Below are 72,089 nucleotides of genomic sequence, written 5' to 3'. Positions count from 1 at the left end.
TGTGTCTCTTGGCCACTATCTTCAGAGAATGTCTCTTCAGAGAAGTCTCTTTTGGAGTCTTTAGCCATTTGTTGAGAAGGAAGTTGGTTCTCAGAAGATTGATTCTGGAGGAATTTAATTTTTTGAATTCTACATCTATTTTTAAATAGGAGGCCTTTGTCTGTTGTATGGGCAGTAAAGATCTACTCCCAATTTGTGGGCTATCTACTTATCTTGCAAGTTTGTTCTTTTCTGAGCAGAAGCTTGTCAGTTTGTTGAAATTCCATTTGTCCAACTTTTCCTTATTTTATTTTGTTTGTGTGCCTTTATTAACGTTTCTTACAGTGCCAAAAAGCACAAATGTTTCTCCTATTCCTTCTTGCAAAATTTTCAGAGTATCTGATTCTACCTTGAGGTCTTTGATTCATTTGGAATATATTCTGTTGCAGGATGACATATAAGCATATAGTTGTAGTTTGTTACAGGCAGTGAACCAGTTTTGCCAGCTTTGTTGAAGAGGATGTCTTTCTTCTATCCTACTTCTTAGCTCCTTTATCAAAGATTAAGTGGCCACAGTTCTGAGGGTTCATTTCTGTGTCTTCAGTTCTATTCTACTGGTCCTCAGGCCTGTTCTTGTGCCAATACCAAGCTGTTTTTATTAGCATAGCTTTATAATACAGCATGAAGTTTGGCATTGAAATTCCTTCAGCACTGTTCTTTCTGCTTCAGATTGTTTTTGCTATTTGGGATCTCTTGTTTCATATGAATTTCTGGACTGCTGCCTGTTTTCATTAAAAATGATGATGGGTTATTGATGGGTATTGCATTGAAATTGTAGATAGATTTCCTTTGACAATGTTGCCATTTTCACAATGTTAATTCTAGAATCCATGAGCATGGGACAGTTTTCCATTTCCTTAATTCTGCTTTAACTTCCTTTTGTCAGGTGATTAAAATTTTTACCATAGAGGTCTTTCACTTTTGTTAAGGATATTTCTAAGAATTTTATGGGCTTTTTTTGAGGTTATTATAAAATGAGTTGCTTTCCTGATTTCAGCCTCAGTCTTCAAATTGTTGGCATATAGAAAAGCAATTGATTATTGAGGATTTATTTTATATCTGTTTATTTTGCCAAAGCTTCAAATCAGCTCACCCAACTTGGGAATAGATTCTAGGGGCTTCTTTACATACAGGTTCATGTCATCTGTGAAGAGAGTTTAACATCATCTTTTTCTATTTGGATCTGCTTTATATTTGCCTATTGCCTTATTGCTCTGGCTAGGAATTCGAGTACTATGTTGAAGAGGAGTGCGGAGACCGGACATCCTTGTCTTGCTCCTGATTTTAGAGGAAATGGCTTTAACTTTTCATCATTAAGTATAATGCTAGCTGTACATTTTTCATAGACAGCCTTTATTATGTTCAGGAATGTTTTCTGGATTCCTAGTTTCTCCAAAGCTTTCATTACCAAAGAGTGGGTGGATTTTATCAAAAAAAAAATTGAGTCTAAAGAAACAATCATTTGATTCTTGACCTTATTCCTATTGATGTAGTGAATTAGTTTAATTGATGTATATATTTTACCAGCTTTGCATCCCCGGACAAATCCCCATTAGTTATAGTACATGATTTTTTGACTTGTTGAAATTAATTGATCAGAATTTTGTTGAGAAGTTTTGCACCAATGTTCACCAAAGAAATATGTCTAAAGCTCTCTTTCATTGATGAGTCCCTGTCTGGTGTGGAGATAAGGATTATAATGGCATCATAGAATGTGTTTGGGGCAAATTTTCACTTTCAATTTTATTGAAGAATTTGAAAAATATTGGCATGAGTTCTGTTTTGAAGGCTTATATAATTGTGCGCTGAATCCATCAGAGCTGTCATTTTCCTAAGATCTCTTATTGCAGTTTCTATTTCATTGCTTGATATATTTATGGTTAGGAGGTTTAAATCGTGTTAAGTTTGGGCATATCAGTTTTTGCTATGAATTCATCTATTGCTTCAAGGTTCTCAAATTTATTAGCACAAAGTTATGCAAAATATTCCATTTTATTCTGGATCTTGGTTGTTTCTGCGATGATGTTCCTAGCCTCATCTCTGATTTTGTTTATTTGGTGTGCTGTCTTTGTTGTTGGCTAAGGTTTCCTAGACGCCTTTTCATTTTGTTAATATTTTTGAAGAACAAACTCCTTGTTTTCTTGACTCTTTCTATGTTGTTGTTTTTTTTTTTTTTTTACTGTAAGTGATTTAATTTTAATTATTTGCTCCCTTCTATTGGTTGGGGTTTGGCTTATTGCTCCTCTTCAAGGATCTTTAGCTGCTTTGTTTAGTTGTTGAATTGGGATTCCTCCAGTTGGTTGATGTAGGCTCTCAGACCTATACATTTTCCTCTGAGTACAGTGTTTGCTGTGTCTCAAAGGAGCTGGTATTTGTATGCTGATTTTGGTTAAATGCCTTAAGCATTTGAACTTCTGTTCTGATTTCTTTGATGACCCACTGGCAGTTCATAAATGTGTTTTTCAGTTTCCACATGATGCAGGATTTTCTCTGGTGGCTTGTGTTGAGCTCTAATTTTATTCCATTGTGGTCTGAGAGAATGCAGGGAATGATTTCAATATTTCTAAGTTTGTAAAGTTTTTCTTTAAGCCCTAAAATGTGATCTATTTTGAAGAATGTTCCATATGCTGCCAAAAAGATTGTACATTCTGGTGTTGCTGGGTGGAATATTCTGTAGATGTTGGTTCTGTTTAAATGGTCTACGCAATTGTTTACATCTGAGGTTTCTTTGCTGGGTTTCTGGCATGTTGATCTGTCTAGAGGTGACAGTGGTGTGTTAAATCTCTGACAACCAATGTGTTTGCATCAATATGTGGTTTTAGAGTCTGTAGCATTGGTTTGATGAAGTTGGGTGCTCAAGCATTTGGTGTATAGATGTTTAAAATGCTGGATTGATTTTATTCAAGCCTTTCACTTTCAGAATATGTTTGTCCTTGTTTACAAGATGTGTCTTTTTAGGGAAGCAGAAGAGTGGTTCTTGATTTTTTTGATCCAAAATTTTAGTCTATGTCATTTAATTGTAGAGTAAAATCAATTAATATTGAGTAAATATTGAGAGCTGCATTGCCTTATGATTTTTGTGTCATTTTTTCCTATTCCTTACCCTAATAACCTGTTTTCTATTTATGGTTCATTTCTATGCCAGTATTGTGATCCTGTTGATTTTCAATGAGAGTACACCTTAGAGGATTTTCCGTAATTTTGCTTTGATGGAGATATTTGTTTCAGGTTTTCATTGCTGTGGAAGGTTTTTACTTGACCTTCAGGTATGGATATTTGGCTGGACACAGTATTCTTGGTCGGTAACTATTTTCTTTAGGGTATAGCATACCCCACTCCAGGTTCTCCTTGCTTTCATGGTCTCTGCTCAGAAATCGGGAGTAATTCCTTTATATGCGATTGTTCTTTTCTACCTGGCAGCTTTAAGCATCCTTTCTTTGGTCTCTCTTTAACATCTCCAGATTACAATGCATCAACTCGATGTCCTATTCTGGTCTGTTTGTTGGGGGGTTCTAAAAGCTTTTTGTATATGAATGGGATTATTCTAGATATTTGAGAAGTTTTTGGCTACTATCCTGTTAAACAATGCCTATTCCATTAACTTCCTTCTGTAGGTTCTCAATACCTATTCGCCTTAATTTGGGCTTTCTGATTATATTTTGGAGCTACTAAAACAGTCTCTTTGGATTTTTGGCTTGGTTTTGTATTATTTTTTGTTCTTTTTCCATAGTCTAGGCTAACCTCACTTCCTGAGACTCAGTCCTCTGCATTATCCAGTCTAATTTGTAAACTATGTATTTTTGATCTCCCTTTCTTCCAATTATTCTTTCTTGGTGGCTTCCAACTCTCTGCTACTGTTTTCTTTTTGATCTTGTATAGACTTCTTTACTTCATTAATTTGGTACTGATTGCTGTCTCGCAAATCTTTTCGCTGAGTGGCTCTCCTTTCATAGGACTCTTTATCCTTCTGTTGGAGTTTGTTTAGCTTTCTGTTTGTTGAGGACATAAGTTTCGCTATTAATTTTGGTTGGATTCATCTTATTCACATATTAGTCATTGATTAGTCTCCTCATGCTTATGTATTGATCTTTGGTTTACCTCCTCAAACTCTAGAAACTTGTCGGAAGCAATTCAAACTTTTCATTTATCATTTTTTATAGCAGCATGTGTAGAGAGCATTTTGAGGACTGTTCCTCTAGGTCTCTGAATGACTGCTCTGATTCCTGGTTATTCTGAGTGGGGGTGGAGATTCCCTGACTTGCCATTTTTCTTGTGTGTTTTTTTTTTTTTTTTTCTGTCCATTTGGATAGGAAAGCAAACCCCAAACACACCGGTACGTGATTTATGTCCTGAATCAAACCTGACCAAGTCCGATTGTACAGTTCATACAGATTCGCCATCATAGACAGGCAAATTCTCTCTCTCCTTTTTTTGTATGTAAAAAGAGAGTTAGTAGTCACTCGAGGTCTCCGGGGCAGCTGGAAGGCGACTGGGGTAGGCAGCCAGAGCGGCCTTGGAACCGGCAGTCCGGGGCGCAGTGGGGCCCCGAATGGGATCAAGGACCAAGCTCTCGCAAACTTGGGACGTGCATTCCGCGGCACGGCCAGAGCCATGAAGATGGTGGCACCCTGGTCGCGGTTCTACTCCAACAGCTGCTGCCTGTGTTGCCATGTCCGCACTCGCACCATCCTGCTTGGCGTCTGGTACCTGATCATCAATGTTGTGGTATTGCTGATTCTCCTGAGTGCCCTGCCTTATCCATATCAGTACCACTTTTCAAGCTCTGAACTAGGAGGGGACTTTGAGTTCATGGATGATGCCAACATATATTTCTCTTGTCATGATCCTGATATGTGCAATGGCTACTTATGGAGCATACTTATGGAGCATACTTATGGATCATCCTGTTCTTCTCTTACCACATCTTCGATTTTGCCCTGAACACCTTGGTTGCAGTCACTGTGTTTGTTTATCCAAATTCCATTCGGGAATACATTCGACAGCTGCCTCCTGATTTTCCCTACAGAGATGATATAATGTCAGTAAATCTCACCTGTTTGGTCATTATTCTTCTGTTTATCAGTATTATCTTGACATTTAAGGGCTACTTGATTAGCTGTGTTTGGAACTGCTACGGCTACATCAATGGCAGGAATTCCTCTGATGTCCTGGTTTATGTTACCAGCAATGACACTATGGTCCTGCTGTCCCCGTATGATGATGCCACTGCTGTGACTGGCGCTACCAAGGAGCCGCCACCCCCTTATGTGTCTCCCCGAGCTGGTGGTAGAAATGGAAGCAGCAACGTAACAGCTTTGTGGACATCCAAATAATAGTTCTGTATGCTTCCATCGTAGATGAGCTGGTTGTCTTGTCAAAAATACCATGTTTTACAGTTTAGTTCTGTTGCGACCTTGCGTAGTCTCATACCTATACTTTTAGCTTGAGCTCTGGAGTAGTGTACTGTAGGGTTCTTTCTGTAGGGATGGGGTGTAATTTGGGTCCATTAGTTTTCCCCAGAAATATAGATGAGTCTACTTTTGTACCTGCTCAGCCTTAAAGTTGGGCAGTAGGCCACTTTTTCCCTTCTCTGTCTCTTGAAAGTAATAAAGCAAAAGCAAAATTAGGTAATGCTTTTTCTTAAAGCATTCTAGTATCCTTACAAATCCTCAAAAAAAAAAAAAGGAATGTTTGTTGTTCAATCATTGTTCTAATTAGGTAAAATGGCACCCTCATATTTGTTTGAAAGAATTTCCTGCTTTTCTATGACTTCACTTCAATGACCCTTTAAATTTGTTTGTCAGGGATGTTCCTTGTGAGCTGCATAACAAGCATTAGACAGTACTGGACAGTGACAACAGAAACTTGTTGAGTCCAAGGTGGTGGGGTATCTCCTCTTGTTAGAAGGGAACTGATTTGTGTGGCACTGTCAGAGACCCAGTGCCCCTTTCCTTCTGGCTTCCATTCTACCTGATGCTCTCTTTACTGAGTGTCCTAACGATCCACTTTATCAAGGGGAATTACCCACATGTGTTTGCCTACTCCAATAGACTCCAATAATCCAATTTAGTTCAACAACACTCAGCTTTTATGAGTTCCACCTGTAATGGCCAACAGTTACAGAGCACATTGATCTAGCATGGCCCAGATATGTGTAGTTATCTAAGATAACCAATTAAACCACCTTTGGAAGCATCCTCTCCCTTATCAATTGTTTTTCCTGTTCAGTATTTTTTCACACCATAGTTAGACAGTTGCTTATAATCTCTGAATTGTTTGCATAAAAATAACAACTTTTTACCACAACCAGATATATACCCTCTTGTTGGAGAAAGAGAAGATTCAGGCCACTTCAATTCTGAAGGACCATTTTAGCTAAAGAATCTACTTGGCTCTCATGTGACAGATTTTTAGGTGGCCATTGTAAGTGGCTGAGTGAACAATTTCACAGGTTTGTGTATCCTTTTACAGGTGCCTCAGATCAAACTGCAGTGGTCATGACAAATCTGTCTCAGTTGTACTGATACACAGATTGGACTCTCTTCTACAAGAATTAGAAAGATGAAGGGGAGACTATAATCTGGAAAGCAGAGAGGGGGCATGCTTTCACATAAGGGAGGAGGCACAACTGGTTACCCATTTATACCGGTAAACTGGGTATGGTTTGTACATTATACAATGCTGTAAATCTATCATTTACTACAATTGTATTATTGCAAACTGAAGTGTAGTGTAGGGTAGTCAAGTGACAGTAAGAAAGTCCTAACTGATACTGACATACCCCACCTAGGATCTAACCTCTCCTAGAGGGTCCTAGGACCCAGGAGGAAGAGGTGGAGGTCTGCCTAAAACTTAGATTGATGTCTCCATCTTCGTGGTTCCCCTCAATGGAGGTGAATGTTTTACATACCCAGCATGGGAAGAAATATACAAAATAGGTATGACTGATAGTTTTGTACCTTGACATACATATCTTTTACAATATGTAATTTCATTTTATTGTAATTTTTATATACATAACGTTTATTAGTCACAAGCACATTCCTTCATTTCCATTCAAACCTCTTCTCCAACCTTTCCAGGTCCTGTCTAGATTATGTCTCAGAAAAGGGAGCATAAGTCATTATATAGGGTCACTGTTTTACCCTGGCTATGAGTATTTAAAGAACTCCTCAGTAATGTAATTTCTCAGTTCTGGCTGAGAAATTTCTATTACTGGCTTATGGGATTACCAGATACAAGTGAAGTTCCCAAAAGAGTAATTAGACATGCAAAAGTCTTAGCTTTAAGGGTTCTTGAGAGCTTTGGAATTTCATTCTGTTTCTTTTCCTTGAGCTGGAAATGATGTAGCCATGATGGAATGCCTTTGACCTTTAGTGCCATGGGGGTGGTCAAGATGATAGCATATGGTCCTTTCCAAGTTAGACTATGTCCCTGGGCAGCAAATTTTTTGAGCTCCATTGAATCTCTGGGATGGAAGGAATGTACATGACTAGAGGAAGCAACTGGAAGTGCATCAACAACCCCCTTGAGGATAGCTTGATAGGTAGACTGCAAAGCCTGTAGGTATGTAGGCAAAGCATTTGTTATGGTCTAATTTCTCCTGAAATCTAAGAAGGGTGGGAGGTTATCTATCATACATGATTTTTAAAGGTGAAACCCCTTCCTTATATGGTGCATACCTCATCCTCAAGCAAGTAAGGGGGAGCAGAGTGGTTTATTTTGCACCAGTTTCAAAAATATATTTTGTTCATGTTTGTGTTTTTTTTTTTCTTTTAGAGTACTATTTAATGTTCTTACTTGGTCAGAACTTTGGGGCTTGTAAGCACATTTTACTTCCAATTTATATTTGAGCCTTTATCAGATCTCATAGAGGTGTGTAAGCCAAATGGGGGAATATCAACCATGGACTATCTCCCATTTTTACCACTATAGAGACTGTCTCTGTTCTAGAATGTTAAGCCTCTACTCACCTGGACAAAGGTATCTAGGTAAAATACAAAGCACTTCTACACAGATACAAGAGGCTTAATTGCTTGAAATCTATTTTTCCCTGTTTCTTGGGGAGTTTTTCCTAGCTCTGATTCCCATGAGAGTTGTTACACAATGTTTGGGTTAAAGGATTCCCAGTTCCACATCTAGTCAATGAACTGTTTGCATGGCTATTTAGGTTTGGGATATCATAATTACTTGTTAGGAGTTTAGTTTGCTTTATGTAACTTAAATGGCGAGTCTAGTTTATCTAGGTCCTTCCCAAAGTCCTCAGGGAAACAAATGGCCTCCCATCCTTCTGAACCTACCCTCCACATACTTCAGTGGCCTCTCTTTTTACATGAAGATCTAGTCTCAAATTGTTAAAGTACAATTGGAGGGCAAAATGGGGCCAAAATATTTCTGAAAACCCAATTGGTTTTTTGTTTTTTGTTTTTTGTTTTTTGTTTTGGCCAATCCTGGGCCTTGGACTCAGGGCCTGAGCACCATCCTTGAGCTTCTTCCCGCTCTAGGCTAGTACTCTGCCACCTGAGCCACAACGCCCCTTCTGGCCATTTTCCCTATATGTGGTGCTGGGGATTCGAACCCAGAGCTTCATGTGTAGGAGGCAAGCACTCTTGCCACTAGCCATATTCCCAGCCCCCAAATTGTTTTTAAGAATAAATTTGGCAGTATTCCTTGACTAATATCCAGAGCCACAATTTTAATAACCAGAGTTTAAAAAATTAAAACTATTGTTACCTGGGCAGATATAGAAGGCTTGCACCTATAAACATAGTACAGTTTTTAGGAGGCATTTTACCTATCCTCACTTCTAAAATGACTTTGATCATAACAAAACTTGATGGGTGGAGTTGAATCTTGGTAGAGTTGAATTTGAGTTGGATTCTACAATTTATTTTTCAGCCCCAATTCCATGCATTTGGTGGTTAATTAGAATTAAAGCTGTCAGCCACATTTTTGAAATGCAGGCCTGTCTTTGTCCAGAGATCTACAACTGTCAAAATCCTGAATAGTTGGATAGCATTTGAGAGCTACCAGCACACATCCAGATGGGGTTCCTAGATGAAACATATTGAAAGCAAAATATAATATGAGTAGGCTCTATGATGTTCTTCCCTTTCCTGGCCACAGAGTGACACCAGAGATCTCATTTCCAAGAATGCCCTGTTTTAATCAGGCATCTGTGACTACACATGACCACAGGGTATTGCCAGAGGACCACAGAAATGAGTAATGAGTTTGCCCTTGTTTTGGGGATAATTTTAGGGGAAAAGGTCACTTTTCTTGTTTCATTGTCCTATGTCTTTCTATTCTCTGTTTAAGTCTGTCCTATGATATGCTCCTTCCAAACAAATAAGGCTTCAAATTTATTAAGAACAATTTTTCCTTTTATTTACTATGAGTGACTTTTGATTCTTTGTATTAATATAAAAAACAGTATCGTTAACATTATTACTACTAATATAATTACTATTAGTATAATGACATATATGTTAAATATTAATTTCTTTTTCTATGCATCTGCTTATATTTCAATACTTTTTTTTTTATTTGCTGACAGAGTTCTGGGAACCCAGTTAGTGTAAACCAACAGTACAGCAACCAAGTTTGCTCCTTAAAGGACAACAACCAAGTTTGATTATAGGGATTAGGAATCTCCTGCTCCTCATACTTCATTATACATTGGCAAAGGTAGTAACAATTTAAAAGGGGGGTGACTATGAAGAGGCCCATGATTGCTCTTCGTCTGGTGTCCACCACGTGGCAGGGGATAGCTCTATTTACAGAAAGCAAATATGCTATGGACCCACAACACCAATTGATCACCAGGTGGTGCAACTGATCCAGGAAAACCTCCAGTGTTTTTGCAGCTATTGTTTCTTTATTGTTATTTATTGGTCTTTTTGTTTTGAAGGGGGACATTATCTTGCTGAATTTGATTTCACTATACTAGAGTGGCTGTCCCAGAGATCTTCATCCTCCATCCTAAATTTCTTTCTTTCTAGATGTGCATGGATGAACTTCTTCAGCATTAACGTCCTGCTGTATATGTGCTAGCTGGTACCAAGATACCTCCTGATTAGCATGTTCTGGATAGAGTGTATGCACATGCTGGTGCACACCAGTGAGCTCATGCTCACATGCAAGTCCCCAGTGGTGTGTATGTATATACTGGTGAGCATTGGACTCCTGGTGTGCATGTGCATTACCCTACTAGCATCATGGGCAAGCTCCTGATTTACATATATGTGATTTTGAGCAGGGGCTTCTTGGCACACATGCCCTATAATGGCCTGGAATAGAGAAAATCAATGGAAGCAGGGTTTAAAGTCACAAGGGATTTATTAGTGTGCAACTGCCTTGTCCCTCACTACCTGAGAAGCCTCCAAGGGGGTAAGGCTTTTTTTCTCCTCTCCACAAGTCTCTCTTTCCCCACAAGTCACTTAGTGCTCTGCAGGTCTCTTAGCAGGCCACTGTCCAATCACCTGGTACCATGACCTCTGGAGCTTGCCGCATGACAATGATGTCAGCAGAGGTGGGGTTTCTGTCCCTCAGATTTTCACAGCACAAGCTGGTCAGTTTGATCCTCATGCTACTTAGGTCTCCTGATGTACTTGCACCTGTAGGCCTCTTGCCATGTGAATGCAACCTGGTGGACATGGGCAAGCAAACATGCTTGGTCATGCTATTAAACACCTGAATTCTTGTGTGTATAGCGACATGTTTGCCATATTCCTTTATTTCTTTTTTATTTGGGGGGGTTCATGGTGCTAGTATTGGGGCAGTCTATTTTTTAATTGCACTGCATCCCATGTGTGTCTGGAGGATCCAAGTATGACCCCAGAACACACACACACACACACACACACACACACACACACACGCATTTCTTGGCAGATGATGTTGGGCAATTTTCTCACTACATGCTTTTCCTATTGTATGTTTGTTTCCTTTCCAAACATGTGGATCCATTGTGTAACTTGATTTGCTGGTGGCTCTAGGCATTCTGTGCTCATGGGCATGCTACTGTGTGAGAATGCAAGCATGTAGTTTCTGCTGGTGGTGCTGGCCATGCGAGAATGTGGGCCTGTTGTTGCACATGCATCTTGTGGTGCCCATGTGCCTCCTCAGAGCGAGTGTACACAAGCCTCTTGGTGCATATACACTTGCTAAATCTGTGGGCTTCATGTTGCTCATGCACATTCTGTACATCTGTTGCTGCACACACCTCTTCTTGTTGTTTGCATCCTGGGCTTATGTTTCTGTTGGTGCTCACAAAACTCCAGTTGTGCATGCTCTTACTGGAAACCGCATAGTGCTAATGAGCGTGAGCTTCCTGGTGTGTGTGTGTGAACAAGAAGTGCTCTTGTCCCTCCTGAAGTGCTTGGACCTTCAAGATTCCATGTGTCTGTAAGGGCCCAGATGTCTGCTGATTCCCACAGGCCTCCTCTGGAACATGCTCCTACCTGCTTTCTTGTAAGGCACACCTGATGTGCATGTGCCTCCAGGTGCACCACAGGCCATTTGGTGCACAAAGCTCTCCTGGTTCACATCAGTGTGTTGACTTGCATGGACTAATGTTTTACGTACTTTCTACACTATTTTTGTGAGTGTAGGTGTTGGTATGTTGGTACTGGGGCTCTCTGGTTTATTTCCCATGCTGCAGAGCATTGAGTACTCTACTCAGGGATTTACTGTGCCCTTGGGTCTAGTGTAGAGTTTATGCTGGCTCAGCATCAAGGTTATGGATGGTAACATGATCTGAAAGGCGAGTTCATGGGTCTCAGTTTCAGCACTGCCATCTGTGGTTGGCACCCAAGTTCCAAGGAACTCTGGGATTGTACAAGTAAGCACATTAGGCCTCTTCTCTGCAGAAGCCCTTGGAACAGAAGCCGCCTACACCAGCCATTGGTCATTGAAGAGAATTGTCAAAGAGCAAAAAGCCTGTGAAAAAGACCATGACTGCCATTCTTGGGAATCTGCACTTTGTGCTTGGGCCTGCCCCGCTGCAACTGCAGCCAGCACTGCATTGTGGTCAGGGGCTCCTCTGGGGGTTCCTTTCAGGCCTAACTTAGGAAGTGTACCTCCTGGTGAGCATGTGCCATGCTGCTAGCTTGTTGGGTATGTTGGCCTGTGTGCCTACTCCTACGCCTGAGACTCAGGATGCACTTATGCCTGCTGGTTTACTTTGGGTCCTTTCTATGCATGTGCCAGCTGATACATGCCTCTTAGTATGCTTGAGGTCTATTAGTGTGTGTGCTGGTGCACATTGGGGTCCTGGTGCTCACTGGCCTCTTGGTGTATGTGCTAGTATTCCTGTTCCTGCAGTTGCAAGTGCCCTTATTGGTGTGCATGTTCATACTCACACTGCCTCTGGGGTGTGTGGTACCACAGTTATGCATGTGCATGTGTGGCAGTCTGTCTGTTCACTTCCCATGTGACCCTTTCATTCTCACGCATGAGCTGCCTGACAAGCAGGTATCAATGCCGGAATGAGGGTCACATGAAAGCCTCGAACCCGTGTGTGAACACGAAGATTCCCTTCCTCCCCTTTGACTCACTAAAAACAAAGGCGCGAGACAGGTGGGCTCCTTCGGGGATGCTTCAAGAGCTTCTTCCAAGTTTGGTTTTTTTTTTTTTTTTTTTTTTTTTTGCCAGTCCTGGGACCTTGGACTAGGGCCTGAGCACTGTCCCTGCTTCTTTTTGCTCAAGGCTAGCACTCTGCCACTTGAGCCACAAGCACCACTTCTGGCCCCAGGACTGGCCAAAAAAAAATAAAATAAAATAAAGTAGGGTCCTTTTTGGCCACATCCTTTCCAACAATTGTTATTGTTAGTTTTCTTGATATATGACATTCTTACTGGGTGAGATGGAATCTCAATGTTGTTTTGATTTGCATTTCTTTTATGGCCAGTGATGTAGAGCACTTTTTCATATGTCTCTTGGCCATTCTCATTTCCTCATCAGAGAAGTCTCTTTGTAAGTCTTTAGCCCACCTGATGAGGAGGCTATTGGTTTTTTGCGGTTTTGTTTTGGAGGAAGGTAATTTTTTTAGTTCTGCATATATTTTAGAAATGAGGCCTTTGTCTGTTAAATGGCCGGTAAAGATCTTCTCCAGTCTGTGGGCTTTCTGTTTATCTTGCGAGCTATAACCTTTGCCATGCAGAAGCTCTGCAGTTTGATGCAGTCCCATTTGTCCAACCCTTTCTTTGATTTGTAGCATTTTCTGGATCTTTGTTAAGGAAGTTCAGTCCTGCACCAAGGAGCCCAAGTGTTTCTCCTACTCCTTCCTTAGTGTTTTCAGTTTGTCTGTTTTGATTTCGAGGTCTTTAATTCGTTTGGAATTGATTTTGGTGCAGGGTGATATATAAGGATCTAGTGTTAGTTTGTTGCATGTGTTGAGCCAGTTTTGCCAGGACCATTTGTTAAAGAGGCTACCTTTCTTCCAAACTATTGTTTTAGCTCCTTTATCAAAGATTAAGTAGGCGTAGTTCTGTGGGTTCATTTCTAGGTCTTCAATTCTGTTCCATTGGTCTTCAGGACTGTTCCGGTGCCAATACCAAGCTGTTTTTTATTACTAATAGCTTTATAATACAGCTTGAAGTTGGCTATTGTAATTCCTCCAGCACTGTTCTTTTTGCTTAGGATTGTTTTTGCTATTCTAGTTCTTTTATTATTCCATATGAATTTCTGGATTGCTTCCTCTATTCATTAAAAAAAATGGTGTTGGGATATTAATGGGTATTGCATTGAATTTGTAGATAGCCTTTGACAATATTGCCATTTTGATTATATTAATCCTCCCAATCCAGGAGCATGGGAGGTTTTTCCATTTCCTTAGTTCTGACTTAATTTCGTTTTTCCAGCTTTTAAAGTTCTCATCAAAGAGGACTTTCACTTTTTTGGTTAAGGTTATTCCTAGGTATTTTATGTTTTTGAGGGGCTATTGCAAAAGGAGTTGCTTTCCTGATTTCAGCCTCGGTTTCCGGGTCATTAGCATAGAGAAAGGCCGTTGATTTTTGAGGGTTTATTTTATATCCTGCAACTTTGCAAAGTTTTGGATTAGCTCTAGTACCTTGGGGGTAGAATCTGTGGGTTCTTTAGGTATAGGATCATGTCATCTGTTAAGAGAGAAAGTTTAACTACATCTTTTACTATTTGGATCCCCTTTTATTTTATTCTTGCCTAATGGCTCTGGCTAGGAATTCTAGTACTATGTTGAAGAGAAGAGTGGACATGCTTGTCTTGTTCTTGATTCTAAAGGGAATGGCTTTAGTTTTTCACCATTTTAGAGTTATGCTTGCTGTTGGTTTGTCATAAACTGCCTTGATTATATTCAGGAATGTTCCCTGGAATCCCAGTTTTTCCAGGGCTTTAGCATAAATGGGTGCTGGATTTTATCAAATGCTTTCTCCACATTGAGTGGTATAAACCATGTGGTTCTTTACCTTGCTCCAATTTATGTGGTGAATTGCATTAATTGACTTGCGTATTTTGAACCAACTTTGCATCCCTCGGATGTATCCAGTTTGATCATGGTGTATGATTTTTTCTGATGTCCTGTTGAAGTCTATTGGCCAGAATTTTGTTGAGAATATTTGAGTCTATGTTCATCAGGGAAATCGGTCTATAGTCCTCTATCCATGCTGAGTCCCTGCCTGGTTTTGGATGAGGGTATACTGGTGCTGGGCTAAATCTATCCTCTCCTTTGTGGAGAGACCAAGCCTTTCATCCCCTATGTGTTCCTCTATCGCTGGCAACGCATATCCTTTGGCCAGTAGGAAGTGATGTGGGAGTAAGGGACACGGATAGCCTTGGGCCGCGTGTGGTTGAGAGAGAATGCCCTCCCCCTCCCTATACTTGCCAAGGAAGACAGGTATGTTCGGGCACTCGGAGAAGCTTCAAAAGCTTTCTGTTTATTTAAGGGAGGGGCAATCAGACTTATAGCAGTAATGAGGAGGAAGGGGAGGGACTGACCAGGAGCTAGCGACAGGCTGGTGAGCATGTCCATCCAAGAGCAGGACCCTAGGACCTCCCCATACGGGCTAACATCACTTCCCAAGAACCGCCTTCTGGGTGCCTGACTGCGCCATTATGACACACGTGCTCGCAGTCGAGAGGAGGCGCTGGTTTGGCTGTCTCTTCTGGGTCAGACCCAGAAGGAGCAGTCCCACGTCTTAAAGGTATAGCCATCTCCTACATACAGGCTTCATAGAATGTGTCTGGTAGTGAACGTTCTCTTTAATTTCCTTGAAGAGTTTGAGAAATACTGGTGTGAGATCTGTTTTAAAGGCCTTGTAGAATTCTGCAGTGAATCCGTCTGGACCTGGGCTTTTCTTGGATGGGAGATCACTTATTGCCGTTTCTATTGCAATACTGGGTATGAATCTGTTTAGAAGGTTTAAATCTTCATGGTTAAGTTTGGGGATATGAATTTTTTCTTGAAAATCTTCCATTTCTTCCAAGTTCTCAATTTGTTGGCATAAAGGTTTTCAAAATAGTCCCTTATTATGGTCTGAATTTTGGTTGTTTCTGTGGTGATGTTACCTGATTCATCTCTGATCTTGTTTATTTGAGTGTGCTGTCTTCAATTTTTGGTCAGGTTTGGTATGGGTCTGTCTATCTGTTGATTTTTTCAAAGAACCAACTATTTGTTTTGTTAATTCTTTCGATGGTTTTTTTTCATCTCTAATTGATTTAATTCAGATTTGACTTTAATTATTTGCTTCCATGTATTGACATGGGGTTTGGCTTGTTGTTCTCTTTCAAGGAAATTAAGGTGCTTCCTTAAATGATTGAGTTGCTGTTTCTCCAGTTTGTTCATGTATGCATTCATAGATATAAATTTTCCTCTGAGTACTGCCTTTGCTGTGTCCCAAAGGAGCTGGTACTTTGTGTCCTTAACTTAGTTGAGTTACATAAGCATTTGAATTTCCATTTTTAATTTCAATGACCCACTGATTGTTCAGCAGTGTGTTGTTTAGTTTCCATGAACTGTAGGGTTTTCTGTGGTGGCTGTTTGAGTTGAGCTCTAATTTTTATTCCACTGTGGTCTGAGAGAATGCGGGGAATGGATTTGATACTTCTGATTTGTACAGATTTTCTTTGTGACCTAAGAGGTGATCTGTTGTGGACAATGTTCCATGTGCTGCTGAGAAGAATGTGTATTCTGTTGTTGCTGGGTGGAATATTCTGTAGATATCAATTAAGTCTAGTTGGTCTCATGCAATTGTTTAGTTCTGTGGTTTCTTTGTTCAGTTTTTGGCATGTTGATCTATCCAGAGGTGACAGTGGAGTGTTAAAGTCCCTAACTATCAATGTGTTTGGTCTATGAGTGTTTTTTAGAGTCAGTAGTGTTTGTTGATGAAGTTGGGTGCTCCTGTATTTGGTGTGTAGATATTTAGCATGGTTATATCTTCATGTAGGAGAGATCCCTTTCCTAGTATGTAGTAACCATCTTTGTCTCTTCTTACGTTTTTTAATTTGAAGACTATTTTGTCTGATACTAGGATTGCAACTCCAGCCTGCTTATGGGGGCCATTTGCTTGACAGATTTGATTCCACCCTTTCACTTTTAGAAGATGTTTACTTTTGCTGGATAGATGAGTTCTTTTGGAGGCAGCAGAAAAGTGGGTCTTGATGTTTGATCCAACTTATGAGCCTATGTCATTTGATTGGAGAATTAAGTCCATTAATGTTGAGAGTTAGACTTGAGAGCTGATCATTTGTTCCTTTCATTATCCCTATCTTGTTAAAGTTTGAGTCTTCCCATTTGTTGATCTGATATTCTGGTTTACTCTTTAGGGTTCATTTCTCTGTCTGCATTGGGATCTTGATTATTTTCCCTGTATAGTACATCTTTGAGGATTTTCTGTAAAGCTGGTTTTGTGGAGATATATTGTTTCAGTTTTTCCTTACTGTGGAAGACTTTTATTTGACCTTCAGCTATGAATGAGAGTTTAGGCTGCGTACAGTATTCTTGGTTGGTAGTTATTTTTATTTAGGGTTTGGCATACCTCATTCCAGTCTCTCCTTGCTTTCATGGTTTCTGCTGAGAAGTCTGGGGTAATTCTGATTGATCTTTCTTATATGTGATTGTTTTTCTTCTCCCTAACTTCTTTAAAGATTCTTTCCTTGGACTCTATTGATCCTGTTTTGATCCCAATGTGTCGGTGGGATGTCCTATTCTGGTCTGGTCGGATTGGGGTTCTAAATGCTTCTTGTACCTATATAGGCCTCGCCTTCTGGGTATTTGGGAAGTTTTTGGCTAAATATTCTGTTAAATAGGTTGCCTATTCCATTAACTCCTTTCTCCAGGATTTCCTCAACACCTATTATCCTTAAATTGGGCTTTCTGATTGAATCTTGAATCTCCTGTAGCAATCTGTTCGGTCGATTGGATTGGTTTTGTATGGCTTTTTTATCTTTCTCCATAGATTCTAGGGAATCTTCAGCTCCTGAGATTTGATCCTCTGCTTCAGTTAGTCGGGATTGTAGGCTAGCTACTTGATTTTGAATCTCTTTTCCTTCTGACTGGTCTTTCCTGATGATTTCCATGTCCTTGCTATAAATATCTCTTCGGTCCTGCATGGACTTCTTTACTCATTAACTTCATTAATTTGGTGTTGAGTGCCGTCTCTCAAATCTTTTACCTGGGTTGTTATCTTTTCATTTGAGTCTTGAATTTCATTATCTTTCTATTTGCGGAGGCCATGAAATTCTCCATTAATTTTTGCTTTACTGCCACACGCTCTATATCTGCCCAGGTAACAATAGTTTTAATTTTTAAACTCTGGTTATTAAAAATTGAGGGCTCTGGATATTAGTCAAGGAATACTGCCAAATTTATTCTTAAAAACAATTTGGGGCTGGGAATATGGCTAGTGGCAAGAGTGCTTGCCTCCTACACATGAAGCTCTGGGTTCGATTCCCCAGCACCACATATAGGGAAAACGGCCAGAAGGGGCATTGTGGCTCAGGTGGCAGAGTACTAGCCTAGAGCGGGAAGAAGCTCAAGGATGGTGCTCAGGCCCTGAGTCCAAGGCCCAGGATTGGCCAAAACCAAAAAAAAAAAAAAAGAAAAAAGAAAAACCAATTGGGTTTTCAGAAATATTTTGGCCCCATTTTGCCCTCCAATCGTACTTTAACAATTTGAGACTAGATCTTCATGTAAAAAGAGAGGCCACTGAAGTATGTGGAGGGTAGGTTCAGAAGGATGGGAGGCCATTTGTTTCCCTGAGACTTTGGGAAGGACCTAGACAAACTAGACTCGCCATTTAAGTTACATAAAGCAAACTAAACTCCTAACAAGTAATTATGATATCCCAAACCTAAATAGCCATGCAAACAGTTCAGTGACTAGATGTGGAACTGGGAATCCTTTAACCCAAACATTGTGTAACAACTCTCATGGGAATCAGAGCTAGGAAAAACTCCCCAAGAAACAGGGAAAAATAGATTTCAAGCAATTAAGCCTCTTGTATCTGTGTAGAAGTGCTTTGTATTTTACCTAGATACCTTGTCCAGGTGAGTAGAGGCTTAACATTCTAGAACAGAGACAGTCTCTATAGTGGTAAAAATGGGAGATAGTCCATGGTTGATATTTCCCCCATTTGGCTTACACACCTCTATGAGATCTGATAAAGGCTCAAATATAAATTGGAAGTAAAATGTGCTTACAAGCCCCAAAGTTCTGACCAAGTAAGAACATTAAATAGTACTCTAAAAGAAAAAAAAAAACACAAACATGAACAAAATATATTTTTGAAACTGGTGCAAAATAAACCACTCTGCTCCCCCTTACTTGCTTGAGGATGAGGTATGCACCATATAAGGAAGGGGTTTCACCTTTAAAAATCATGTATGATAGATAACCTCCCACCCTTCTTAGATTTCAGGAGAAATTAGACCATAACAAATGCTTTGCCTACATACCTACAGGCTTTGCAGTCTACCTATCAAGCTATCCTCAAGGGGGTTGTTGATGCACTTCCAGTTGCTTCCTCTAGTCATGTACATTCCTTCCATCCCAGAGATTCAATGGAGCTCAAAAAATTTGCTGCCCAGGGACATAGTCTAACTTGGAAAGGACCATATGCTATCATCTTGACCACCCCCATGGCACTAAAGGTCAAAGGCATTCCATCATGGCTACATCATTTCCAGCTCAAGGAAAAGAAACAGAATGAAAATTCCAAAGCTCTCAAGAACCCTTAAAGCTAAGACTTTTGCATGTCTAATTACTCTTTTGGGAACTTCACTTGTATCTGGTAATCCCATAAGCCAGTAATAGAAATTTCTCAGCCAGAACTGAGAAATTACATTACTGAGGAGTTCTTTAAATACTCATAGCCAGGGTAAAACAGTGACCCTATATAATGACTTATGCTCCCTTTTCTGAGACATAATCTAGACAGGACCTGGAAAGGTTGGAGAAGAGGTTTGAATGGAAATGAAGGAATGTGCTTGTGACTAATAAACGTTATGTATATAAAAATTACAATAAAATGAAATTACATATTGTAAAAGATATGTATGTCAAGGTACAAAACTATCAGTCATACCTATTTTGTATATTTCTTCCCATGCTGGGTATGTAAAACATTCACCTCCATTGAGGGGAACCACGAAGATGGAGACATCAATCTAAGTTTTAGGCAGACCTCCACCTCTTCCTCCTGGGTCCTAGGACCCTCTAGGAGAGGTTAGATCCTAGGTGGGGTATGTCAGTATCAGTTAGGACTTTCTTACTGTCACTTGACTACCCCTACACTACACTTCAGTTTGCAATAATACAATTGTAGTAAATGATAGATTTACAGCATTGTATAATGTACAAACCATACCCAGTTTACCGGTATAAATGGGTAACCAGTTGTGCCTCCTCCCTTATGTGAAAGCATGCCCCCTCTCTGCTTTCCAGATTATAGTCTCCCCTTCATCTTTCTAATTCTTGTAGAAGAGAGTCCAATCTGTGTATCAGTACAACTGAGACAGATTTGTCATGACCACTGCAGTTTGATCTGAGGCACCTGTAAAAGGATACACAAACCTGTGAAATTGTTCACTCAGCCACTTACAATGGCCACCTAAAAATCTGTCACATGAGAGCCAAGTAGATTCTTTAGCTAAAATGGTCCTTCAGAATTGAAGTGGCCTGAATCTTCTCTTTCTCCAACAAGAGGGTATATATCTGGTTGTGGTAAAAAGTTGTTATTTTTATGCAAACAATTCAGAGATTATAAGCAACTGTCTAACTATGGTGTGAAAAAATACTGAACAGGAAAAACAATTGATAAGGGAGAGGATGCTTCCAAAGGTGGTTTAATTGGTTATCTTAGATAACTACACATATCTGGGCCATGCTAGATCAATGTGCTCTGTAACTGTTGGCCATTACAGGTGGAACTCATAAAAGCTGAGTGTTGTTGAACTAAATTGGATTATTGGAGTCTATTGGAGTAGGCAAACACATGTGGGTAATTCCCCTTGATAAAGTGGATCGTTAGGACACTCAGTAAAGAGAGCATCAGGTAGAATGGAAGCCAGAAGGAAAGGGGCACTGGGTCTCTGACAGTGCCACACAAATCAGTTCCCTTCTAACAAGAGGAGATACCCCACCACCTTGGACTCAACAAGTTTCTGTTGTCACTGTCCAGTACTGTCTAATGCTTGTTATGCAGCTCACAAGGAACATCCCTGACAAACAAATTTAAAGGGTCATTGAAGTGAAGTCATAGAAAAGCAGGAAAATTCTTTCAAACAAATATGAGGGTGCCATTTTACCTAATTAGAACAATGATTGAACAACAAACATTCCTTTTTTTTTTTTTTTGAGGATTTGTAAGGATACTAGAATGCTTTAAGAAAAAAGCATTACCTAATTTTGCTTTTGCTTTATTACTTTCAAGAGACAGAGAAGGGAAAAAGTGGCCTACTGCCCAACTTTAAGGCTGAGCAGGTACAAAAGTAGACTCATCTATATTTCTGGGGAAAACTAATGGACCCAAATTACACCCCATCCCTACAGAAAGAACCCTACAGTACACTACTCCAGAGCTCAAGCTAAAAGTATAGGTATGAGACTACGCAAGGTCGCAACAGAACTAAACTGTAAAACATGGTATTTTTGACAAGACAACCAGCTCATCTACGATGGAAGCATACAGAACTATTATTGGATGTCCACAAAGCTGTTACGTTGCTGCTTCCATTTCTACCACCAGCTCGGGGAGACACATAAGGGGGTGGCGGCTCCTTGGTAGCGCCAGTCACAGCAGTGGCATCATCGTACGGGGACAGCAGGACCATAGTGTCATTGCTGGTAACATAAACCAGGACATCAGAGGAATTCCTGCCATTGATGTAGCCGTAGCAGTTCCAAACACAGCTAATCAAGTAGCCCTTAAATGTCAAGATAATACTGATAAACAGAAGAATAATGACCAAACAGGTGAGATTTACTGACATTATATCATCTCTGTAGGGAAAATCAGGAGGCAGCTGTCGAATGTATTCCCGAATGGAATTTGGATAAACAAACACAGTGACTGCAACCAAGGTGTTCAGGGCAAAATCGAAGATGTGGTAAGAGAAGAACAGGATGATCCATAAGTATGCTCCATAAGTATGCTCCATAAGTAGCCATTGCACATATCAGGATCATGACAAGAGAAATATATGTTGGCATCATCCATGAACTCAAAGTCCCCTCCTAGTTCAGAGCTTGAAAAGTGGTACTGATATGGATAAGGCAGGGCACTCAGGAGAATCAGCAATACCACAACATTGATGATCAGGTACCAGACGCCAAGCAGGATGGTGCGAGTGCGGACATGGCAACACAGGCAGCAGCTGTTGGAGTAGAACCGCGACCAGGGTGCCACCATCTTCATGGCTCTGGCCGTGCCGCGGAATGCACGTCCCAAGTTTGCGAGAGCTTGGTCCTTGATCCCATTCGGGGCCCCACTGCGCCCCGGACTGCCGGTTCCAAGGCCGCTCTGGCTGCCTACCCCAGTCGCCTTCCAGCTGCCCCGGAGACCTCGAGTGACTACTAACTCTCTTTTTACATACAAAAAAAGGAGAGAGAGAATTTGCCTGTCTATGATGGCGAATCTGTATGAACTGTACAATCGGACTTGGTCAGGTTTGATTCAGGACATAAATCAACGTACCGGTGTGTTTTGGGGTTTGCTTTCCTATCCAAATGGACAGAAAAAAAAAAAAAAAACACACAAGAAAAATGGCAAGTCAGGGAATCTCCACCCCCACTCAGAATAACCAGGAATCAGAGCAGTCATTCAGAGACCTAGAGGAACAGTCCTCAAAATGCTCTCTACACATGCTGCTATAAAAAATGATAAATGAAAAGTTTGAATTGCTTCCGACAAGTTTCTAGAGTTTGAGGAGGTAAACCAAAGATCAATACATAAGCATGAGGAAACTAATCAATGACTAATATGTGAATAAGATGAATCCAACCAAAATTAATAGCGAAACTTATGTCCTCAACAAACAGAAAGCTAAACAAACTCCAACAGAAGGATAAAGAGTCCTATGAAAGGAGAGCCACTCAGCGAAAAGATTTGCGAGACAGCAATCAGTACCAAATTAATGAAGTAAAGAAGTCTATACAAGATCAAAAAGAAAACAGTAGCAGAGAGTTGGAAGCCACCAAGAAAGAATAATTGGAAGAAAGGGAGATCAAAAATACATAGTTTACAAATTAGACTGGATAATGCAGAGGACTGAGTCTCAGGAAGTGAGGTTAGCCTAGACTATGGAAAAAGAACAAAAAATAATACAAAACCAAGCCAAAAATCCAAAGAGACTGTTTTAGTAAGCTCCAAAATATAATCAGAAAGCCCAAATTAAGGCGAATAGGTATTGAGAACCTACAGAAGGAAGTTAATGGAATAGGCATTGTTTAACAGGATAGTAGCCAAAAACCTTCTCAAATATCTAGAATAATCCCATTCATATACAAAAAGCTTTTAGAACCCCCCAACAAACAGACCAGAATAGGACATCGAGTTGATGCATTGTAATCTGGAGATGTTAAAGAGAGACCAAAGAAAGGATGCTTAAAGCTGCCAGGTAGAAAAGAACAATCGCATATAAAGGAATTACTCCCGATTTCTGAGCAGAGACCATGAAAGCAAGGAGAACCTGGAGTGGGGTATGCTATACCCTAAAGAAAATAGTTACCGACCAAGAATACTGTGTCCAGCCAAATATCCATACCTGAAGGTCAAGTAAAAACCTTCCACAGCAATGAAAACCTGAAACAATATATCTCCATCAAAGCATAATTACGGAAAATCCTCTAAGGTGTACTCTCATTGAAAATCAACAGGATCACAATACTGGCATAGAAATGAACCATAAATAGAAAACAGGTTATTAGGGTAAGGAATAGGAAAAAATGACACAAAAATCATAAGGCAATGCAGCTCTCAACATTAACTCAATATTAATTGATTTTACTCTACAATTAAATGACATAAACTAAAATTTTGGATCAAAAAAATCAAGAACCACTTTTCTGCTTCCTTAAAAAGACACATCTTGTCAACAAAGACAAACATATTCTGAAAGTGAAAGGCTTGAATAAAATCAATCCAGCATTTTAAACATCTATACACCAAATGCTTGAGCACCCAACTTCATCAAACCAATGCTACAGACTCTAAAACCACATATTGATGCAAACACATTGGTTGTCAGAGATTTAACACACCACTGTCACCTCTAGACAGATCAACATGCCAGAAACCCAGCAAAGAAACCTCAGATGTAAACAATTGCGTAGACCATTTAAACGGAACCAACATCTACAGAATATTCCACCCAGCAACACCAGAATGTACAATCTTTTTGGCAGCATATGGAACATTCTTCAAAATAGATCACATTTTAGATCTTAAAGAAAAACTGTACAAACTTAGAAATATTGAAATCATTCCCTGCATTCTCTCAGACCACAATGGAATAAAATTAGAGCTCAACACAAGCCACCAGAGAAAATCCTGCATCATGTGGAAACTGAAAAACACATTTATGAACTGCCAGTGGGTCATCAAAGAAATCAGAACAGAAGTTCAAATGCTTAAGGCATTTAACCAAAATCAGCATACAATACCAGCTCCTTTGAGACACAGCAAACACTGTACTCAGAGGAAAATGTATAGGTCTGAGAGCCTACATCAACCAACTGGAGGAATCCCAATTCAACAACTAAACAAAGCAGCTAAAGATCCTTGAAGAGGAGCAATAAGCCAAACCCCAACCAATAGAAGGGAGCAAATAATTAAAATTAAATCACTTACAGTAAAAAAAAAAAAAAAACAACAACATAGAAAGAGTCAAGAAAACAAGGAGTTTGTTCTTCAAAAATATTAACAAAATGAAAAGGCGTCTAGGAAACCTTAGCCAACAACAAAGACAGCACACCAAATAAACAAAATCAGAGATGAGGCTAGGAACATCATCGCAGAAACAACCAAGATCCAGAATAAAATGGAATATTTTGCATAACTTTGTGCTAATAAATTTGAGAACCTTGAAGCAATAGATGAATTCATAGCAAAAACTGATATGCCCAAACTTAACACGATTTAAACCTCCTAACCATAAATATATCAAGCAATGAAATAGAAACTGCAATAAGAGATCTTAGGAAAATGACAGCTCTGATGGATTCAGCGCACAATTATATAAGCCTTCAAAACAGAACTCATGCCAATATTTTTCAAATTCTTCAATAAAATTGAAAGTGAAAATTTGCCCCAAACACATTCTATGATGCCATTATAATCCTTATCTCCACACCAGACAGGGACTCATCAATGAAAGAGAGCTTTAGACATATTTCTTTGGTGAACATTGGTGCAAAACTTCTCAACAAAATTCTGATCAATTAATTTCAACAAGTCAAAAAATCATGTACTATAACTAATGGGGATTTGTCCGGGGATGCAAAGCTGGTAAAATATATACATCAATTAAACTAATTCACTACATCAATAGGAATAAGGTCAAGAATCAAATGATTGTTTCTTTAGACTCAATTTTTTTTGATAAAATTTTGATAAAATCCACCCACTCTTTGGTAATGAAAGCTTTGGAGAAACTAGGAATCCAGAAAACATTCCTGAACATAATAAAGGCTGTCTATGAAAAATGTACAGCTAGCATTATACTTAATGATGAAAAGTTAAAGCCATTTCCTCTAAAATCAGGAGCAAGACAAGGATGTCCGGTCTCCGCACTCCTCTTCAACATAGTACTCGAATTCCTAGCCAGAGCAATAAGGCAATAGGCAAATATAAAGCAGATCCAAATAGAAAAAGATGATGTTAAACTCTCTTCACAGATGACATGAACCTGTATGTAAAGAAGCCCCTAGAATCTATTCCCAAGTTGGGTGAGCTGATTTGAAGCTTTGGCAAAATAAACAGATATAAAATAAATCCTCAATAATCAATTGCTTTTCTATATGCCAACAATTTGAAGACTGAGGCTGAAATCAGGAAAGCAACTCATTTTATAATAACCTCAAAAAAAGCCCATAAAATTCTTAGAAATATCCTTAACAAAAGTGAAAGACCTCTATGGTAAAAATTTTAATCACCTGACAAAAGGAAGTTAAAGCAGAATTAAGGAAATGGAAAACTGTCCCATGCTCATGGATTCTAGAATTAACATTGTGAAAATGGCAACATTGTCAAAGGAAATCTATCTACAATTTCAATGCAATACCCATCAATAACCCATCATCATTTTTAATGAAAACAGGCAGCAGTCCAGAAATTCATATGAAACAAGAGATCCCAAATAGCAAAAACAATCTGAAGCAGAAAGAACAGTGCTGAAGGAATTTCAATGCCAAACTTCATGCTGTATTATAAAGCTATGCTAATAAAAACAGCTTGGTATTGGCACAAGAACAGGCCTGAGGACCAGTAGAATAGAACTGAAGACACAGAAATGAACCCTCAGAACTGTGGCCACTTAATCTTTGATAAAGGAGCTAAGAAGTAGGATAGAAGAAAGACATCCTCTTCAACAAAGCTGGCAAAACTGGTTCACTGCCTGTAACAAACTACAACTATATGCTTATATGTCATCCTGCAACAGAATATATTCCAAATGAATCAAAGACCTCAAGGTAGAATCAGATACTCTGAAAATTTTGCAAGAAGGAATAGGAGAAACATTTGTGCTTTTTGGCACTGTAAGAAACGTTAATAAAGGCACACAAACAAAATAAAATAAGGAAAAGTTGGACAAATGGAATTTCAACAAACTGACAAGCTTCTGCTCAGAAAAGAACAAACTTGCAAGATAAGTAGATAGCCCACAAATTGGGAGTAGATCTTTACTGCCCATACAACAGACAAAGGCCTCCTATTTAAAATAGATGTAGAATTCAAAAAATTAAATTCCTCCAGAATCAATCTTCTGAGAACCAACTTCCTTCTCAACAAATGGCTAAAGACTCCAAAAGAGACTTCTCTGAAGAGACATTCTCTGAAGATAGTGGCCAAGAGACACATGAAGAAGTGCTCAACATCAAGGGTACTTTCTCTGACATTTTGTGATATTGTACCATAGTCCCACTTTTTCATGTTTCCTGATTAACTGGAATAATACTTTCACAGAATTTACAGCCTCAGCTGGCTTACACTTTTAATTCTCATCAGACTCCGGAGTAGACACTGTGTGTGAGGCACTGATGGTTGCCCTAGAATTATTGTTTATTTAACAAAATCCCTGCTGCCTCACCACACTTTGAAAGTAAGCTGCCCTCATTTACTCCTGGAAAATTGATGTCACTACATGTGAAATCTCTACCTCCTCACAGTATTCATAGCAGAGTACAAACTTCTTGACAGTGGTCAAAGAAACTTGTGAAAGCTCCTGTGTCTCCAGAGGTTCCTGAGTTGCTGACGACCCTAGTCAGGGGTTTACCTGAGTTCAAATTTGGACCTGCAAGCAAATTAATCTTTGAAAGAAGGAAGAAATGAGGTGAGAGCAGGTACATTTTGGTTTAATGTGTGGTTGACTGGATTTGTGTGAGGCAGCTTCTAAACAATGACAGGAATTTCTAAACAACCAGGCATGAGCCAGTGAACATTGTTGTCATTGGTGGCTCCTTGATTTGTGGCAACTCTTTCTTCTTGCAAGAAATTATAAATAAAATTCACTAGATTAAATCATTAAATAGAAAATTAACTATATTAAATAATTAAGTTCTGGCTGAGAACATGGAATAGTGTTAGAGTGCTTGCCTCGGGTGCGTGAATCTCTGAGTTCGATGCCTCAGAACCACAGGTATAGAAGGAGCCAGAAGTGGCTCTGTGTCTCAAGTGATGGAGTGCTATCCTTGAGCAAAAAGAAGCCAGGGACTGAGTTCAAGCCCTAGAATTGGCAAAAAATATTAACTAGAGTAGAAAACACTTGTGGCTGGGGAAATGACATGATCACAAAGAGGGACAGTAGTTTCACAGGTAGACTAACAACCTGTTTGGCAGCTATATTGGCCTGATGATATCTCTGAGACACAGTTGAATTAAGTTTCTGATTTTCCTTCCAATTGATAATAGCCAACTGTTTGAAGACATCCAGGATCCCAGAGGGCTAAGGCTACTTGTTTGTTTTTTCGACTGTTTCCTTTTGCAAATACTACTCGTGTTCCTAAGAAACAAGCATATTCACGTGTATGTCCATGTATGATATCACTTTGAGTGTTTACTCTTACTTCTGTGTCCAAGTAGTGAGCTCCACCTTTTGGGGCAGTTTGCCTGGGGTAAAGGCAGGAGCAGATAACCTTGTCCTGTGTAGTAGTAGCCAGTGCTCTTGCCACTAGTCTTCGATCTTGAAACATACTGCTTGCATGAGTAAAGAAGTCAATATGGGTGATGCACAAGGCATTGTGAATGGGCTGGTTAAGATCAAACAGGCTTCAGGAATCCTTGCTGGGAGCCTTTAGGTCATCATCAAGATGGAGCTTGTCTAGGTGTTGAATTGGAACTGGAGATGATCCAGTGAAAAAGAGTGTTCTGGCTCAAAGTGTGAGTATTAGACATCCATTATCCAGTGACATGCCCAAGTCTCAATAGCATTGGGGGTTTGTCAGTGTCAACTTTTACCCCACTGTTAGTTGGTTGGCTACTTTTACGAAGAGCTAAGTCATCACCAGGTTAGTCAGTCAGATCTCTTGGTATGGTAGCCCAATAGTTGGTCCCACAATTGAGAGTATAAATAAGGAATGTATTTGCAATGGCCCAAACATCATGGTCAAACAGATGGGAAAGTTTTGGAGATATTTTCGATCATCAGATCTGGAGCAGTAACCATTAGCATCTTGAAGTCCTGAGAGGCAATTTCCTCCTGATCTTCCCAGCAGCTGTTTGGAACCCCGAGATGTGGCACAGTAGACCTGTTTGGTCCTCTCACAAATTCACAATATCCACACACGACAGCATCCTTCTGTGCCCAGAAATTCTTGTGCCAATTTCTTTGGAAATGGAATTCAGATATAAAGTAATGATCTTTGCGGCTGAAGAGAGGGATCTGCTCTCAGACCAGGGGTTGTTTTCTAAAGAAGAGACATGAAAGAGACTGATAGATCTATGTCTTTTTACATGACACTATGTAGTATGGCTGATGGAGAAAGGGTGAGTTTCTTTCAGATGTCTGAGCACACCTATTGCTGGCAGGAGAAAATTGTCTTCATACTGAAGGTGAGGTAGGTTGGGGTGTTGTTCTTGAAACTCTCATAAGTCCTGTTGGAGATCCTCCTCAAATATGGTAGGTGAGTTCATAAAACTTTGCAGGACACCAGTCCATTTCAGCTGCTGGGTTTCCCAAATCAGGGGGTCTGCACACTGTCCTGCTTAAAAGGCAATCTGAATTTAAACTCCCTACAAATTTGGATGAATGAAGCCAAACAAAAGCTACCAAAAATTCTTCATGGTAGGCAGTTAATGAGGAGACAAGGAGATTTATTTGCAGGTTTATTCGTTTGATTTCTCCACTTCACAGAGCCCTATAAACTTTTAAGTCAAGGAGTCCCCCAGTTATATTCCCTAGCTGGCTGTTTCTACCTTGGGCTCCCAAAATGACTGATACCCTTATCTTAATAACCTCACTTCTTTAATTAACATAAGGGACAAACTCCTACACAGGCTCCTATAATTGATGATCCTGACAGCATTGATCTCCCCGTCCCTTTGAGAACCATGTTAAAAAAAACACTAATGTTTCCCTCCAAAGCATGTCAAGTTGTCTTGTTACTACTATGAAAATGCATACTCTCTGCAAACATTGCCCCTACTGGGTTTCTCTGCCTCAACAAGAGTCTTACATGAATCAGTGGCTGTGGACATAATTCTCTGTATTGATGGCTTTGGCAAAAATAACATGCATGTTGAAAAAAAGAAGAAAAACTGAGTTACTTGAGCATGTCAGTCTGCCTGTGGAGCAGAAGTGTCAGCTGCTATTGCAGCTCCAAGGCCTATTTCTTTTCAGGCAGTTAATACAAGGATAGGATGCACAGTATTTTCTTTTTGCAATGCAAATTATAGAAAAACAACATTTATCAGTGCACATTATGGTTAAGGAGCTGGTATTGCTTCTTAGTGTATAAACTTGAGTATTAAAAGAATACACTTAGCACCCATATTCATTCTCATTTTGAAATCTCAGGACCTCTGACAAAAAGCAATTAGCCTTTTAGAATGCCCAACTTTCAAATTTACTTTTTATACATCAAAATTACAGAGCTCAAATAAAAGCACTCAATCTACCCATAGCACAAGTTGAATAAATACTTACAGCCTACCCAGATTGCCAGTGATCTGCATGTATCTCTAAATCATTAGGAGTCAATCCCAGAGGATTACTTGACAATCAGATTTGGCATGTCTCCTCATTGGAGACAGGTTACCATTGTCTTTCGTTTTTCATTTCATGCAGGCCAGTGTTAAATACACAAATAAACATTCCTGGTCCCATTTATTCAACCGTTTCAATCATGTGGGAGTTCCACAACACCTTAAAATTGATAATGGATCTTGTTACACCTCTCACAATTTTCAGCCCCATCTACAGCCAGGACAAGTTCGGCATCACTCTGATATTTCTTGTGCCCACACAAGTTCAAGCAGTTGTAGAATGTGCTTGTCATACCTTTAAATTCCTGTGTAAATAAACAGAAAAGGGAGAAGAAGTCTACATCCTTTTTGGGATCACTGACATAATATTTTATTTGCTAGAAAATGATTTAAATTGTGACAAGTGCGGGTTTGTAATCTTTGAAAGGCATTTTCAAACATCTTCTTTCTTTTCAAATCATAGAACTGAGGAACTGATGGAAACACTTTTGTGTCCAAGACAGGGCCTTGTATTCCTATTACTGGGAGCAGGAGGCATGCTTATGTTCTATATCCTGTGGCATGAGCAATGTTCCCTGCCCACCATGTCAAACTATATCTTAAGGGGAAAGACCAACTTTTCATCCCTCTGCCACAGGTGGCAAAGATGGCCTTGCAAAACTAAAATATCACCACTGGCAACCAAAATTGTGCAAGGTATGGGCTTGAACCAACGGAATTAACAGAACCAGAAAGAAAAGAAAACAATGAGGACAGTAGCAGCTTCCTGGATACATGAAAACCAGCTTACCTAGCAACTGTATTTGTGTGCATCTTGTGTTATTGCTACTTAACTTTAGGCCAGAGATATGAGATAGGAAGTATGTTGTGGTAATATTCTAGACACTGTATTTAGAGTACTCCATTTCCAAAAGTGACACCCAAATGTGGAGGGCTCTCAGAAGGACCCTTACCTAAATGAACTGACTAGTGGCAACAAATGAATGACAGTATTTTTGTGTCTTCCTCTTCACCCCCTTGTATTTCTGCTTCAGCCAGTCATAGTGGTACTCACATTATAACACAAGAGCATGTACATTATCACCATTTTCATGATAATAACCCCAGTTAATCTCAATTCACTCATACTATGGTATAAATGCTTCCCATCTGACTATAAACAGCACATACTTACTATCCAGTTTAGAGAACTAGCAGAGGGCACATAATTTGAACCAAGACTATTATATTATTGTGTTATTATACTGCTGTTAGGTGCTCCTCTTGTTAGAGGACATTTAAAAAAAGGGAAACCTAAAATATTCTTATTATTTGATGTGGGAGACTTCATTTTATTCTTTACATTTTAATTTATTTAATTTTCAATACTCAAAAAGCATCTGTGTGGACATTGTTAGGCTTGGAAATTTAGGCCTATCTTTCCAAGGCTGAGTTATTTAGGGAATGATCACATTCATCAGCTTGACCCCAATCAAAGCCAGAGCCAAGCAGAACAGGAAAAGCTTCAGAGATGAAAAATGGGCTTTAAAAAATCAAGACAACAGAAAATTCCAAATTCTAAAGAGCAATAAATTATCAAAAACACTGAATTAGCTGTACAAGCAGTAATGAAGTAATTCTAAGACAAAAGACAGCAAACAAAGTGTTGAGGATCATTAAAAAAAATTTCAGGGCTGGGGATATAGCCTAGTGGCAAGAGTGCCGGCCTCGGATACACGAGGCCCTAGGTTCGATTCCCCAGCACCACATATACAGAAAACGGCCAGAAGCGGCGCTGTGGCTCAAGTGGCAGAGTGCTAGCCTTGAGCGGGAAGAAGCCAGGGACAGTGCTCAGGCCCTGAGTCCAAGGACCAGGACTGGCCAAAAAAAAAAAAAAAAAAATTTCAGAACTGAAGATCTCACACACCTTTCCATGTCTATATGCTGCCCACCTAAGCCCACCAACATTAAGATTCCCAGAACATGGCATGCTGGTTCTGAGGATACTGCTCCTCTTGAAATAATGTCTGAAAATCAAAATGAGAAAATCTAAGTGTGTGATGATGGACCAGTTTTTCCTTCCCACTGTAATTTTCTTCACGCTCTTGGGAGGATCAGGATAAAACAAGTTCAGTAGTCTCAGATTAAATTAATCTTACCTCACTTATCGCTAATGTGGTCAAAATGATTTTTATGATTAAGACAAAGGGATTTATACTGGTTGGACTTTAGGGCACTGGTTCCTCTCTATTTACTGCGAAATATGTTCATGGTGGGGAGGGGCCAGAAACAGCTTTCACTGGACAACAGGACACACAGCCGGACCTCAGCTAGGCTTGAAGGAACTAATTCAATTCAGGCAGGAACAAACCAACATAATAGTTTCACACTTATAAAATATCACTCGGAATTCAGGAACAAGAGGCATTTGTAGTTGAAGATACAATTCCATCTGAAGGAACTAACTTTCAACTAAGAGAAAAAAACATTCATGTGGTTGGAGCTTGTTATGTGATTCCTACATCCATCTATTATGTTTGTTTGTTTTGATACAATTTACAGCTATGTCAATAAGACTACCACCCCAGCCCTGGTTCAGGTATGGTGTTTAGTTTCAGAAAGTGCAACTGTCATGTAGCTGGATGCCATTGCTGTTGTTTGCAGAGGCCTCAGAGTTCTGGGCTTGCCAAGTACAGTCCTCACCATTTCAGATCTTCCTACATAGGGGGCGGATGTTGTGCAGTTCTAGCCATGGCAGGATACAGATACTGTATCATGTACAATGGAAGAGATGACTGCAGTGAAGCTGCTGGACTGCTTCCTCAAGTGTGTAATCTTTGCATACTGCACATTCTAGGCCCATCTCAACTTGTTCCTGAGTTACTGTCAATGTTGGAAGAGATGTAATCTTTTCCTGTGACTGGTGGAGGCCCTGTGTTTGACACTTGTGCCAAATTCTGCGTTACACTGGCATCAGCCCTGTCTGACCGCGGGCATAGTCCCCAGGGTTGGAGTGTAGCATCCCACTCCAAGAAAAAGGGTGGCCGGGGTGCCGGGGGTGGGGGATCCAGGAATTGTAGAATTTGCAAAGAGTCCTGCCAAGATCCGTTGTATGATCCCTTCAATAGCTGGAGATCTGTCAGGACGAGGACTTCCCTGAGACCTGTATCTCCGACTCATTGGCAGCTGTGGAGGCCGTCTTGGTCCCACAAGTCAGTGTGAGTTTGGTGACCCCTCTCCTTGGCTCTATGGTCTAAAATCTTGGGAAACGTTGTGTGATCCAAATGGCTCTAGAGCTCGGCAAAATGTGTCGATGTGCTATTGTCTATCCGGCTGCCACCACCACCTAGAAAATCGGAATCATCTGTCACTTCTTCAATAAAGCCTGGTTCTCATCTGGGACATATATATTCCGGTAGTTTGGGGATGACCTCGCCCTTGCAAAAGTGGCAGGAAAGAGGTGCGTGGTCACAGGGGCGCTCACATTGGCCCCGGCCCCCGAAGTCTCCGCCACTTTCTGCCTCAACCGCGTAGGGCAAGAGGGCAGCGGGCGCAACTCTCACCAGGCCGCTCCTTGTGGCTGCACCGGCCGCTGCCGCCTCAGCGCGCCCCGCTCCGGAGCCCGCGCCCGTGGGAGGGTTCATTCTGATAAATGTTTTTAATATGACCGATTGCACATCGGCACCGTGCCACTTGTTGTGTTCCTGTCCAAAGAGTACACTCCTTTGGTCTGCTGTGAGTGAATGCCTAGAGTCCTGTATCTATTTTTTCCTGTCCCAAGCTATCGTAAAACTCACTTTTGCATGGGAGCAAAACCATTGTCTCTCCCAGTTTGGCTTACCTCACTAAAAATGATTTATCTAGTCCTATCCATTCCCCTGCACATGCTATATTTTACTTTGTAATGGCAGTATAAAATTACATCGTGTATTTTTAGATCCACTTATTCATTGGAGGACATCTGGGCTCTTTCTCTAACTTGGCTAATGGGAATAGTTCAGCAGTGAACAAGGAGGTGCAGTTGTCTTTCCGTATGCTGGTTGGTGATGTTCAAGACAGATACCCAGGAGTGGCATGGCTGGGTCATGTGAAATGGGTACTTTGGTTTCTTCAGAAACCTCCAGCCTGCTGTCCGGAGTGGTTTTACTAGTGTTCATACCCACCAAAGGCACAATAGACTTCTTCTTTCCACCACATCCCTGCCAGTATTTGTTGTTTTTGTTTGAATTTACAATGTTGGCCAAGGAAATTGAGGTGAGATGGAATCTCATAGGTATTTTGATGTGCTTTTTCTTTACGGCCAGGAATGGTGAGCCTTTCTTCATGTGTTTCTTTGCCTTGTCTCTTCTTCTCAGAAGTCTGTCCTTGGCACCTTTTAGTGATGGATTAGCTTTGCCATGGGTTACTTTCTTGAGTTCCTCTATTTTTTGGATATAAGGCCTTTCTTAGATATATTAGTGGTAAAGATCTCCTCCCCGCCCTGTTCTATTGATTGTTATTCTAGTTCAGTATCTATATCCTTTGGCATGCAAAAACTTTTTATTTTTGTGAAATTCCACTTGTCAAGTGTCTCTCCTATCTGCTATGTCCTTGAGACTTTGCAGACAGGTCCTGCACATGCCTTTGAGCTCAAGTATTCCTTCTACTTCTTCTTGCAGTAATTGCAAAGTTTCAGGTCTGATGTTGAAGGGTTTGAGCTACTTTGAGGTGATTTTAGTGCATGGAGACAAAGGGGGATCCACCTCTAATTTTCTGCATCTAGATACTTAGTATATATATACATATATATATATATATATTGTTTTTTTATTTTTTATTTTTGCCAGTCCTAGGCTGTGAACTCAGGGCCTGAGCACTGTCCCTGGCTTCTTTTTTGCTCAAGGCTAGCACTCTGCACTTGAGCCACAGCGCCCCTTCTGGCCATTTTCTGTATATGTGGTGCGGAGGAATCGAACCCAAGGCCTCATGTATATGAGGCAAGCACTCTTGCCACTAGGCCATATTCCCAGCCCCTAGATACATAGTTTTAACAAGACCAACTTTTGAAGAACCTGACTTTTTCCCACCGTCTACACTTGGCTACCCAGTCAAATATCAGGTAACTCTAAGTAAGTGCTTTTATGTCTGAGTCTTCTAGTCTGTTCCAGTGATCTCCAGGTGTACTTTTGGGGCAACAGCACGCTGGTTTTGATAGTAAAGCTTGTTACTAGGGCTTCAGGTCTGGAATTGTGATACTGCCCCCATTGCCATTTTTTCCTAGAATTTCCTTAGCTATTTGTGGTCTTTGCTGTTCCACATGAATTTGTAGTTTGTATTATCTATCTCAGTAAAGAACTACTTTCAGGATTTGTTGGGGATTGCACTAGATTTCTAGATGATTTTTAACAGTACGTGGGGGTTACATTAAATTTATAGATCATTTATGGCCATTTTTCCTCTACTAGTAGCTACCCCTTCAAGAATGTTAAGGGTTTTTCATTTACTGATGTTGACTTTGATTCTTTTCTTCAAATTTTTAGAGTTTTTTGCTATGAAAGTTTTTTTGCTCATTTAATTAGGTTTATTCACAGATACCTTGCTTGCTTACTTGGTTTTATTTTGTTTATTGTGGGAATATCAATGGAGGTGTTTTCCTGATTGCCATCTCTGCCTGTGTATGTTTGGTATACAGTCTACTGATTTTAATTTATGGATTTACGTATTGAAAGTTTAATAAACAGATAAGCAATGATATAATATACAAATACAAACATTATGAGGATTTTAGATTTTTTAAGAGTAAATTCTTATTCATTAAGAATAAAATAATGTTATTTTCCTGAAATAGAGAGCTGGATTTAAACAAAACAAAATAAAGGCAGGCGCCATGTTTAGTAAGGTGAAATTTACATAATTAATACATGATTACAATGTTTTGATGTCTTAGAGGCAGTAGGAAGTATGCAACATAGTTTAAATATTCTTTTTTTTTTTTTTTTTTGGACAGTCCTGGGCCTTGGACTCAGGGCCTGAGCACTGTCCCTGGCTTCTTCTCGCTCAAGGCTAGCACTCTGCCACTTGAGCCACAGCGCCGCTTCTGGCCGTTTTCTGTATATGTGGTGCTGGGGAATCGAACCTAGGGCCTCGTGTATCCGAGGCAGGCACTCTTGCCACTAGGCTATATCCCCAGCGCTAAATATTCTTTGAAAGGAATTTACCATTATAAAGTAACAAGTAATTTTGATACAGTAAACTATATGTTATCTAGAAAACAAAACTTTATTCTTGAGTTATATTGTTACATTACACTATTCTTTTAAAGTTAGGCTTTAATTATATACCTAATTCAAAATGTTTCAAATATACAAGTTGAGAAATCAGATCACAGTCATCTGACCAAAGTAAAAGTAAAATGCATTTTCATCATCCTCTATTGATACTTTGAAGTCCCCAGGTTTATGATTAAAGTTAAAATACTGGTTATTCTAAGGGCTTTTCCTATTACATTTTTGTTTATCACATACAAAATGGGATCAGAATGCACCAAACTTCAATGTGAGTCTCTATACAACTACTGTACAGTGACTGTTGAGGATAATACTCATCCTCAGTAACACATCAAGGTTAATCATTAAGATCAGTGAATCTGACTGGAGGTGCAGCTCAAGTGTAGAATGGTACTCAGGAGCAAAATCTGTGAAGGGATTCCTTTATATCAGTTATAGACACATTAAAGAATGTCTTAATGTTTTCAATACCAGGTGACATCTGAACAAAAAGCAGTTAAATCTAACTTATCCATAACCACAGGAGCAAAGCCAAAGCAATGTCTGGTGATTGTGAATGGTTCTTCCACCATGGCTTTCTTGTTTGATAGTATGTAAATAACCTTCCTAGAATGAATAGATTTTAATATATCCAGACTATTTCCCCTAGAAACTAACAAGCTAGGTAAGTGATTGTAGCCTCCAGATCAGAATTGCCTTGCAAGTATGGATTCAACAGTGTGCAGAGTTTGTGAGTAAATCTTTAGTTCAAAACTTAACAACTTCAAACCAAGAAAAAGATTTGTAAAATGTTAGTATTTACAAGTAAACATACTGAAAATACACCCTCTTTCAATCTGTACTATAATAAAATCAGTGACAAAGCATGCTAGGCCTCACCGTGCTAATACTCCACTAGAGGCTATATGTACTATATATATGAGGAGTTATTTTATAAGTGCTATATAAAAAGGAGTAATAGAACGAAACTGCTGTTATCCTTTCATGGAACGGCATACATTTTTTAAATAAAATTCTGAGAAACATCCTTTACTGATTTTATGACAAGGCCCTCCGGTAGCAGTGTATTGAGGGTGCCTCCCCAGAAGTTGTACACTGATACAATGGGTCCTGTTTTAGGTTGACAAATCTCTCAAGATCAGTTTTTCTCCCTCAAGTCAAAGGTCCGAAATGATGAGGCTGTTACCGTAATTTCCCCAATCCTGGGTCCATGGAGGATTTAATGCAACTTAGTTCTCTCTGACCACAAACAACCTAAGTATTTTTTAAAAGATTAGAACTATTACAACACACAAAATTAAATGCACTGTTATACACTAAGTCTGTCGATACAAAGAATTTAGTGTTAAAAGACATGATGGTCAAGTATGTTTCTTGTATGCAGAGGAAATTAGAACTATGTATTATAGGCTGTGCTGCCTAAATGCCTACACAATAGCCTTTTACTGAGGTTAAATATCCAGCACAACTGAAAAGCTCTTTGATTAAATGAGGAATAATATTACATAATAAAATCTATACTTTGGATGAATGGGGGATTGTTCAGGTCTTACCTAAACACTTAGGTTTAAACTAAACTAGTTTACATAACTAAACTAGTTTTGTGTATGTACTACAAAGGATAAAGTTTTCCCTATATGAGATCATATAAAATTTAGCAAATTACCATTCGTTTCTTTAATACATAAATAGGTACTGATTTTAAAAAGTTTTCAAAGATCAAAAACTTTCAGTATTTGCTTACTTTTACAGTGAAAAGGTAAATATTAACCAATATTATCTGCTGAACCAGAAAATTTAGGTTAATGAGGCACTGCTTTCTCCCTGCTGGAAGAAAATCCTATCATTTCCTGGTTTTTCATTTGGGAGATGAACACCAGCTCTTACTAGCAAGTACTGAATAACTTTAGTATTAAAGGTTTTTAGATGACAACCAGTAGGTCATTTAATAACTTTATTAAACAATTCAGTTACCCTAAAGGGCTTGCTTAGCTTAGGAATATCCTTAGGTTTGACTTCTCTCTCTGCCTGTGGTTGCTAAAGATTTATTTTAAACTAGGCTCATTGATATACATCTGTAATCCCAGCTACGTGGGTGGCAGAGGCAAAAGGATTACATATTTCAAGCCAACTCAGGCAGAGGGTGGGTGAAGCCTTATCTTAAAAAAAAACATACAAACTAAAAGGGCTGGGATATATGAGGCCCTTGATTTATACCCCAGAACCAGAAAAAAACTACTGTGACCTTTTTTTTTTTTTTTAGTGCCTGGCCCTCCAACTTGAATTCAGGGTCTGGTGCTGTCCCTGAGCTTCATTTTACTCATGGCTAGCACACTAGCACTTGAACCACAGCATCATTTCCTGCTTTGTCTCAGTACTTACTTGAAGTGAAGAATCTCACAGTCTCTTCTGGCCAGGCTGGATTTGAATCTCAATCCTCAGATCTTAGATACCTGAGTAGTCAGGATTACAAGCATGAGCCACCAGTTGCTAGTTGTGGACTACTTCTTATTTTTATTTATATCAACAAAAGTATTTCCAGGTTTGTTGTCAGTCTAAAATGCATTTTTAAGTTGGCAACTTAAAAAAGTTAATACCAAGGTGTTTAGAAGTAGTCCACCTCCAGCACACATTTGGAAGGTGGCCCACACCCACAATCCCAACAATTGGGAGGCAGAGACAAGAAGACTGCAAGTTTGAGGCCAGCCTGAACTCCATAATGAGACTCTTGATAACAAAAGGATCTACCTTTGTTATTACTCAAATATAGGGAACATTGAGCACAGCTGTTCCCTGTGCCATCAGTCCCTGACACCAAATATTTTAGCGAACCTTCCTGTTTGCTCAGAGCATAGGATTATGTCTCTAACTCAGTCTGCATTCTATGAGTAAACACGACTAAGACTGAATACTGTACCCATTTCTATTTCAAATATTAGTTATTCCATTTCAATATATATCTGCTGTCTGGCTCAGGATCATCTTGTTTCTAGATGATCAAATCCCTTCCATCTCATCTTCTATATTTCTATAACAAGGAAAATCCTAGACATTATTAGCATCCATGTAGAAGATCAAAAATAAGAATAAAAAAAGAGAGATTAAAACGAACAACTAAAGATTTCATCACAAATTTACCAAAGATAGGCTGGGGTTGGTGGTATATGCCTGTAATCCCAATACTTGGGAGGCAGAGACAGGAAGATTACCAGTGAAGGACAGTGTGAGCTACATACAGAATTTTAGGCCAGCCTGTGTAGCAAGACCCTGTCTCAAATACACACAAATCAGAACACAGTTAAGCTGGGGCTGCATCTCCATGGAAAAGGATTTGCCCTGCATGAACAGAGGCTGGGTTTCATCTCTCCTACCCCTCCAAAACAGTTAGTAAGAACAGACGCACACCACTCCTACATTTCAAAAATAGGCAAAGACATATTGTAAACGTTTTGTTGACAGAACACTCACTATTAGTACACAGCTACATATGCTCATATGTATTTCTACTAGAGATCAAGCAGTATACTTCCTTCATGGGAAGCTGGAAATAGCTATGTAGGGCTAAGTGCTATATTAACCTACCTATTTATTTTACAAAAACGAATTTTTATATGATTATTCAAGCTGTTACTTAGGTTAAGCTGACAGTCCATGAAGAAGTAGAAGATGGTTCCTATTGTGTCTTGCTGCAATCCTAGCTACTCATATGGCTGAGATCCAGAACACCGTGTGAAGCCAGAATAGGCAGGAAAAGGTCCACAAGACTCTACCTCAGAAACTGTAACCCCTCTGTACATCACTTTAATAAAGAATTTTTTTAAAGCCTCCACCTTCAATTAATCAGCAAAAAATCAAACTGCAGTCTTGCTTAACCAGCTAAGCAACACTCAGGTGAGTAAGCATGAGGTCTCAGTTCAACCTCAGAACCACAGAAATGATGCTATTTAGAAGCATTTACACCAGAACAAACCTTGATGCTACCAATTTGTATGTTTTACATTAGCATTTTAGGTATGGTATAGGTATTGCCTACCTGAAATTTACCTTTCATGATTTCAGTCTACAGCTTGCTGTGGCTCAGTGGAAGATGTAAGCAAAGACTCTTTTACTTGTAGTTTACAATTTACAATGTAATAATTACTTCTATAGATACAGGCAGAACATTTCTAAATAATAAAAGAATAATCTTACTACACTTTTAACAAGGAGATGGTAAGGGGACTCACTATAGCAGCATGCACAACTACAGTCATCAAATACTCATGTTTCATGAATGAACATACAAACACACACACAAACCCTGAATTACCTCTATGATAATCTAAAATAAAAATAATATATACGGAAAGCTAGCACACATAAATAGCATTATAATACAATACGGGGTGCCATAAGAGGTTACCTGGCATTCTAATGCAATCTCACCTGTACATTTAGCATTTATTATGTCATTATAACTTCTAATCTAATGATTATATGTGTGTTGTTATACTTTACATGAATTTACAGTGTACTACTGTTCAATTCTATTGTACATTAAACTAGCCAATAAAAATTCAAAAACAATTATTCTACACTTTACAGAGAGAATAAGCTTAGTATCTTTTGCTACTTACCAATGCTTTAGTTTCAAAATGTTGCAGTGTTAAACTAGTTTTAGACACTGTATGAATGTAATTTCCTGGCTTTCAACTTTGGCCCTCTTGTCTTGTTTATCTAACCACCTTAGTTTTCTTGGAAATGTTTCAAAGTTACAGTTTAGTTTATAGCACAGGCAAAGGGGTCAAATTTTACTGTTAGAAATTCTACCTTTCTCACTCACAAATTAGTGTATCCTCTACAATTTTCTGTCAAAATATACTATTCTGCTTCATGGTAAACGGACTGATCAAGATTGTGGTATCCCATTATGTATAAAGTGACTGGTTTAAGCAGCATCACTGTTGCAATGTACTTGTAAACTGACATGTAGATTGAAACCTCTTTGAACAACTACTTAAAGATAGTTTAAGAAAAAAAATTAAAGCGGGATCACTGCAATGTTGAAACCAAAACAGGAGTTAAGAAGGCATGGGCTTGGTGTGATTCACTGAGTTGTTAAAGCACATTTTAAAGGGTTCTGCATAATGTCAGGTTCTAGTTTGTTCTGGCATTATTCTTTGCATAAAATTCCATCTCACTGGAATGATTAAGGCACTTTAATCATTGCTAGGCTATAAAGATTAATAATCATATAAAAACAAATAAAAAGTTCCAATATCCTACTTAAAAGTTATATTCTTTAGTAGTTATTTGGTCAGAACGACCTAATGAAGTTCTATGCAACTACCTGTGGGCTCATATGAATAGATGGGTCTGTTATATAAAAACAGGGGTGGTATAAGGAGAAGGCTTCTTCTGTGGTATAGTGCTCAACTCACTGCCAAAGGCAGCTCAGTAATAATCACACCTTGATAACTCCTCACTTCTCCTATCAGCAGCAGCAGCAGCAGCAGCCGCTGGTCCATGGCTGCTGAGAATGTACCATCCTCTTGTGAACACTGCAAACTGCCATTCGGAGTGAAGTCTAAGCACGGAACTGGATTCATTCTTGCTGGACAGGCAGATGGAATATGAACTCTTCTATCCCGTACTTTCCTTGATGAGGGCAACAAGGTTTCTAGTCAATTTCAAGCTGTCTCTCAGAAGCCCCTCGATTGTGCTCAACCAAGGAGAACTTAGTGCATTCGGTGTGCGCTCCGCTGGCTTCATCCTCGGAGTGGGACTCGCTCTGGGATGTGGAGCTGTGCGAGGCAGAGCTGCAGGGGGAGGAGCACTCAGGAGAGCACAAGTAGTGCATGAGCAGAAGGCGGTACTTCCCACAGAAGTCCACGAACGTGATCTGCCTGACACAGCAGTCAAAGTCGACTCCTCCACATTTTGGGTTTGGGCAATTGCTAGCTGAACTCAAGTATCTAAGAAGATTCTCAGGAAGACCACAGGGACGTCAGCGAAATATTGCGGACCTCAGTGGTCCATGCAGCCAATTCCAGGAGAGGGGGAGGGGCATAGGTTAAATCCCTAACAAAACGAACAACCAATGGATTTCCTGGTGAACTCAGCTCCTCCAAATGAATAAGGATGAGGATCTTGCGAAGCAGGCATGTCAGCAAGCTACTGGGAAGACTGAGGGAACAAAGGGAATGCAACTGGGAATGCTGAGGAGGCACACTTTGGATTTTGTTGTCACGCAATACCAAGTAGTTCAGACAAGGCAGATTTGCTCATTCTGCTGGGACTCCTTGGATGAAGTTTCCTCCAAGATATAAACACGCTAAACTCTGCAAGTTCTCGATCTCGGCCGGGATGCTCCGCAGCCGGTTGCCGCCCAGGCTGAGGGTGTGCAGCGCGCAGCCCCAGCAGCTTTGGCAGCAGCTCCTGGAAGCCATGGCTGCTGAGGTTGAGCACCTGGAGGCTGCGGCAGGGCGGAGAGCGCGCCAGGCCCTTGGGCAGCGTGCCGGGCCCTCCGAGCCGGTTGTGGCAGGCCAGCAGCATGCGCAGGCCGCTCAGCGCCAGCAGATCGGGCCGAGGGGCAGCGACGCCAGACGGCTGTGGGGCAGCCGCCGTCATCGCAGCGCCTCCAGGAGCCGCGCTGACCCTCGCCGCGCGCCTCCAGCTCGGACTCCATCCTCTCGGTGGAATCGCTGAGGCGGAACCAGTTCAGTTCGGCCTCTCCGGTTGAGGCACCGCCGCTCCGCCCTCCTCCATCCTGGAGGCCAGGCCAGGCCCCGAGCCGCGCCTTGCCTGACCACCCGCGGCCCCGCCCCCTCCCTTCCTCCCAGTCCATTGATCTGTGTGAGGTAATTTTGTAACCAGCTACTATAACACAGTTTTCAGTCAACTCTAGGAGCTTGGAGATGGAGTCCTTGTTTCCTTTAGATATCATGCATTAGGGTATCTGCTATACGGATGGCTTGATTCTGCCTTCCTTATGTGAATCAGAATTGTATCTTTTTCTTGTCTTATTGCTCTGGCTAGCATTTCCAGATCTACACTGAAGAGAAGTACAGAGAATGGACTACCTTGATTTCTCGCGGGTTTTAGAGCAAATTGTTTTTGTTCATGACCAGTCCATATGGCATTTGCTGTGGTTTTTATCATATATGGGCTTTATTATTTTTTGTTATGTTCTTTCTATTAATGATGTTGGATTTTTTTTTGAAGAGATTTCTTTGCATCTACTGAGATGATTCACATGGACTATTTTTTTTTTTTTTTGGCCAGTCCTGGGCCTTGGACTCAGGGCCTGAGCACTGTCCCTGGCTTCTTCCCGCTCAAGGCTAGCACTCTGCCACTTGAGCCACAGCGCCGCTTCTGGCTGTTTTCTGTATATGTGGTGCTGGGGAATCGAACCTACGGCCTCGTGTATCCGAGGCAGGCACTCTTGCCACTAGGCTATATCCCCAGCCCCCACATGGACTATTTTTGAAGCAAATGGGACACTAGAGTTGTAGTTTGACCTATAATATAACCCTCTTCCATGGCATTATACAAAGGGTGATACCTTGTGAGGAAACCTGACTGAGCATGTCATACTTTGTACTCCTCCCAGTTATTTGTTTGTTATGATTCAATTCATTAACTTCAAAAAGCAAAGGACACTTTGAAATTCCTATTTAAAGGGTACTCCTAATCTTCCCATCATTTTTACCATCTTCCCATATGTCTCATGAATACCAAAGGTTCTACTGGAGCCTTAATTAACCTCACTGCTTCTGCAGTGTGTGTAGCAGCTACTGCTTCTGATGCTATAGCTGATCTTAAGTATTCCAAAGCTCTAGGCAGGTAGTAGAATCTGACCTACAAAGGAAAAAAGGACCACAAAAGTTTTCACAGAAATTGTTTTTAACTTGGTTATGGGGCTTGAACTCGAGGCCTCAGGGATAGTGTTGTACCACAAGAGCCACAGAACCACTTCTGCTTTTTTGTGTGTTTAATTAGACATAAGGGTCTCATAGGCTTTTCTGCCCAGACTGGCTTTGAACCATGAATATCACTCAGATCTTACCGTCCAGATAAGCAAGGATTGCAGGTATGTGATACAGGAGAATAGCCAAGTTTTGTTTCTCTTTGTTTGAAAATTCTGACTATATACAGAAAAAAAAATTCTAAGGAGGCTAGATGGGTTAGATTAACTTTCTGAATGGCCTTGAGAGTGCCAGGAGGCTCTCTTTGAGAGACAAACACCTCAAACTGATTCTGATATTGCAAAAACTTGTAACTCTTGAACTTTATACTTCTTCCGATTATGACCTGAAGCTAGTGGAAGAACTTCTAAAGTGTTTTCTCTGATGGCCTCCACAGGAACTGGGAAAGTTTTCCAGTTTTTTCCCCCCCACAACTGAATGAGCTTCAAAGCCTATGGGTATTTCAGTTGTTAAGGAACTATGAAGCAAACTGTTACCTTAATCCTAAAACTCAGTTCTCTGCTGTAAAATTCTGCACCTGGAGATTATTTATTAGGGAACTAATTGTTATTTTTTCAATCTTCAAGAAATAAATGGGTGGTGCTGTTTCCCAGATGGTTGTTTCAGGAAAGAGCCAGGCATTGGCGGGTGGTCCAATATAATTCTAACTGCCCAGAATGCTGAGATCTGAGGATTGTGGTGTGATATCTGCTTAGACAGGAAAGTCTGTGAGACTCTTATCACCAATTATGCACCAATAAATTAGTAGGGGAGCTCTGGCTGAGGGCCAAGTATTATCCCTGAGAAAAACACTCAAGGACAGTACCCCAGGAGTGGGACAGAAACAATAAAAATGGAGATGTGGAAGCCTCAATGGTATCCCAGTAAGGAAGAGGACAAGCATAACAACTCAGAGTCTTGAGCCCTTCTCATGAACATTGCTCTGGTGCTGAATATAGCAGGTCTCCCAAATGATGTGCTATAACATATTCCAGGGACGTGCAGGTTTGGAATGTTGTATTCTGAAACGCATGCACACACCTATCACCACTATCATCTTATATTTAAGTTTTTCACATCCAGATATTGAAAGTGTACCCTTTACCTAGAGACAATTGTTTGCAGGACCACACCAGCACTTACATGAGGCACTTTTCCCTTGCTCGGTGTGATCCAACCATGGTTTACAGAGTTTTGCTGTCTGAGTACCATCTAGACCATAGTAAGGCCCAAGATTGTGGAAAAAATGTTTGGCCATGTGACCATTCACAAAGAAACACTAATGAGCCCTCCTCCTAGCCAACACCATCCCCAAACACCTCAGCAGTTTGAATGTTAGATATTTTACAGGATAATAATGAGTTGCTAGTTATACTATGTCTACACACTTCCATGCTACAAGAAAATCTGGTGTTTCCAAACCCCGATGTCAACACGAGTGGCATCCCCCATAGCCAGAAATTGTCAACCAGTAGCTCACTCTCTTTCATCTGTACAGTGTGAAATGCACATGCAATATGAATTCATGAGGCCTGAAATGCAAGTCCAGGGCTGCTGTACATACAAATACATACATACATGCATGCATGCTGTATAAATACATACATAGAACTACATATTTTAAATAAATGAAGCATACGGAGGACCCAAAACTATGATGCACATTATACCTCAATACTACAATGGATAATAATGAGTTATCATAAACTAAAGTTTGAATTAAAACAAAATTATAACACCAAGCAAAATGGTACACACCATATGTTTCCATGTGAGCTGAAAGTAAGAGGACAACAAAGCAAAACCACAATAGCAAACTATAGCAATCAGGTGAGGAAAGTCAATAATGAGGTATACTTAAACTGTATAGCTCACTATGGTACATAAATTTATATCAAATATTTTTAAAAATGATTAGAAAAATCCTAAATAGGACAAGTACAGACAGTGACTACCTTCAGTGCATCATATACCTGGAGACTAATGGATTAGAAGGCCCTAGATCAAATCAGCATAAACTTAACATGGTCAAGAAGACATGTACTAAGGTGTAAATGACTGGTTTCCAGGTATCTTCAAGTTCCTATTGTGCAGGACCATGACACCCTAGTACTAGTAGAAAATCCCGACTAAGTTTATACAGACACTCCTCTGACAGTTAAAATGACACAGGGTAAAAAAAGACAAACAAGTACAAAAGCAATAGTCGCAAAACTGTTTGGTGTAAATGAACTGAACAACTCATAGGGGCAGGGAAAGAGAAAGGGGGAAGGGGGAGGGGGAATGAGGGACAAGGTAACAGTACAAGAAAGATAACCAAGGCATAAGGTATGAAACTGTAACCTCCCTGTAATTCAGTTTGAAAATAATAAAAAAAAATTCTGGGGCTGGGGATATGACCTAGTGGCAAGAGTGCCTGCCTCATATACGTGAGGCCCTGGGTTCTATTCCCCAGCACCACATATACAGAAAATGGCCAGAAGTGGTGCTGTGGCTCAAGTGTCAGAGTGCTAGCTTTGAGCAAAAAGAAGCCAGGGACAGTGCTCAGGCCCAGAGTGCAAGCCCCAGGACTGGCCAAAAAAAAAAAAATTCTGTGTCTGAGTACCCAATTTCATCCAACATAGTCCATGAATAATAGTAAATGAGCTTGAACCTATCTCAGAGGTCTTGAGAAAACAAGACTTTAGTTCACATCAAAATTGCACAGTGAACCCTCATTCCTCCCACAAGCAGTTGCAAGAACTGCCCTTGATAACCCTGCTCAAAAGATTCAGAGACACACCTACAAATCCAGAGAACCCAGTGTCACTCAACAAAAGAGATGCTGGCTGTCCAAAGGACACTAGTTTTGTACTCACTTCCTGAGCCCTTGACTTCTATATGCAAACTCCAGTCCTGAATCATAACAGATTGGTTACCATAGAAAAACTCACTTCATTCCACCCTGCAAAACATAAAAACCTGTTTAATTGACACCTACCTTAGGAACCAACAACAGTAGCTCTTGCCTGTAATCCTAGCTACAGAGGAGGATGAGTTCTGAGAATTCGCTTCAGAGATGGCCAAGACAGCAAAGTCTGTTGAAAAGCTATCAAAAGACTGGAAGTATTGGTATAGCCTCAAGGGGTGGTGCACCAGACTTCAGAATAAAAACTTAGAGACTGCAACAGGGCCCAATAGCAGCACTTAGAGTCAAGGAAAAAGAAAGGAAGAGAGAAAGAAGTAAAGAAGGAAGGAAATAGAGAAAAAAAGAAAGGGAAAAGTAAAAGTAATGAGAGTAAGGAAAGCAAAAGAAAAAAGAGAAATTGAAAGAATGAGAAAAAAGAGAAGATTGAAGTTGAAATACAGAAACAGAGGTATAGGGATACAGAAAGAAAGACAAAAGGAAGGAAGGGGAGAAAAGAAGGAAGAAAGAAGGGGCCAAAAAAAAGAAAGAAGGGTAGAATGAGACAAGGAAAGAAATGGCAACCCAGAAAATAAAAGAGGAAAAGAACAAAGGAAGGAAGGAAGGAAGGAAGGAATGGAGGGAGGGAGGGAGGGAGGAAGGTTCCAGAAGGGAGGAAGGAAGGATGAAGGAACAAGAGAGAAAGGAAGCAAATAAAAAGAGCAATGTGCTAAAGACATCAAAAGAAAGAAGGAAAGGAAGAAAGGACTAGATGATTGAGGTCAGGAATTTGGGCGCTCTTAGTTTACAGGTATAACATAAATTTCTCATGAGGCAGAGATCAGGAGCATTGTGTTTCACAGGATAATCTGAGCAAAATGACCATAGATACCATGTTAGCAGACAAAGCTGCCTGTGGTAGGATAATCCTATCCTCTCAGCCATCCAATGTAAACAAAGAGGTTCACAGGCCATACCTGCTCTGGCTGGAAGGAGGACACTATTTCAACAGTAATCAGAACAAAAAGGCTGTAATGTGGTTGAGAGTATCCCTGAGAACTGCAAAGTCTTTGGTTCAAAGTGCAACACAATCAAAAAGAAAAAGACTGGAAGATATGGATGCATTAGTTCTCATCATACAAGCCAAAAGCTCTGAGTTCAAATCCCAGTACATTAGCATAAAGTCTTTGTGCTACATCCTGAAGTACATAGTATTTGTTATTTCCATTTTAATACCTACAATTCAGTAATACTTGAAATAGGTAAGGTTAAATCATTCTCAAAGCTCATCTTACTAAATTGTTACTATATTTCTTCATAATAGTTTTCCTTAATTGTGCCACTGATAAAAGATCACTAGTTTGCAAATAAGCTTTTCTGTCCAAAAACTATTTGAAATTATTGAGCAGTTTTCAATCTTACTAAGACCTTTTGTGCAATCATCCTGATAAAGTATTACTCTTATAGGCAGTCCTAAACATTATGTTGGTATAAAACACATTTTTGGTGACATGATTGATTTTACATTTGTGAGAGCATTCATGGAAAAATCTTACAGCCATTTATGTTGTTAAATGAATTCTAGAGTTTTTTTCATTTCACTGATGCTTTACTTTTAGAGAAAATAACATGACATAACTTCTGTTTTAAAGTTTAATTATTCTGTCAGTCTTCTCCTAGCACTAACTCTACATTGGATATTTTCTATGAAAGAGTTAATTGCAATCTGTGCTCAGTGCCCAATGTCTACTTTTGAAAATACAGCATTTGACTGTAAAGAATTTCCCCCCTAAGGAATAGCCATTAAGTAAAATACGTATCTTACATTTTGAACTTGAAAAGCAGGTAATCTCTCCTGGAGAATATCGAATTATTCAAGTGTCTATCTCAGATGAGAACATAGGGCAATCAAATCAGAGTAGTAATTTTGACATATAAAATGTTCTAAAGAAAGTGTTAACTGTATGACTCTAGTTTGTGTGTCTGTGTCACAGATGGATTATTCTGGGAAAGAAAGAATAAATACATGATCATCCAAATCATTATTTAGAATAATGTGTTGAAATTCAAAGTACATAACAATGTAATGAGAGTCTACATGTTCAATAATTGGTGTAGATAAAAACTACAATGAGGGTGTTTTGGAACATAACTGTAAACAAAGGCCTTCAGGAGGCTGAGATTGGGGATTAAGGGTGAATGAAAGTACAAAGTGAATGAAAGTACAAGGAGACAAGTTCTGTCACTAGTATTGTACAGGACAAATGAACAACTCAAAAAAGTTTTTAAAAAGACTTTTATCACAGTATAATGTTCATCAACTGAATAAAGACTATCTGGAGTTAAAACCTTACATTACAAGAAAGAAAGACAGAAAGAAAGAAGAAAGAAAGAGGAAGAGAGAAAGAAGAAAGAGGAAAAAAGAAAGCGAGAGAAAGAGAAAGAAAGAGAGAAAGGAAGACAGAAAGGAAGGAATCAGAAGGGAGGGAGGGAGAGAGGAAGGAAGGATGGAAGGAAGGAAGGAAGAAAGGAAGGGAGGGAGGGAGGAAGGAAGGAAGGAAGGAAGGAAGGAAGGAAGGAAGGAAGGAAGGAAGGGGAAGAGAGAAATGGAGGGTTTGGATTCCTCACTTTGGTTTTGCGTGTGTCTGACTTAGTCGGAGCCCTTGGGAGGACATAATGTCAGTATTGGGGAGAGGGGAGTTTATGAAGCACCCTTTAGTAACAAAGGTTCTATCAAACGCTATGGTCATATGAAAACAATGGCAATGAGGAGGGAGGGTAACCCACGGTGAGTATTTTGGTTTGGTTTTACATCCCATCGTGGGGATTCCCAAACTCCCTACTTACTTACTGGCTCCCCCTTCACTTTCAGAGCTTCCACGTTGCCGACTTCCTCCCCACCCCTTCCCCGGCCCTACATCCGGGACCTTCGGGGGTCCAAGCCCACGGAGCGGTGCCTGCGGGGGGCCGGTGAAGCGGCTGAGCACGTCAGGGTACGAAACTGCGGGAAGAAGGTAAGGAATGTAGAAATTAAATACAGAAGTGAATTTTGAGCCAGGCGGGCATTGTCCGAAGCTGAATCCTCTGTGGTGAAGAGTAAGTGGGTGTAGCGCAGACTTTTGTCTTTTACCTCAGGGTTACCGGAGGTCGTAAAAGCATTTCCGCAAATTACAGGAACGCGCATCGCTGCGTGTATCGGAGGCGCTTGGTTGCACTGAGCGTAAAACGCGCGTGGGGCCCCTCCCTTGCAGAGGAAAATGGCGGAGCGGCGAGTTTGTTCCCGCCTGAGGGAGCGGCCTGCACGCTGATAACCGGCAGGAAAAGCTGCACAAAACCACTCTCCACAGGGGAGAAACACAACTGCCATTTCATTCTTGGCCCTTCTGTGGGAGCTTGGCTCTGGGTGACTTTTTTTTTCTTAGCAATTTTTTTCCACATGGAGAAGCCACCGCCCGCCATTTTGATTCACGCGGACTTCACCACTGCTGGCTTTCCCGTCGGTTTTCACACATACATTCGGAATTACATCAACCAAGGCAAGATGCACAAAGGGAATAACAGGCGTGGCAGGGAAGTCCCGCCCCCTGTGGCGTCACTGCGTAGGACGTGGGAGGGGGCGTGGCAACAGGCTGTGTCAGGAGTAAGGGAGGGGCAGCCTAGGAAATCCCCCGCCACAGCCCGGGTGGCACTTTTAATTGGTCGGGACAGCCAGGGAGGCACTTTTAATTGGTCCGGACAGTCATGGTGGCGCTGCAAGTGCTTCTGGCGCTCGGAGAGGGCGGGGCTAGATCACCTCCGAGTGTATATATAGGCTGCCTGCCTGGGCAGGGGACGAAGAGAAGAGCAGGAATTGGAAGGACGAAACCGGACTGGCTGTAGCAGCGGAGCAGTGACCCTACCAGACCAGCTGGAGGAGCGGAGTAGGGTACTGAACCGGGCTGGCTGGGGGACCGGGGCTAGGGCCATAACCTGCTGGTCGGTGGAGTGGTGCGGAGTCAACCAGAGCCCGAAGCCTTAAGGGGCGTCCGGAGACGGAGGCCTGAGGGGGCGACCAGAGCTTGAGGCCTGAGTGGGAGTCCCGAGTCTGAGGCCTGGGGGTGGGGTCCAGAGCCTGAGGCCTACAGACCAGCCTAAAGCCTGTGAGGAGGCTTGAGGCTTATTAAAGCCTGAGGAGAATGAGGCCTACAGGAAGGAAGCTTGCTCCTCTGGAGGCTTGGAGGTTGAGGTGGTTAGAGATTAAGGTGTGGAGTTTCAGAGTTCAGGTGAGGAGAGATCTCAGGTATGGGTTCGGGGTAGGTAGCCTAGGACGAAGTATTCCCAAGCTAGCATTTGGAGATGGAAGGCTGCTCTGGTTCCAGGTTTTAGGTTGTAAATAAAATCCCTTTGTAAATAAAACCCCTTCCCACCTTAAGTTGTGCCTCCATAGATTATTGTCCCTCTTGGAATACAACACAAACACTGAACATAACAACTGGCACTGCTAACTTAAAGTGGGCAAAATGACCTATCTCACAGAAAAGTCCAAAATTTTGGACGTTTGCTTTAGTTTTCTCAGTTAATCCAACCACTCTATACTGACATTGGCAAGGAAGATCGTGTCAACTAATGGCAAAAATTCTCTTGTACCATAACTCACCATTTTAGCAAGTTTAAAGTTTGGCAAGAAAAACATTGAGGTAGAAGAACTTTTTAATAGTGACTATGATAATTGGGGACAGAGGAAAAACATTTGAAAGCACTTGATAGGTGTGTTTATCTTAAAAACCTTATAAGACTGTTACATAGGTTCCACTACTAATATTTCCCTTATTGTAACTTTTTAGAGCTTAAAACTATCACTTTTAAAAGTTGATAGTCAGGGCTGGGAATATGGCTTTGCCATGGAGTGTTTGCCTTGACTTCATGAGGCCTGCTGTTCTTCCCCACCACATTAACAGATAACGAAGGAAATGTCACTGTGGCTCAAGTGGTAGAGTGTTAGCCTTGAGCAAAATGAAGCCAGGAAAAGTGCTCAGGCCCTGACTTCAAGCCACAGCACTGGGGATAAAATATAGTTGGTAGGGAATGAGTTATATCCTACGGTGTAAATACAGTAGGTGTCATGGATTCTGATTATGAAGTTAAATATGTGAATAGTGTATATGTTATTGCTGCTTTAATTGACAAAATCTACTACTGTTTGTTTTACCAAACAAGTATATACCGTGTTTTAATGAAATATGTAAAAAAGTGACACGCCATACACAAATATTAAACTCATATTTTACATGAAATAAATTTATTGGACTTGCATGAAATTTGTTACTTTTATCTAGAAGGCCAATAATACCTCTGCTTTATATACTACAGATTTTGTTGCTTGAAATAATGCTAGATTCTATGACTTGAATATTAAGTGCAGTATAAATGTGGAAGATGATGATTAATTTTTTGTCCACTCACAGCAAGAGGATGGAATCTCATCACCCTAGGAAAGTGTTTGTAGGAGGCCTTAGTGCTGATACCAGAGAAAAGGATCTTGAAAGCATCTTTTGCAAATTTGGACACATAGCGGAAGGTAATTTCTTACAGTCAGTCTCTGTGTAGGTAAATGCCTATTGAATATATTGACTAATATCTTTCAAATGGCTAACGTAAAATGTCTCTGTTTGAAACTTTCATGAGAAAGACTATTTGTGAAAAGCAAGTACTGACTTCATGTACCGCCCTATGCATCTCTAGCACTGAAAATCAAACTTACAAATATGCTGTGGCTGTAGGATATGAAATAGGTTCTTATACGATCAGTTGAAAGGCTTTTGAATTTGACGCTGGAAATTGCAATCAAAATAAAAATTGTAAATTTTTGTGATTTTGAAGAAAAATTTGAAGTGCTGTGGCCATTGTAATATTTTTAAGTGTGCATGAACTTTTATTTTCCATGTATTTTCCATAAATTAAAATGGTGTCTGTATGTTGCAGTTACATTGCTGAAGCATGGGAAAACCAAGAGGTCTAGAGGATTTGGTTTTATTACTTTTGAAAGCCCTGCAGATGCTCAGAGGGCAGTCAAAGGGATGGATGGAAAAGTAAGCAACTTTTAATAACATCCTACTTCTGTTCATAACTTTATCATTTTGTTGTATTTTTCCTTCCTGCTGTTTCTATGGTGACATGATGGCCACTAGCCACTAGAACTCTTGATTTTTATGTTGTAATTTACTCAGAAATGGCTGTGAGCCATGTAGGTATGGTTTGTGCCTAAAACCCTATACACTTAGGCAGCTGAGATCTTCAGATCAATTTGTTAGACCCCTAGGCAAACAAAACCAAGTCACCTTTATCATCATGTAGCCAGAAAAAAAAAGCCAGAAATAGTGTATGGGTTGGAGCACTACCCTATAGAAAATGTTGAGCAATAGCTTAGAAGTCCTGACTTCAAGTCCTAGTAGGAGCACAAATGAAAATCTTGGGAATGGAAGTTGTTTCATTTTCCTGTTGTTGTTTGGCCTGGAAGAGTATGTTAACTTTCAAACAACTTGCAGACATTGGTGAGTTATTCCTAAAATCCTAGCTACTTAAGAGGGTGAAATCTGGAGCCTGGTAGTATCAAAAACATGAGACTCCATCTCAACCTAACCAGCAAAAGGCCAGGTGTTAGAGGTGTGGCTCATGTGTAAAGGTCATGCTAAGTAACCCTAGCATGCTTAAGGTTTTGTGTTGTTAAGTCTTGAAACCAGAATAAAACAAGATGCCAAGGGAAAGAGAAAGAAAAGGAAAGGAAAAACATCAACAAAAAGAAATGAAATCTATTATAACTTGTAGCAGGACTTGTTTTGTTTGTTTACTACTTTTGTGGTCTTGTGGTTTGGGCGCCAGATTTATGCTTGCTAAACAGATACTATGAAAAAAATGTTTTCATTGTTGCTATAAAGTTGATACACCCTGGGAGTACAGATACATAAATATGTAAAATATGTATCTTTTGGGACCATGACATCCATGTTGTATTTCTTGCATCATTCTTCTAGCTGTCCTGCTTTTGGTGTAGCTTTTGAGGTGAAAGTACTGCTTATTTTGCCTGGCCACCCTAAACTACAATTTTGAAATTTACCTAGCTTGGTCTGCAGTACTTGAATTGATACTTTAACTTCCTGGTCTCCAACTTCTCAGTGCCTGGATTTTGCTCAAAATCATGGCAGTATTTCTGTGAAATAAAGGCATTAAAAGACACACAGTTTGGAACACAGAATTCCTGTTAGAAAATTTTGGAGCAAGATGAGTTTGAACAAGATTTAAATTCAATTACACAATAACTTCTTGTTATTGTGGAAACTCATGTGACCAAAGTGATGAATTCTTTCTCTCCTGCAATTCTTTTAACTCATCATGCAGAGTGATTTTAGTGAAGACATTTTCTTGATTATTGATTTTACAGTAGTGATAAACGAGTGCATATTTTTATCCTGAAGACACTACATCTTCCACGAGCTTTAATTCTAGAGATATACTCTCTGTCTAGCCACTTTTGGCTTTTTGGTCGCAATGCAAGATTTGAACTCAGATCCCCAAGCTCCTGCTTCTCCACTTTTAGCTCAAAATGTGGCTCTACTTGACCCAAGCCGTCAAGCCCAAATTTTTTCTAGTTAAGTGGAGATTTCAATAACTGTTCTAAGATCTCCAGTCTCATGTGTAAGCAGGAGCAGAAGTGCAAGGTATCATCAGTTGGCTTTAAATATCTTCATTGTGATAAAATTTTGATTTTTTAAAACCTTTCACTCATTCTGTGTTCTGGAATTTTTAGTTTCCTTTTATCCCCCTGACATAAATGTGGTATCTTTTCTGGTTCTCTTACTATCTTAAGATTTGCCCAATATACCATCCTCTATTTTCACCTATGCTCTTTATTCTTAAAAGATATTACTTTTTACTGCCTTATAATAAGGATTACCTTTAAAATATTCATTAATTTCCTAAATATTTTCTTCTCTCATTATCCACCTGCACTTATACTTACTATATAATATACTTCTTCATTATGCAACTGTCTTCGGTAATTTCAATTTTTTTTCCTGTATGTCAGTGCATGGTTTCTGACAACATGTTCTTTGCTATCTTTCATGTCCATGATTATGACATTTAAAAGAAACTAAATGTGGCATTTGACTCCTGGTTTGATTAAGTATATAGAAAATTTGATAGTTGAGTAATATTTAGCATTTACTTATGTTACGGTAGTTTTCAGCAAAAGAACAGATAATTGTCTCTGTAAACTAATATTTTAACCTTTCAACTTATAATTGAACCAGTTCTTACTTTGTGTTACACAGTATACAGTATTGGAATACATATCTGAGTAAACACAAGTACTCTGGGTGTTTTTATCTAGAGTGAAGGAAATGAATACCTTCCACTTGAAGGAAGATAGTTGATGATTTAAGATAGTGACTTAATACCTTATTATATCAGCGATAAGATGTAAGGCATAGACATAAAACTTAAGGCAAATTAGATGGTATTATTGATGGAAAAATACTGATTTTTTTCAGTGTTTGGATGGAAAAGTAATTAAAGTAGAGCCAGCAGGCAAATCCTTTTCTGACAGTGGTGATAGAGGGAGAAGACCAGTTCTTTCAAGAAATAAAGGGAAACAAAGAAATCAGAGCTATGGAAGACGAGCAAATGGAGGAGCGAGAGGCCACTCTTCCTGTGAAAGGCACTTCGGTAATGATTTAAAATATCCATATGAAAACCAAGGATTGAAAGCCAGTAAGTTTATGTAGCAAGAGTTATTTTAAAATATTGTTCAGAACGGCCCTTTTCCTCCCATGCATATTTAAGGTTGAACGATGAGACTTAAATTAAAAATATTTTTGTGACAAATGTCATTCTTACAATATATCAAAGTGCTTAGACTTAGGAATGTCTTAGAAGTCTTATGAGGAAGTTTACGTTTTGCTCATAAGGGAATTCAATATTCTCTGAATTTTAAACATATTAAAAGGGATAAAATTTTGCTTCTTTACTTTCCAGTTCTCTCCACATGACTTCAAATGTGTCTTGAGGGTTCCACATATCTTTTGTTTACCAAGACTGGCATTTGGAGTTTTTTCTGTATGTCATTCTTATTACTTGTACATGGCATACTGAAAGGTAATTCTAGGTGCTGGAGTGGCATGGTTCATTTTGTAGCACACAGCCAAGGAGACAATGCATCAGCTACCAAATTCTAATTCTGGTCTTGAAACAAAAATGAGTGTTAGAAAAGAATAGGTATTTCAGAATGTTCTGGGTTTGATGATGCTTTATTCCTTAAGGCTACATGGGAATTTTAATATTATGAATAGAAATGAAAGAATAGTGGTTAAAGTTGATGATACTTAACAAGATTCTGTGTTCAATACAGATGATGGGAGACAGAGTCTTAATTTCAACTTGAGTTCTTCTAGACAACTCCTACCATTTACCAGAAGTCCATTTTCTAGAAGTGGTGGTCCTTCTCCTGAAAGACCTAATAATTCTGCTCCAGGACAAATCAGTAGACTGTGAGAACAAAGTATAAAGAGCCTAGAAAGAGAATTTTTTATTCCCTATGAGGGAGAGAGGATCACAAGAGCCCAATAGCTATATCCTCATGAACACATAAGATGATGCTAAGTGAAATGAACTCCATGTTATGGAAACAATTGTTATATCACTGTTGTAACTACTTTCAACGTGCTATGTGTAACCGTAGCTTCTATTATTGATTATCTTCTTGTATCCCCTTCCTGTGGTGTACCTGCACTATCTCGGTATCTTATCTGAGTACATTGGAAACCGTGTATACTGGTATTAGAACTGGGAAACTGAAAGGGAATACCAAAATCGAGAGACACAGGGTAAAAAAGACAAACGACTACAAAAGCAATACTTGCAAAACTGTTTGGTGTAAATGAACTGAACAACTCATGGGGGGGAAAGGGAAAGGGGGAGAGGAGAGGGGGGAATGAGGGAGTAGGTAACAGACAGTACAAGAAATGTATCCAATGCCTAACGTATGAAACTGTAATCTCTCTGTACATCAGTTTGACAATAAAAATTTTTAAAAAAGAGAATTTTTATGTGGTGAAATTTGTTTCTTATGAATGAGGTAAAGCTATCTTGAAGTAGCTGGTTTAAAGTATAAGAAACAAAACTGCTGGTGCATTGGTGTAGGCATCTTTTTTTTAAGTTTTTATTTTAAAACTGATGTACAGAGAGGTTACAGTTTCATACATTAGGCACTGGATACATTTCTTGTACTGTTTGTTACCTTGTCCCTCATACCCTCCTCCCTACCCCCCCTTTCCCTCCCCCCCCTTGAGGTGTTCAGTTCACTTAGACCAAACAGTTTTGCAAGTATTGCTTTTGTAGTTGTTTTTCTTTTTTTACCCTGTGTCTCTCAATTTTGGTATCTTGATAGATGCATTTTGCTTTCCTCTCAGGAATTCTTTGGGATTCATTGGACCTAATTAATGACTACACATTTAAAATACTGTAAAATCAGGTCTTCCATTGATTGGTGTAATATTCAGTTACCATCGTGAGATGTGTATACCTTTCAGTTCTCTAAAATTACTAAGAGCATTCTCTGGTAATTAAGTTTCTTTTTCCTAGGGCATGTGAGATTTCTTAACCTCCATGAAATCTTCCTCTTAAAGCCCACTAACTATCTTTCTATATTGCAGTGTAAAAGCTACAAGTTGTGTTTGCAGGATCACACTAATACTTAACATACTGTTAACTTAATACTTAACACTTATAATACTTAACATGTTGTTGATATTGATGATGTAAAAATAATAAGAATATGAGAGGATAGAAGGTCCATTTTGTATTACCAAGAATTGTCTCAATTAATGTAATAGTTAGAACAAATGTTGCAGGAGAACCATGATGTGAAACATTTGTCATTGCCAGAAAAGAGATCAGTGTAGGCTTAGATGATATTTCAAGTACAATCAGAGACCATGAAAGGAAAGCTAGAAGTGGTAAGACATTTTTAGTTGCATGTGAATCTCAAAATGCAATTTACTAGGTAATGTGAAGCCTATAAATCATACATCATAGTGATCATATATTTAAAGCCTCACAACATACCTAGACACACTTCGAAAAGATGTGAGAACAGAATTCAAAGAAAGCCTCAAAGGAATACAGTACCAAAACTGAAAATGATGAGTTCTAAGAATCCAAATTGAGCCAAAGAAATAAAATAACTTTATATATAAATAGTTACCAGTAAAATGTTTAAATGATAGCTAATAATATGGAAGACATAAATTTAAGATACAGAATTTTAGTTCTGCTACTACTAACCTTGCTTGACTTGAAATGGTCGGAAAGCACTTTATTGTCAATTTTACATTATATACAAAATAGGCAAACAATGAGCATGTTTACATAAGGTGATGAAACATTGATCTAAATAGTTTACTCTAGGAATCAGGAACAGAAGTTAGCAAATGAGGATTTTTATTCATACATGATTGAGGGAAACATACACTTCATAGAATACAGAGGATATATTAAAAAGATACATGTTTATATTACTGAGTTTAGAAGACAGAAGACACACATAGCTGTGTTTACATATCATGAGTGAACTTTCAAATGATATTGATAACATCCCCTAGGAATCTGTTGTCATAAAATATGAGTATGTTACTCTACAAGCATAATATGGAGTAAAAAATGAGAATGTATATATTGCAGGATTTTTCATGTAAAAAGCCAATAAAACTTCATTTTTTGGGAAAACAGGAAAATACTGAGAAATGAATAATTTAATTTTCAAGTTAGGTAGCACTTAAGTCACTACACAGTTTGGGTGTTTGCCATTGTATTATTGCTTTTTGCTGTTATACTTTCTGTTACAATAAATATATAACAAAACAAAAAAATGAGGGGCTCGGAATGTGGCTTAGTGTTAGAGTGCTTCCCTACCATGCATTTAGTGCTGGGCTCAATTCCTCAGCACCACATAAACAGAATATGATGTTCTGTGGCTCAAGTGGTAGAGTGCTAACCTTGAGCAAAAGGAAGCCAGGGACAGTGCTCAGGCCATGAGTTCAAGCCCCAGGACTGGCTCAGAAAAAATGATCGGAAAAAAATTTTCTGAAATTTTCTTAGTTTTTATGATCAAGCATTAGTTTTAGGCGAATATTTTGTTTTTGCTCTGCCTGAGGCACTGCTTTTGAAAGAATTGTAAGATCAAAAATTTTAAGAGCTTTTCAACTAGGAACTTCTCGTAAATTGTAGAAAGAAAGGAGTTACTAATGAGCAGCAGCATAGAGAATGTTGCCTAAAAGATATGCTGTGTGATATTAAATGGCTTATGTCTCATCTAACAGTAGTTTTAAAAGCAATGGAGGTAACTTCCAAAGGAAAACAGAAGAACTAGGTCAAGTAAAATGTAAAGCTTAAATTTCATTTTAAAGAAAAGTAAATGCCTAAGAAAAATGTAGGTCTACATGGAAGGCTAGTAGCATATTCAGCATCATTCTAGTATAAGTTCCTCACTAGGATATTCCCTACTATACAGACATTATGATATATTTTTCATTTTACATTAGCTTGAAAGAAAATGTTCTTTGAGGTTTGAGTTTTGATTTTATCTTTCTGGACCAGCTTTATCCGAATGGCATTCTCATGTGTCGAAAGGTAGTACAACAAACCACAGATTACCATCACATCGTAACATGGACATACTAAGCTATTCTCTATATGACACTGTGGTAGTATGTCAGAGGAGATGTACTAACTGTATTTTTCTGGTAATATACTTTAAGCTTATGAGGCTTATTGGAATGTGACCACATTTTAAAACAAAAAGCATTCCTACATTTGTTAATTTTGTTGCTATAGTAATAAGGCATTCAGAGGTATTCTAAAAGATGTTTGCTAATTTAAATAAGCAAGGGATAGGTCTCTAAGCCTATGGTGAAGCTTTATTCTTTTATTTCTTTTGAAAGTATAAGAAAGTTAATTTTGCAACAAGCAACAAGATCACTAGGTTGCTGAGGCTTTAAATGGTACTTTGAAAACATAGGTGACCATTTAGGTAAGAGCAGCTATCAAATGTTTTAACCAGAATGGTAATAATATTTGAGTATTAGAAGGGTAGCTGTAGTGGAAGTACATTCCTCTTTGCATATGAAGAATGTCTTGTTTTGGAAGAGTCAAGTCCAGTTACAACACTGATTAAAAAAAAGTAATGGACACAAATGATAAGTGAAGTGAGAGATATGTATCTATACAAGGCACTTGGTTGACAAACTATGAGAGGTGAGATGTAGTGAATATATTTTCATTGTAATGAAATATACTGATATATGAGTGTGGGTATGTGTATGTATGTGTACAAATGAATATGCTACAACAGTACATATTGTATATGATATTCCTAACAAAATGTAGATGAGGAAAAAACTATTGTAAAAATCTTTTGAAGCAGATGGAGGGAGTGTAAGGTCATTCAATATTTAATTCAACCTCTCAATTAGCAATGCTTTAGGAATTAGATTTAGGAATTAATATTTAAAGACAGGAATAAATGCCATATCATGGAATACATCAAAAACACTTGTGACAGGATATAACAGGGCTTAATTAGTTTCTTTCTTAAATTCTGAACATGATTTTTTTATGTAATCATTTTTAAATTACAGGTCCTATATCGCATGGGAAAGAGAAGTATGAAGTTATGCCACAAAGAAAGCCCGTCTCTTTCCAGAGAGATGACTCTGCATCCCGGAGACATGTTCATTCTACTAAAGATAGGTGAATAAGATAACAAAACAAGTGGCATCTTCCGAGGTTGGCTGTTGAGTGTATAGTGTAGTTTATATGGCATTGTACAAGAATGATTTTCTGGGGCTGGGAATATGGCCTAGTGGCAAGAGAGCTTGCCTCCCATACATGAAGACCTAGGTTCAATTCCCCAGCAACACTTATACGGAAAACGGTCAGAAGGGGCGCTGTGGCTCAGGTGGCAGACTGCTAGCCTTGAGCGGGAAGAAGCCAGGGACAATGATTTTCTGTTCCACAGCCAGAACCCTCCACCAAAAATTGCCAACCATTTAAGCAGTTACTTGTCCTAATCTGTATTTTCATGCTAATGGAATCAAACACTACTTGGTTATTTATGTTACATTTTTCTATATCATAGAATCACAAGGTTTATAGACATTAAGGCAGAATCCAGCTCTTTATATTCATATGGATTAGTAAGACTTAATTGTATCTATATAATACATATGCAGTTATATGCTTGGGATGTTTCTACAATGAGGGGTGTGTGAGAGTGTGTGTGTGTGTGTGTGTGTGCGTGCGCACTTATTTTCAGTTGTCTTAAATATGCCGAAAAAGAATTGATAGTCCATAAAGATAAGATTTTTAAAATAGCATGTGGTCACCAATTTTACAAAGCATGTTGTAGTTACATTTCTGTCAATATTGCAGCAGCATCACAAATTATGGGCATTATCACAGGCATGAATCTTCTGATGAGTACTTTCTTTTGCTCTTAGTTGTACTCTGAATATTTTCATATGCTTCTGGGGCATTGATTGATCTGACTGGGAGTAATGTCTAAACATTTCCTTTGTCCATCTTTACATTGGAATCACTTTCCTTATTTCTAAGAATTGTGTGTGCTCTGGAAGTTAACAGTTGTTATTTATAACTTTCTACTTTATATCATTCAAGGGGAGACCACCCAAGTTTTGGAGACATCCAGGGTTTTGCTGCAGCACCTAGAGAATATGGATACAATGATGGTGGTCGTTACAGTTCCAGAGAAGAAACTATCTCTAAAGGATATAGGTATTGCATATTCTATTAAATATATTACTCAAATGGCTAAAGCTTGTATTAATTATTGCCTTTGTTTTAAATTCAGTGACTCTGGTGGCTACGATGGGAGATATGATCGAAATTATTGTTCCAGAGGGGGTTTATATGGCGATGCATATGATGCCTTTGGTAAGAAGGTCCACTGTTGACATATAAATTACAGCATTACATTGGTAACCAAGAAGTGAAAAATATCACCTAGCATCCTCTTTGCTTTGTTTAGATCACTCTAATTTTAAAGCTAAATGAGGTATCTCAGACTGTTTTACAATAAGGAAAATTGTTACAACATACTGCAGGAGTGTCTAACTCTATGAATCACAGAGTCAAAATGAACACAGAATTTCAGTGATGTTTCAGCAAGTCAAAACTAAGTATTCAAAACATGTGGTACTTAAAAATCATATGATACAAAAGCATTGTTGTCAATATTATGTGATTTCTTCTTTGATCTTTCAGGGGATTACCATACTGCACCAACTACAGGAGAACTTCCCAGGACCTATGGTGGAAACAGTCATTATGATGATAATCCCTGCTCACAACATGAACATAGCAGAAAACATGAAAATTCTGCAAGGAGCCAAAGTGGTCTATATGGTGGGAAACGTAAAAGGGGGCTTCTCTCTTCTATGGAGAGGGGCTACCATGCTCCGCGTGACTCAGGAAAGTAGGTCAGGATTTGGAGGTTCCAGAGAGCCTGGGGGAATATTGTGAGAGCTTTGTAAGAGGAATCAGAAGATAATAAAAATGTTTTTCAGTTGCATGTCAAAATGTATTTTCCAACAGAAAAATAGAACAGTAGTTTTCTATGTTAACTGAATATTTCTGAAATGTCATGTTTTTAGAGCAAGGAGCACATATTTGTGTTCACTTTAAAAATGGTGTTTTTCATCATATTCAACAGGATGTTTGAATTAATTCATAATTATTCATGTTTAAAAAAGTTATTTTGGAGATTAAATATCAAAATGGTGGTTAAAATTTATATTATTAAGAGTTACAAAAGGGGACTGGGGTATGGCCTAGTGGCAAGAGTGCTTGCCTCCTAAACATGAAGCCCTGGGTTCAATGCCCCAGCAGCACATATACAGAAAACAGCCAGATGTGATGCTGTGGCTCAGGTGGCAGAGTGCTAGCCTTGAGCAAAAAAACAAAACAAGACAAAAAGTAATGAAGCCAGGGACAGTGCTCAGGCCCTGAGTCGAAGCCCCAGGGGAAAAAAAGTTATAAAATGTTACATTTCTGTAAGTCAAGCTATTTGTATGAAGTGTGTGTGTGTGTGTGCATGCATGAACATGTGTGCAAGTGCATTTGAGTTGTTCTGGGTGGAACTTGGGGCCTGGGCACTGCCTCTGAGCATTTATCAGCTCAAGGCAAGAGATATGTTGGAAATAAGAGTTTTGGAGGCTTTGCTGTGTAGGCTGCCAGACTGGCTTCAGACTGGGATCCTGATACCTTAGGCCCCTGAATAAATAGCATTACAGGTGCGATATGGAAAGCCATGCAAGTACATTGCGTCTTTATGGATGTTTCCCCTTCCTTTCTTCTTACCCATTTCCCCATCACATTCCTACCTTCAGAATATGTACTTTCATTTTTAGTAATGAATATGACTGCAGTGCCCCATGTTTCTGCTCACCATTCATGGTCCATACACTCTTAAATATGTTTCTCCTTTCAGGTATTCATTTTGTTAACCAGTACACTATTTGTACAGAGGAGTTACACCTGTGGACACCTCCCCCAAGTATATGAACTTTCACTCAGTTTCTTTTTGTTGCTAGGCATAAAACCCTGAATAAGTTATCATGTCCGTTGGTATTATTACAGAATAAATTACTTGCATGAATTGCCATCTCCTATCTCATTGAATGGTAAGTAATATACATGAGAAAATTTACTTAAAGAATAATACCAACATTTGAATTTGAACATAGAAAAATATATGAAGGAGAGAATACTGAGGATGCAAAGGGAAAGACATGAAAAAGAGATGGGTAAACACGAACAAAATTGTTCACAGTGTATGTGGAGAAAAAACAATGAAATATTCTAGAATTATTTTGGGGGGCATGAAAAAAAGAAACAGGTTTATTTGTTAGAAGTACACTGCATATTTGTAAGGGAATGAAATACACTAAGGAAAATCAGAAAGGTGTTAATTAAATAAGAAATTAAAAATTCATAGTTGTAACTGGTACAACAAAAAGGAATGGACAAATGGAGGAGCAATTAATGGTGGAGCACTAATAATGCAATGTGTGTATTTAGGTTTGTACTTCTCTAAGACTGTTAAGAAGACAGCACAGATGTGTCTTCTTAGTTCCAGATTAGGTCTCTGTCTTTTTGCATTTTGTCACCACTAGACATTCCACAAAAGGCCACCCTTAGAGGACCTAGAGGTGGGACAGTACTTAAGGATGTTATTTTGGAGAGTAGGCTACAGAGTGCTGTTCATCTTCCACCAGTAGTGTCTTGAAAGTTGCCATAAATTGTCTGCATTGGATAATCCTAGGATGCATTGTAGAGAACCAAGAGTAGGGACTTGGAATATGGTCTGTAGGTAAAGTGATTGCCTCTCAGACATGAAGCCCTGGCTTCGATTCCTCAGTACCAAATATACAGAAGCCGGAACTGCCAGAAGTGGTGCTGTGGCTCAAGTGGTAGAGTGTTAGTCTTGAGCAAAAAGAGGCCAGGGACAGTGCTCAGTGGGTTCAGCCTCACGACTGACAACAAAAAACCCAACAGGAACTGGATGAATGTCACTGCTATGGGGAATACCTCTCCTTTTTCTTCCAATGTGAGTAACTGAAGGGCAACGACTTCAGATGTCATCCTGCTACCTGCTGTGGAGCTCTCTAAAAGACCATTATAAAGGGTTGTACTCAGTACGTAAGTCCAAGCTACAAGAACAGCTTGTGGACATTAGGAAATTGTCCCAGAAGAACAACCGGTCAGTTTGGCAGTCATTGCTTTTCCTTTGAGTAGTCATGAGGCACCCTGGAGCACATTTTGCTCCAAGATTTATCGGAATCTGGATGTGTGGAGGTGTGAAATGATCCTAATGTACATGCCAAGCACCGTAGATTGAGGAATAGATAGATGTCAGGCAACTGTCATCTGCAGACATTGTAGACCACTAACTCCAAATTCGGGAGGAACTGAGTATGGAATATTCCCTCTATAGGTTTTCTCTTTACATATTCCAAATGGTATGTTTCTGGCTTCATCCAAGGCTCAGATTTGGCCATCTTCTCCAAGTTGTCATTGTACAAATTTGAAATTTAATCCTTGCAGAATATCTTCAATCGACACATACTACCATGAATAACTTGCTGTTTTCTCTACTAGTGGACTTTCCTCTGTCAAGCAGACTAATAACATTTGGGAATGTGGATGAAGATGAACAACATGGTGTACATGAGGTGGTACAGATGGACAGGAAATCATTCACATGGGCTGTTTCCTTGACAGTTGCCTTTGAACTACTGCATAAAGTTCATAACTGCAAGTTCTCAAACAGGACATATGAGCAGGAGGGCATGTGCATATCTAGATTCTTCTGGCTCTAAGACATAGTCCTTAGGTACTCACATAGCTAGAGACTTTTGGAACAGTTAGTTGACCTCTGAATATGAACAGCCAATACAGTCTAGGAAAAGTTGGTGGCTATGTTTGTGAGAATATTCAGCTGAATATCAATATGTTATCCCTTTTTCCTGGTCAACCTGGCACCTTCTCACACCCTTCCCTGGTCAACTTGGTCAACTTGACACCTCTTCAAAATGATTTTTCCTGTATAGGGATCCACTGGTACAATGGAGTCCTAACACAGTGAAGTTAAGCTCTACTTCCGATCCATAACAACAAATATTAATGAACAGTAAAATAATTTATGTCCATTTATTTCACTTGATAAGGTAATGAAATATAGTCAAATTCCCTCTGGCATTGTGGCAACATGAAATTCTTCCTATTTTTTTGCCTGTGTGAGAACCACCAAGATGACTACTGTATATGGCAGATTCTGCAAAAGCATTCAAAGAGAGGACTGTGCTCTCTGCTTTTCTTTCCTGGAGTAAGCATTTATTCTGGTGAGGAGCCAATCCATATATATATATGTGCGTGAGTGCATATATATGTACATATATGTAAGTATATATGTATACACATATATGTGTAATAGGTATGTATACATAAAGTATTCATATATGCATACACACACACACATATATATATACATATACTCATTCACAGATATAGAATATGAGGGAGAAATGGCTAGGTAGACAAAACAGACAGTCCAATGTATAAAATCAGAACATAATTGAAATTGCAAAGAATTTTTCCCAGTAATATTAATGACACTCATTGTATACTGTCAGAGATAAGTGTTTTCCTGTGATATTTCTATGGATGGACTATACAATGCCATTGTATGACATCCTGAAATGCCTTCCAATTAGATCACTAAAGATACATAAGTTATCAGTGCTAGTATGCCATTTCTCATAATGGATTTGGAACACAGGACTAATGAAATTATTGGTAGTATAATATAGGGAATTTAAAATTTGTCAGAAAGCTCTGGGTGAAGCCCATGGGGAAGTGGGTCATTTGACCTGAGTTAGGACAAAAAGTCAAATAAGAACAAAGGCACTGCAGCCCACATATCCCTAATTCTTTGAGCCTTAAATCACTATAGGGCACTAAGAAGTTCTGTTTTGAAGTTCATATTCCTGTTTGTAGAAGGAGTATACACACATCACATTGGCTTATCCACTATGGCCACAAGAAGTGAAGATGGTGGCTTTCAGTATTTTTCTCCTGGAACAATGTCTGTTTTTCCTCCTGTACACTATTTCATAATTTTGTAGAATAGGTAATTGAGCCATCAGTTCTGGATAATGATCTGGAAAGAAAAGCTAGAAAGCACAGATGAGGTGCTTTGCACCATGTTCCATGACTGGTAAAACCAAAACCTATCATAGACAGTGATTCCACTCAACAATCTGGATAGAACCTGGCGATTTGTGGACATTTAACCAGTTGAAGCATGTCTGGACATTTAAGCAGTTGAAGTCCTGCCAACTGCTGGAAATGTTGCGTACACATTTCACACACCATGGCATTCCTCTGGATCCAGCCTTTCCCCTTCATGGTTAGCTTTGATAGGTTCATTGTATTTATGGCAGTAAGACAAGGGCTTGATATCAAGCTGGAAAGATAGGTCTGCCTAAGTCTTAACTGCTCTATGAAAAGCACTATGAAACTGCTTGGGGTAAGACTGCCTCAGGACTAGCTCACCTCTACGTCAGAATTGGCAAGAATTGATAATAGAGGTAAGGCCTAATGGCTTGTGCCCTTGTAGTAAGGCTGGAAGTTGTAAAGGAATCACAGAAAAATTTTACATCACAGTACATGTGGGCAAATACTAATTTTCTGATTTCTCTGAGCACAACCTAGTTAGGTGATAGTTGCCTCTTGACACAAGGCAATTTTACAAGGCCAGCAAAGAGATGTGATGGGTACCACTGCAGAAACTCTAATATTCCTATAGTTTGCTGCATTTGAATTCACTAGCTCAATTAGAGAAGAGAAACTTTGATTATTGTCCTTATGAGTTTCACAGGGAGAAAAGAGATCAAAGTCATGTATGTAATGGCTATGTGAACTGTAGCTTTGCAGAACACCCTTACCATGATAGAATGTCTGTTTAGAATTCCATTTTCCAAAAGGTAACAATCAACTTAAGGGGAGCCTTTTGGGTGGGATAAGTTTCACATCTACTCAGTCTATTCTTCCCTTCTTCAGATCTCTGTAGTGATTCCTTAGGGAGATCCATCATGGACTTGGCACAGAATTTCCATATTTTTAATACACGAATCTGCAGGGATTGACCAGGTCTTTGTGTGGTATCCAGGTCTGAAATGGAAGACAATAAGCAACTCACTGTTCCCATAGTTGCTGTAATTCCTCACAAGACATGACAGTTATGAACCCATATATTATATCCCCATCAGCAATAGGAATTGTCAGTTTGGAAGTGGTCATGGATGCAGGATTTTCTGAGAAAAGATGAGGAGGCACACACCTCAGTGAAAAAATCCCCTAGGATTTGCTTATGGGTATTCATACATAGTCTCAACAATGCCTCCAGAAATAAAGGCAGAGAAACAAGGTAAAGGCCAGACAGGTAATCTCACAAGATGTCTTTCCTTTGACCAGGTAGTGCCTGGCTATTCACAAAGTGAGGAAATTACGAATACTTTGACGGTTTCTCAATATTGGTGGTGACCCTGGACCTGGATGTGCACATGTTTCATGGTCAACCATTATGCATCCAGATTCTGATCACACATGGCTTTCCTTAGAAGGAAGATATTTGCACAGGAATGAACAAAATAATTGACTCACTCTGTCCTTTCATTTCACACACACACAGAATTCCAAAAAAAGTCCAATATATTTATAAAAAGTTTATGTCACATTACATGTCACAGAAATACCAGGAACCTATTACATTATTCTGCACTGTCATGTTTAGCTTTGTTTACCTTTATGTATTCCCATATGTCAATTTTATGATTTGCCCATGTGTGTGTGTGTGTGTGTGTGTGTATTTCTTCCAGTAATTTTTAACATTTCTCCAACTCCTTCCAATGTCCGTCTCATGTCTCACATGGAGTCTTTGATCCACTTTAAATTGATGTTTTTACAAAGTGACAGATAGGGATGCAGTTACAGATGAGTATCAAATTTTCCCAAAGTCATTTGTTGAAAAGGCTGTCCTTTCTCTAAACTATATTTTTGATTCCTTATCAAATAGTAGATACCTGTAGCTGGGTGCATTTATTCTAGAGTGTTCTATTCTGTTCTACTGGTCTTTGGGCCTATTTTTCTCCATTGTTGTGGTGTTGTTTTTTTTTTAAACTTCAGTTCTGGAGTCCCTCCACTTCTTTTGCCTTCCTTAAACTTCAAAGTTCTTTTTTTGAATTTTCAGCTAAACTTTTATGATTCAATGTGGATTTTCCCATTACTATTTCTAACTCTCTGAGAATGATATTGGAGTGTTGATGCATAAGTTACTAGTGGAAATAGCAGATTTTTACAAGCTTTAAATGAATTAGGTGTTAGAAGTTACGTGGTGGTATCAGCTAACATCATAATAAAAAAAGGCAAAGAAAATTCTCAGTCAAGTCTGGAATATGTCAGTAATTCTCATTTACCCTAACGTTATTCAATACTGTCCTCAAAGTCATAGCCAAAGGCACTAAACAAGATGAAAAAATAAATTTCATCAGGAACTAGAAAGATGCCATGTCATCAAAGTTTGCAGGAATCTGGTTTTATATTGCAACAGGTAGAATAGCCATCCTGATTACTTTTAGAACATCAAAAATAAATACAATAAATCCTCAGAAAGACATTACACAAAGGCAACAGTAACTGTCTCTAACAGCAACCTGGACAGATCATATCATGATTGCAAATTCCTCCTCCACTTGAGGCGCCTTCCACTTCCCTGGTGATGACCACACAGCCCTTTCATTGATGAAAGTGTTTTATAGATCAGAAATGCAATCCTGTTTCAGCTTGAGCTGTTGTGGTCAGACAACTCTGAAGAATGCAGATTGGTGGCACTATCTCTATAACCCAAGTTTTCATCTTCTTTTCTTAAAACAAGTAATCACTAGTGGAATGAGGACAAAATTCTCTGCACTAACCTACACAGAACCTCAAGTGAGGATCCACTCCTGTGAAAGTGTACCACATCCTACTCCTGTTTCCTTGGTTGGTAGCTTACTTCTTGCCCTTGATCTAGACCATGATGAGACTGCCAGGGAAACTGGGAAACATAGATGAGGGAGGTGAAGAAGGGAGGTTTGAAAGATAAGCAATTGCAAACCCGTCTGTTTTCCACTGTCATGAGGCATTGTCCATGGACGGTACACACTCACCGTTCCTGGACATCATCATAGTTCTCATGAGGTTATCTGGTTCCTACCCCAGGGTGTTCAGGACAGGGAGAGGTATCACCATCATGGAAGCTCAGGGGTGCCATCACCACATACTTGGTGCCTCTCTCCTGCCTCAGTTCCCTCGCTTCCCTTTTGCCTCAGGTTTACTGTCTGTTTCAAGTGTTATCATTCAGCTTGACTTGTGATAGAGGGCACAGGCATGAAAGTAATAAGGGACATATGAGCCACTAGAATTCTGAAAGAGGGGTCACAAAGCCAGGGAATGGACATAGGCCCCACAGGCAAAGGCTGCAATTCGAAAGTGTACATGGTGTCCAGAGGAAGTGAGAGGGGTTGGGGTAGCATGGAAAGCTGGTCCTGAGAACCAACTTCTGATGGTGGCTGCAGAGAGGAGAAAGGGTGGCTGGGAGCCCTTCTGGTTTGTTAGGGGAGGGCAGAGAAGAGGAGGCTGGGAACTGCCCAGGGATGGGAGGGTGGAGAACCTGTGGGGGAGCAAATCCATCCCTCCCCCTGGGGGCCACTTGGGGAGAGGGCAACTGGATATAATAGGGTGGCAGTTCAAAAGGGAGATGGAGACACCTGGAAAGAAAGGCTGCAAGACAAGCCTCCAGGGCAAAGCAGTGCCCCTTCCCTCAGCAGGCAAGAAGTGAGCCCACCCTTGTGGACAGCAGAGGCCCAGGCCCCACCTGAGGCACAGTGCAGAAGCCCAAGTGCAGGTTTTCAGAGCACCAAGAGGCTTGGGGAACACAGAAGCCTGCAGAGGGCCAACTCTGAGAGCAGAGACCAGAGACCTGAGGAGAACAGAGGGCTGCAGAGAGCCAAGGAGCCTGTGGAAAACAGAGGCCTGTTAGAGCACCAAGGGGCCTTCGGAAAGGAGCGGTCAGTGGAGAGGAAGAGAGAAAGAAAACAAAAACAAATATTCCCCTGTTGGTTCCTGCATCTGCACCTAGTTCTGGGGTAGCTCAGGCAAGGCAGTTGCAGGGCGACTAATAAAACTCCTTTGTCCCCTTTATTGGTGCCCGTGGATTTTCTGCCTCCCAGGTCATTATTAGGGGAGGGACAGGGAAGCAGAGGGAAAGGGAGGAAAGGGGAAGATCTTAGGGAGCTGGGGCTCCACACTGGAAATTTAAGGGAGGGCAGAGGAGGGGGAGGAGAGGGAGAGGAGTGATGCATCCTGGGAAGGGACTAGAGGAGAGAAGGGGAAGCTGGGAGTCATCTTGGAAAGTTTCAAGTGGTGGGTGGGTGGGGATTGTATTAGCATCCCCAGGGCAGTGGGGATGGGAGGAGAGGGTAAGGATGAGAGCCATCCTGGGAAGGTATGCCAGGGCATTGGGAAGTTGGAAGCCATCATGGGAAGACAGAGGACGGCGGGTGCAGGGGGAAGAAGAACAGAGTTCTGGGAGCCACCCATGTTGTGGAGGTGAGGGAGAGGGTGGGAGCAGCATAGGGAAGGAAGGGGAGCATGGGAGTCCTCAGAGGAATGAAGGGCAGTGGGAGTCTCAGAGCCACAGGGCATGGAGACTGTGAGAAACCCTGGGAAGTAGGAAGGGGGGCTGTCTGGGAGGCCCTCCCTCCACTTGGGAGGGGAGGGAAGGTCAGTGAGGGAGAAAAGGGGAAATATTCAGGGCAGGCCTGAGAAGGGAAGGAAGCTGAATGCAGGGGTGGTATCTGACTTGTCTTCCAGGTCTTGGGTGCAGAGGATGAGGGCACCTTCCGTGTGGAGAGCGATTCCCTGGGGCAGCCTGGGTGCACGGCACTGAAAGGCATGGGATGTGGGAATAGAGGGATGGGCTCAGGGTCCACCTCCAGCACAGGTGATGCTGGCAGGGGGAAGGAGGGTTGGACTCTGGAGGATGCACAGCGCTGGGCGGCAAGAGTGTGGTGCCTGGCCACATGTGGGCTGTGCAGGTCCATGACACACAAGGAAGCAGGAACCGGTCAATCTGCTCGGATTGGCTTCTGTCCAGCCTACATTGGCTCCCGTACAGCCTCCCTTGGCTTCTGTGTCTTACAAGAGCGCTGTCCAACAGACAGAAGCATTAACTGTCGTGGTCTTGGGGAGCTGAGGACTTCCAGCCTGGCAAGTCCAGCAGTCCAAGTGGAAAGGAGCCTCAGCCATGGTCCGAGAGCCTTGTCAGTCTCCCCCCACCTTGTTTGCTCTTAGCACCATGCCGAAGAATAAAGGTAATGCTGTTAGCTCCAGGCCATGACACTGAAGTCTGGCTTCCGGATCTTTAGAC

General features: G+C 39.9%; 4 pseudogenes; 1 reads left to right on the top strand and 3 right to left on the bottom strand.

Annotated features, from left to right (window-relative positions):
• The first annotated feature begins 4,636 nt into the window (after positions 1 to 4,636).
• Positions 4,637 to 6,038, top strand: LOC125344537 (annotated as a pseudogene).
• Positions 6,039 to 20,538: 14,500 nt separating this feature from the next.
• On the bottom strand, positions 20,539 to 21,943 carry LOC125344532 (annotated as a pseudogene).
• Positions 21,944 to 32,526: 10,583 nt separating this feature from the next.
• Positions 32,527 to 33,556, bottom strand: LOC125344535 (annotated as a pseudogene).
• Positions 33,557 to 41,704: 8,148 nt separating this feature from the next.
• On the bottom strand, positions 41,705 to 42,925 carry LOC125344538 (annotated as a pseudogene).
• Positions 42,926 to 72,089: the final 29,164 nt, after the last annotated feature.

The sequence above is a fragment of the Perognathus longimembris genome, unplaced genomic scaffold (assembly GCF_023159225.1).
Source record: "Perognathus longimembris pacificus isolate PPM17 unplaced genomic scaffold, ASM2315922v1 HiC_scaffold_147, whole genome shotgun sequence".
Lineage (NCBI taxonomy): Eukaryota > Metazoa > Chordata > Mammalia > Rodentia > Heteromyidae > Perognathus > Perognathus longimembris.
Note: the sequence above shows the minus strand (reverse complement) of the source record. Positions and strands in the feature narration are given on the sequence as shown.